This window comes from Nomascus leucogenys, chromosome 15 (assembly GCF_006542625.1).
Source record: "Nomascus leucogenys isolate Asia chromosome 15, Asia_NLE_v1, whole genome shotgun sequence".
In the NCBI taxonomy this organism is placed as follows: Eukaryota; Metazoa; Chordata; class Mammalia; order Primates; family Hylobatidae; genus Nomascus; species Nomascus leucogenys.
In genome coordinates this window covers 13,460,670-13,532,758 of record NC_044395.1, presented here as the reverse complement: position 1 = coordinate 13,532,758, position 72,089 = coordinate 13,460,670, and the positions used below count along the sequence as shown (strand labels likewise).

General features: G+C 40.5%; 1 protein-coding gene across 2 annotated transcripts; it reads left to right on the top strand.

Annotated features, from left to right (window-relative positions):
* Nucleotides 1-20,964: 20,964 nt before the first annotated feature.
* Nucleotides 20,965-41,700, top strand: SC5D (sterol-C5-desaturase). 2 transcript variants are annotated; one of them, XM_003253295.2, is made up of 5 exons: nucleotides 20,965-21,109; nucleotides 31,654-31,873; nucleotides 32,646-32,778; nucleotides 34,648-34,748; nucleotides 35,323-41,700. In XM_003253295.2, the coding sequence occupies exons 2-5, from the start codon at nucleotides 31,664-31,666 to the stop codon at nucleotides 35,776-35,778; spliced, it is 900 nt and encodes a 299-aa protein (XP_003253343.1). In that variant the 5' UTR covers nucleotides 20,965-21,109; nucleotides 31,654-31,663; the 3' UTR covers nucleotides 35,779-41,700. The 2 variants fall into 2 exon arrangements, with proteins under 2 accessions (XP_003253343.1, XP_030684912.1); XM_030829052.1 differs by lacking the exon at nucleotides 20,965-21,109 and adding an exon at nucleotides 27,398-27,460.
* Nucleotides 41,701-72,089: the final 30,389 nt, after the last annotated feature.

Genomic DNA, 72,089 nt, shown 5'->3' with positions numbered 1-72,089 from the left:
AGAAGGAGAAGCAAGCACATCCTTCTTCACACGGCAGCAGGAGAGAGAAGTGCTGAGCAAAAGGGGAAAAGGCCCCTTATGAAACCATCAGATCTCATGAGAACTCACTCACTATCACGAGAACAGCATGGAGGTAACCAACCCCATGATTCAGTTACCTTGCACTAGGTCCCTCCCATGACATGTGGGGATTACAGGAACTACAATTCAAGATGAGCTTTGGGTGGGGACACAGCCAAACCATATCAGCCATATAAAGAATGAGATGGAACTGAAGAAAAAAGAGAAATTCTCAGTGACTAAAAAACTGGAATCCAGACTGTGAAGCAGAGAGAAATCTCTCATGGTTCAGAAAAATTGTCTGTGCTATAAATTAGCAAGGACATTTCTGATGTCTTACTTGTACTTACTTGGTGCTTTTGCAGAGCTAGGGATTCTTAGAATTCTGACAGAAGAAGGGCTGAGTAATTTTCTAGGGAAAATATCATTTACTTCAGTCTCTTTTGTTCTTTTATGTACTACAAAGTACAATAAAATGAGGTATGTCTGTATACCATCTTTCTATGCCCTACTAGCCTGCCTCCAGTCTTTGCAGAATCACTGCTTTTCTGGGAAATGGCTTATAGAGCCTTGAAGGGACTTCTCTTAGCTCTCCTTCTGTGTCTCCAACCTTTGGCAATTGCTGCCTTGCATTCAATGAAAGCTCAGAGTGCCTCAGAGAGATTTTTCTCCTCTTTCTGCCCTGCTTCCAGCTTCACTGGGCCAATGTTAATTTGGGAAAGGTCTGAGCACAATGTACAATCAAAACTGTAAGAAGCCTGAAGTGAATCACTTGAGCCCAGGAGTTTGAGACCTGCCTGGACAACATAATGAGACCCTGCCTATACAAAACAAATTAGTTTGGCATGGTGGTGCAAGCTTGTGTTCCCAGACGCTCAGGTGGCTCACCTGATCCTCAAGTAGGAGGATTACTTAAGCTTGAGAGGTTGCGGCTGCCATGAGTCATGATCATGCCACTTGCACTCCAGCCTGGGTGAAAGGTAAGACCTTGTCTCAAAGCAAAACAAATAAACAACAACAACAATAACAAAGACGAGACACACAAAAATGCAAGAAAATTGAACCCATGATTATGACAGGAAAGAAGCAGACCTTGAGGTAGATCAGATGTAATTATCAGGCAAGGATTAAAAACCATGAAAATGTATTAAGATGGAAAAGCTAGAAAACATTCATGAACATATGAGGAATATCAGCAGATATGGCAACTATAAACATGGATCAAATAGAAGTGCTAAAAATAATATCTATCATAAATAAAAAATTCATTCAATAGTATCAATAGCAGCCTAGACAAAGAGAAGGAAAATATCTGTAAACTTGAAGATGATAAAGGTCATAAAAACTGAAACACAAAAGTAGAAAGCAGAAAATACAACAAAATATCTGGGATCGATAGGACTCATATATGTAATTAGAGTAGCAGAGGAAAGAAGAGAAAATGGGGCAAAGGAAATTGGAGAGATAATTTAGGTTTTCCAAAGTAGTTAAAAAAAAAAAAAACTGTCAGCAAACTTCAGGCAAGTTAACTGTACACTTGCATGTGTGCACACACATGCCCCTAGATAACACATTTAAGAACATCAGACTCAGCCTGCTGAAAACCAAGATAAAGAGAAAATCTTAAAAGCAACCATTAAATATTACATACAGAGAAAAACAATAAGAATTATTGCTGACTTCTCATCAGAAGTAATATAAGCCAGAAAACAATGGAAAGACTACTTTTAAATGCTTTAAGAAAAAATGTCAACCTAGAATTCTATATATAGTAAAATACATCCTTCAAAAGCAAAGACAAAATAAAGACATTTTCAGATGAATGAAAGTGGAGCTATTTTATCTCCAAAAGATCTGCACTATGAGAAATGTTAAAAAGGTTGCTCAGGCTGAAAAGAAATAATACCAAATGGAAGCTCAGAACTGAAGGAAGGACACAAGGAAGGTCTGTGAATAAATACAAAAAAAAAAAAACAGTTTCATTATGTTTAAGAGATAAAAACATACATACTTATATCTAAATTTCTTCAAAAGACTATGAACTACTTATAGCAGAAATAATATGTTTATATAATATAAGTTATATTATTGTGGGGTTTATAACATCTGTAGAAGTAAAATACACAACAAAAACACAAAATATGTGGGGACAGTGGGTAAATAGAACCATACTGTTGTAAGATTCTTATATTGTTCACAAAGTAGTACAAAGCTGTTTTAAGACAGACTATGATAAGTTGAAGATATAGATTATAATCTTTAGAACAACACTAAAAATATAGCTAGAGAAAGCAAAATAAAATTATTTTTAAAAACCCCACACAACTCAATTCATTTAAAAGAAGGTGAAAAGCTTCCTCTGGCTGCAGGGTGATGAGCATATCAGTGAGTGATGAGCAGGGGTTAGGGCAAAGTGGCCACAGTGGTTTGAGGGCTGCAGGTGGACCGACTCCTCCATATGCCCAAGGTTCTCAGCAGGCTGCTTAACTCATTTAACTCATCATCACGTAGCATCTTGTTGGGAGAATGGTGGTATCTGGAGTGGGTTGTACATGCAGAAGTTCAGTAGGATGAGCTGAGCTCAAGTTTGTGATGTATTAAAACTAGCATCTCACTGATCCCCTTCCTTGCTACATTCTAAAGCTGTTTTTGCTATTTAAATGAGCTTGTAGCCTCTTGGTGAAGCTTTATGTATTTGCAGGTGACATTTCTAACTGTCCGAGTAACTCAATGAAAGCTTTTTTTCTGAAAAAGTGAACATTTTAGTTTACACAGTCAATTGCTTTTTCTCAATATATCAAAAATTTTATACCATTTTTAAATATGTGTGAGTGGGGGAAGATAATACAAAGATATGTTGAATGAGAAAAAAAACTGGCCAAATTAGCGTTTCATATCATTCATGGTAAGATAATAAACTTTTTTTTTTTTTAAAGATTTTGGATGTAAACTAGTACATTAGAAAGCAAACCACTCTCCTTCGTTCAAACAATGATTACCTTAAACCCTGCTATATTTATTTAAATATTTTATTAACATTTTTTAAAAGGAGGTAGAAAAGGAGAAACAGAAAAACAAGTCGCTAATAGGGACAAATAAAAACAAATTCTGAGATGGTAGACGTCAATCTGACAATATCAATAGTTACGTCAAATATAAATGGACTAAACCCAAGCTCTAAAATAGCAATCATCAGCTCAGCGGAAAATGCCAGCCCCAGGGTTCCTTTTCTCTTGAGGGAATAGCTTTTAAAAATTATTTCCTCTGGTGCAGACTCTGCAGTTTGTTGGCTCCTGAAAAAAACTAAATATAGAATTACAAAAGGATCCAGCAATTCTACTCCTTAATATATACCTGAAAGGATTGGAAGCAAGAACTCAAACCCATACTTGAATAGTAATGTTCATAGCAGCATTATTCACAATAGTCAAAAGGTAGGAACAATCCAAAGGGCCCATCAACAGGTAAACATAAAGAAAAACGTGGTGTATATATACAATGAAATATTATTCAGCCTTAAAAAGGAACAAAATGCTGATACATTCTACTTAACATGGGTGAATCTTAAAATTACTATGCTAAGTGAAATAATCCAAACACAAAAGGACAGATTATTGAATGATCCCACCTATATAAGGTATCTAAATGGCAAATTCATAGAGACAGAAAGTAAAATAGAGGTTACTAGAGGCTAGGAGCAGGCGAGGAATGGAGGTTATTGTTTAATGAGTACAGAGTTTCTGTTTAGGATGATGAAACAGCTCTGGAAATGCAGAGGTGATGGTTATACAATATTGTAAATATGCTTAATGCCACTGAATTCTATTTTAAAATGGTTAAAATGGTACATTTTTATTTATGTGTATTTTACCACAATAAAAAATTGGGGGAAAAAATCTGACTTCCGATTATTTCCTCTACTTTATGCTCTAGTTGTTATGCTTCAAAGCATTTTTTTCATATTTTATTCGGGCATGGATATACTTTGCCCTATTACTGAAAGTGGCAGACGGAGAGCTCTAAATATCTTTTAAGTATTTTCTTGACCTAATTTTCTTTCTTATATGCACAAGCATACACATACTTATTCTCGATATCACTCCTTCCTTTCCTCTCTCTCTGCCTCTCTCTCTCTCTCCTCTAATGAGTTATCTTCACTAACCCTAATTCTTCTTCCTTGCCATTCGGGCATTCCTCATTACACTCTAATCTCACTTCCGCAGTTCCACTCCCCTTCCTCTGTAGCCATTAATCATGCGTCTATAGCCATAGTCAAAGCTAATGATGACTTTTCAGATTTTATCTTAATTGACTTCTGCCCACACTTGGCATTGTTGATGACAGCACCACTTTTTACAGACTCTTCAGACTTGCTCTCTGTAAAACCATACTCTCCTGGTCTTCCGACCTCCAATTTCACCTTCTAAGTCTTCTTCACTGGATCTTTTTCCTTTTCCTTTTCCTCAGCTCAACCCTCAAATTTCCATACCTCCTAAATTTCTATTTAAAAATATTTTTTAGTTTTTACTCCAGGTGCTCTTCTGGAATATTTCATCTACTTTTTTGTTTTTAACCATCACCTCTAATGGAACTCACCAACTGTTGCCTATGGGCCAAATGCAGTACCCAGAAAAGTGAGGTCTTATTGTTGCTGTTTTTTTAATTTAATGCCTTAAATAGCATTTGTAATGTCTAGTTTGTCATAGTCTCCGTGACTCCATACATGTTTATACTCCCTATATTTTCATATCTAGTTCTGATGTCTTTTTCTCAGCCTTGGGTCTGTAAATTCAATTACCAAGTAAATGTTTTAACCCGCTACTGCCCTGAAGAACATGACCAAAATTGAATTCATGCTCCTACCTGACAAACCTGATCTTCCTGCTATTGTCCCTTAGTTGAGTGGTAAATTTTACTGTTAGTCCAAGCAAACATACCTAAACCTGGAGTCATTCTAGACTTAAGATAGAAGATATAAAGAAACAATAACGAGTTGGCCGGGCACGGTGGCTCACGCTTGTAATCCCAGCACTTTGGGAGGCCGAGGCGGGCGAATCACGAGGTCAGCAGATCGAGACCACGGTGAAACCCCGTCTCTACTAAAAATACAAAAACTTAGCCGGGCGCGGTGGCGGGCGCCTGTAGTCCCAGCTACTCGGAGAGGCTGAGGCAGGAGAATGGCGTGAACCCGGGAAGCGGAGCTTGCAGTGAGCCGAGATTGCGCCACTGCACTCCAGCCTGGGCGACAGAGCGAGACTCCGTCTCAAAAAAAAACAAAAAACAATAACGAGTTATTCAATCTTGTCAAATGTATGCCTGCAATAACTCCAGACCTTAATTGTGCTGCTTCATCCTTGTAAAAACCTCATTTTAGGTACTCATGACCTTTCACCTAGATTATTTAAATCGTGTCTTAATTTCTCTGTCTACTTGCACTTTTGCCATCCTAAAAATTGTCCTCCACATCGCTTCTAAAATTACCTTTCTAATACACAATTTTTTTCTTCTCTCCTTTTCTTAAAAGTCGTTAATAGCTTCTCATTGTTTACAAAATGAAGACCAGTTTCCTTAACTGTACCCATCTGTCTAGCCCACCTCCTGTAATTCTTTGTCATATATATTATATCTCAACAATTCCACATTATTTAAGATTTTTTTGTACGTATAGTTCCATACCTGAAACACTCCCTTCTTGTGCCTGATAATTTATTATTCAAAAACTGGCTCAGGTGTGACCTCCTCTCCTCATTTTATCTGAGATTTTCCTCCCTATAGAGTTATTCACCTCGTGTAGTACCTCTATATTTTGGATATATTTCTGTTATTACACATATCACATGTACTATATGGTTTAAATTTTTCATATGTCTTTCACTGAGGTATAGAGAACTTATCACAAAATTCACCTTTTCAAAGTGTACACTTCAGCAGTTTTCAGTTTATTCAGAGTTGTACAATCATCATCACTATCTAATTTCAGAACATTTCATCACCTCAAAAAGAATCCCCCATATCCATTAGCAAACCATCTCTAAACACCCCCCCACCACCTCCCTGCCTTCAGACCCTGGCAAACACTATCTATATTCTGTTTCTGTGGATTTTCCTATTCTGGACAGTTCACATAATTAGAATCATGTAATATGTTGTCTTTTGGGCCTAGATTCAGAATGTTTTCCGAATTCATCCATACTGTAGTATGGATCAATACTTTATTCTTTTTAATGACCAAATGATATTCTGTTATATGGGTGAATATATCTATGTTTATATGGTCATCGACTGATAGACTTGGGGTTGCTTCTGCTTTTTGGCTATTATAAATAATATTGCTGTGAATATTCATAAACAAATTTATGTGTGGAGACATATTTTCAGTTCTCTTGGATATATTCTAAGAGTAGAATTATTGGGTAACATAGTAATTCTGTGCTTATGATTTTAAGGAACTGCCAAACTATTTTCAAAAGCAAATATATCATTTTACATTCCCATCAGCAATATTTGAGAGTTTCAGTTTATCTATATCGTTGTCAACACTTGCTATTACTTGACTTTTTGATTATAGCCCACTTAGTGGGTATGAAGCAGTATCTCACTGAGCTTTTGTTTAGCATTTCTCTTATGACTTGTTAAGTTAAACAGTTTTGCATGTGCTTATCGTGCATTTATATATCTTCTTCAAAGAAGTCTTGGTTCAAATAATTTGCCTATTTTAAAAATTGGCGTTTTTTTTCCTTTTTTGTTTTGTGATCATTTTTATGTACTCTTGATACAAAACGCTTATAGACATACTGTTTTCTCCCATTTTGTGGGTTGTCTCTTCACTTTGTTTCCTTTCCTTTACTGTACAGAAGCTTCTTAACTTGATAAGATCCCATTTGTCCATTTTTCTTTTAGTTGCCTGTGCTTGTGGGGTATTACTGAAGAAATCTTTGCCCAGACCAATGTCCTGGAGAGTTTCACCAACGTTTTTTTATAGTAGTTTCAGAGTTTGAGGTCTTAGATGTAATTCTTTAATCCATTTTGATTTGATTTTTATATGGCGAGTGATAGGGGTCTAATTTCATTCTTCTGCCTATGGATATCCAGTTTTCCCAGCATCATTTATTGAAGAGACCGTCTTTTCTCCAGTGTGTGTTCTTGGCACCTTTGTCGAAAATGAGTTCAGTAGGTGTGTGGATTTGTTTCTGGGTTCTGTATTCTGTTCCATTGGTCTATGTGTCTGTTTTTATGCCAGTACCATGCTGTGTTGGTTACTGCAGCTGTGTAGTATAATTTGAAGTCAGGTAATGTGATTCCTCCAGTTTTGTTCATTTTGCTTAGGATAGCTTTAACTATTCTGGGTCTTTTGTGGTTCCATATACATTTTAGGGTTCTTTTTTTCTATGAGGAATGTCATTGATATTTTGTTAACAATTGCATTGAATCTGTAGATTGATTTGAGTAGTATGGACTTTTTCTTTTCTTTTTTTTTTTTTTTTTTTTTTTTTTTGAGACGATGTCTCGCTCTGTCGCCCAGGCTGGAGTGCAGTGCGCAATCTCAGCTCACTGCAAGCTCCGCCTCCTGGGTTCATGCCATTCTCCTGCCTCAGCCTTCCGAGTAGCTGGGACTACAGGCGCCTGCCACCATGCCCGGCTAATTTTTTGTATTTTTTTAGTAGAGACAGGGTTTCACTGTGTTAGCCAGCATGGTCTCGATCTCCTGACCTTGTGATCTGCCCGTCTCGGCCTCTCAAAGTGCTGGGATTACAGGCTTGAACCACTGCGCCCGGCCCGGACATTTTAATAATATTGATTCTTCCAATCCATGAACATGAAATATCTTTCCATTTTTTGGTGGCCTCTTCGATTTTTTTCATCAGTATTTTATAGTATTCATTATAGAGATCTTTCATTTCTTTGGTTAATTCCTACGTATTTAATTTTATTTGTGGCTATTGTAAATGGAACTAATTTTTAATTTCTTTTTCAGTTTGTTCACTGTTGGCATATAGAAATGCTACTGATTTTTGTATGTTGATTTTGTATCCTGCAACTCTACTGAATTTGTGCCTCATTCTAACAGTTTTTTGGTGGAGTCTAGGTTTTTCCAAATACAAGATCATGTCGTCTGTAAATAATTTGACTTCTTCCTTTCCAATGTGGATTCCCTTTATTTCTTCTCTTGTCTAATTCCTCTAGCTAGGATTTCCAGTACTGTGTTGAATTACAGTGGTGAAAGTGGTCATCCTTCTCATGTTCCAGATCTGAGAGGAAAGGCTTTTGGTTTTCCCCATTCAGTATGATACTAACTATGTGTCTGTCATATATGACTTTTATTATGCTGAGGTACATTCCTTCTATACTCAGTTTTTTAAGGGTTTTTATCATGAAGTGATGTTGAATTTTATCAGGTGCTTTTTCAGCATCAATTGAAATGATTATATGGTTTTTGTCCATTATTCTGTTGATATGATGTATAATATTGATTGTTTTGTGTATGTTAAACCATCCTTTTATCCCAGGGATAAATCCCACTTGGTCATAATGAATGATCTTTTTAATGTATTGTTGAATTCAGGTTGTTAATCTTTTGTTGAGAATTTTTGCATAAATGTTCATTCAGGATATTGGCCTGTAGTTTTCTTTCGTTTTCTTTTTTCTTTTTTTCTTTCTTTTTTTTTTTTAATGTGTCTTCATCTGGTTTTGGTATCAGGGTAATACTGGCCTTGTAGAATGAGTTTGGAAGTACTCTCTCCTCTTCTATTTTTCAGAATAGTTTCAGTAGGACTGGTGTTAGTTCTTCTTTAAATGTTTGGTAGAATCTAGTAGTGAAGCCATTGGGTCCTGGGCTTCCCTTTACTGGAAGACTTTGTATTATGGCTTCAATCTTGTTACTTGTTATTGGTCTGTTCAGGTTTTGAATTTCTTCATGGTTCAATCTTGGTAGGTTGTTTGTGTCTAGGAACTTGTCTATTTCTTCCAGATTTTCCAATTTATTGCCACACAGTTACTCACACTAGCCACTAATGATGCTTTGAATTTCTGTGGTATCAGTTGTAATGTCTTCTTTTTCATCTCTGACTTTATTTAATTGGATCTTCTTTTTTCTTAGTCTGGCTAAATGTCTATTTTAACTTTTCAAAAAAACAAATTTTTATTTCATTGCATTTTTGGATTGTTTGATTCATTTCAATTTCATTTATTTATGCTCTGATCTTTATTATTTCTTTTCTTCTATCAGTTTTGGGTTTGGTTTGCTCTTGCTTTTCTAATTATTTAAGATGCATCATTAGATTGTTAATTTGATGTTTTTCTTCTTTTTGGATACAGGCACTTAGAAGTTCACACTTCCCTCTTAGTATTGCTTTTGCTGTATTCCATAGGTTTGGGTATGTTGTGTTTCCATTATCATTTGTTTCAAGACATTGTTCGATTTTCTTCTTAGTTTCCTCATTGACTCACTGGTCATTCAGGAGCATACTATTTAATTTCCATGTATTTGTATAGTTTCCGAAATTCCTCTTGTTATTGATTTCTAATTGTATTCCATCATGGTCAGAGAAAAAGCTTGATATTATTTCAATTATTTGAATCTTTTAAGACTTGTTTCTTGACCTAACATATTGTCTATCCGTGAAAATGATCCATTTGCTGAGGATAAGAATGTGAATTCTTTGGCTATGGATGAAGCGCTCTGCAAATATCTATTAGATCTATTTGGCCTATAATACAGGTTAAGTTCATTGTTTTTTTGTTGATTTTCTGTCTGGAAGATCTGTCCAATGGTGAAAGTGAAGTGTTAAAGTCTTCAGCTATTATTGTATTAGAGTGTATCTCTCTCTTGAGCTCTAATAATATTTGCTTTATATATTGGGTGCTCCACTGTTGGGTGCATTTATACTTAATACTTACAACTGTTACATCCTCTTGATGAACTGACCCCTTTATCATTATATAGTGACCTTGTTTCTTATAGTTTTTCTCTTGAAATCTCTTTTGTTTGAAATAAGGATATCGACTCCTGCTCTTTTTTCATTCCCATTGGTATGGAATATCATTTTCCACCCCTTTATTTTCAGCCTGCATGTGTCTTTATAGGTGAAGTGTGTTTCTTGTAGGCAACAGACCAGTGGGTCTTAGCTTTTAGCCATTCAGCCACTCTGTCTTTTGATTGGAGAGTTGAGTCCATTTACATTCAATGTTACTGTTGATAAGTAATAACTGTTGCCATTTTATTATGTTTTCTGGTCTTTCCTTCCAGTTTTTTTTTTTTAGTGAAGGAGATTTTTCTCTGGTGATATGATTTAGTTCTTTGCTTGTTATTTTTTGTGTATCTGTTGTATGTTTTTTGGTTTGAAGTTACATGAGGTTTGCCAATACTATTTTATAACCCATTATTTTAAGCTAATAACAACACCATTTGCATAAACAAACAAGCAAAATAAAACTGAAAAAGACTCTACACCTTAATTTTGTTCCCTCACTTTTTTCTTTTTTTTTTTTTAAGATGGAGTTTTGCTCTTTTGCCCACGCTAGAGTGCAGTGGCCTGATCTCAGCTCACTGCAACCTTTGCTTTCTGGTTTCAAGCGATTCTCCTGTCTCAGCCTCCTGGGTAGCTGGGATTACAGGCATCTGCCACCACGCCAGGCTAATTTTTGTATGTATGTTCAGTAGAGACAGGGTTTCACCATATTGGCCAGGCTGGTCTCAAACTCCTGACTTCATGATCTGCCCACCTCAGCCTCCCAAAGTGCTGGGATTACAGGTGTGAGCCACCACACCTGGCCTGTCCCTCACTTTTTAAATTTTGTCTTTACTTTTTGTTTTTGTGTTGATGAAATACCTGAGACTTTCTTTGTCTGTGAAAGTATTTCTCCTTCATGTTTGAGGGATAATTTTGCTGGATATAGTATTCTAGGTTAAAAGTTTTTTCCTTCATTAAATGTGTCATGCCACTCTCTCCTGGCCTGTAAGGCTTCCACTGAAGTCTCCTGTCGGATGTATTGGAGTTCCATTTTATGTTTTTTTTCTTTTCTCTTGCTGCTTTCAGGATTCTTTCTTTGTCCTCAACCTTTAGGGGTTTGATTATTAAATGTCTTGTGGTAGTTTTCTTTGAGTTAAATATGCCTAGTGTTCTATAGCCTTCCTGTACTGGAATATTATATGTTTCTCTAGGTTTGAGACATTCTCTGTTATTATCCTTTTGAGTAAACTTTCTACCCCTATCTCTTTCTTTACCTCCACTTTAGGGCCAGTAACTCTTAGATTTGCCACTTTGAGGCTAGTTTATAGATCCTGTAGGGATGCTTCATTGTTTTTTATTTTCTCTTTTGTCCCCTCTGTCTATTTTCAAATAGCCTGTCTTCAAGCTTACTAATTCTTTCTTCCATTTGATTAATTCTGCTATTAAAAGATTAATGCATTCTTCAATAGCCAATTGCAACATTCAACTCCAGAATTCCTGCTTGATTCTTTAATTATTTCAATCTCTTTGTTAAATGTATGTGATAGAATTGTGAATTCCTTCTCTGTGTTAGCTTGAATTCCATTGAGTTTCCCCAAAACAGCTATTTTGAATTTTCTGTCTGAAAGGTCATAGGATTGGTCCCTGGTGCCTTATTTACTTCATTTGATGTCATGTTTTTCTGGATTATCCTGATGCTTGTAGATGATTGTCTGTGTCTGGGCATTGAAGAGTTAGGTATTTATTGTAGCTTTTACAGTCTGGGCTTGTTTGTACCCATCCTCCTTGGGAAGGCTTTCCAAATATTTAAAAGGATTTGAGTGTTGTGACTTAAGCTGCATCTGCTTTGGCGGGGACTCCATGCCTAGTAGCACTGTGGTTCTTGCAGACTCATAGAGGTACTGCCTTGATGGTCTTGGACAAGATCTGGAAGAATTATCTGGATTTTTGTTCTTTTCCCTTACCTTCTCTCAAACAAACAAAGTCTCCTTCTCTCTTTGTTTTGAGTCATGTATAGCTGGAAGTAGAGTGACACAAGCACCCCTATGGCCACCACCTCTAGGACTGCTCTGGGTGAGCCTTGAAGCCAGCACAGCACTGGGTCTCATCTGAGGCCTGCTATAACCTCTTTCTGGCTAATGTCTATATTCGCTCACAGCCCTGGGGGTCTACAATCAGTAGATGGCAAAGCCAGCCAGGTCTATATCCTTCCCTTTAGGATGGAAAGTTCTCCCAGGCCCTGGGCAGGTCCAAATATGCCACCCAGAAGCCAGGGACTACAGTAAAAAACCTTAGAATTCTACTTGGCATTCTATTGTACTGCAGCTGAGCTGGTACTCAAACCACAAGACACAGTCTTTCCATATTTCCCTCTCCTTTCCAAAGGCAGAGGAGCCTCACCTTATGGCCACTCTCATCTCAGGCCCACAGGGAGTATTGACAGACTACTGCTTATGTTCCCATAAGACCCAAGGGCTCTTCAGTTAGTAGGTGACGAATCCTGCCAGGACCAGCTTCTTCCCTTCAAGGCAGTGAGTTCCCTTCTGGCCCACAGTATGTCTAGAAATGTTCCTTCTGGCCCAGCGTGTGTCTAGAAATGTTTTGCATCTTGGATACCAGGACTTGGATACCATGACTCTGACTGGTACCCTTTCCTGCTGTGGCTGAGCTGGTATCCAAGCTGCAAGATAAAGTCCTCCCTACTCTTCTGTCTCCTCTCCTCAAGTGGAAGGAAGGGATCTCTTTTGGAGCTGTGAACTATGCAGCATGGGTTTCAGGGAGGGGTAATGCCAGTGAGGTAGGAGGCAAGACTTGACTCCAGAGGTAGGGCTCAAACATAAGAAGAAATTGAGGACTAGCTAAAACAGGGCCAGGGCAGAAGCAGCTTTCCACCAGACATTCCCACCAGTGTGCCATGTCAATTTACCATTGCCATGACAATATCCAGGAGTTACCACCCCTTTCCACGGCTATGACCCGACATCCCAACAGTTACTACTTCTTCCCTAGAAATTTCTGCATAAACTGCCCCTTAATCTGAATGTTATTAAAAGCTGGTATAAATATGACTGCAAAGCTGCCCTGAGCTGCTACTCTCTACCTATGGGGTAGCCCTGCTCTGCAGAAGCAGTCAAGGAGCTATAACACTGCTGCTTCAATAAAGCTGTTTTCTTTTACCTCCGTCTTGCCCTTGAAATCTTTCCTGGGCAAAGCCAAGAACCCTCACAGACTAAGCCCCTCTTGGGGGTTCACCTGCCCTGCATCAGCTTGGTGCTCAACATGGGGTGAAGAAAGAAGACAGCATCGTGATGGTCCACAGTCAGTGAGCAGCAGTCTGCAAGGTGGCAGTCAGTGATCGTTGAGTGGCAGTCAGTAATTGGCAAGTGGCAGTCTGCAAGGTGGCAGTCAGCAAACAGCAGTCAGTGAGGCAGCAGTTGGCGATCAGCTAGTGGCAGCCAGTGATTAGTGGGACAGTGATTGGCGGGACAGTGATCGGCTGGACAGTAATTGGTGGGATGGCAGTCAGCAGGCTGGCAGTTGGTGGACCAGTAGTTGGCAGAATGATGAGCTGAGAGGCAGTCAAGCAGAGCTGTAACACCCATCCTCTAACACTAGCCAAAGGCTCTTTTCAGAGCAATCATTTTTCCTGGCATGCAGTGGAACCGATCAGATGGGCAAGTGGCCATAGTGCCACTGGTTTGTGTGGGGCCCACTGCTCCAGCTGGCAGAAGAGTGAGTTACCAGCCCCATGCAGGCTCCTCCCACTGTGGAAGATGAGCCCACTGGTGGGGTGGCCATAGTGCCACTGCCTCTTGTGATAGCTGCTGCTCCGCTGGCAGAATGGTGAGTTAGCAGCCCCCGTGCAGGCCCTTTGACCTCAGCAGCTGAGCCCACCCATGCTGAGGGATCTTGGAGGGATCTTCATCTGGGTCCCATGTGGAAGATCAGTTGGTGCCATTTCTGCTCTGGTGGATGGGAGTGTTCCTTCTGCCTCCACCCCTGTGGTATTGGGAGAACTAGGGAATAAAATATAAGCGTTTGCCTAGGTGGTAGTTAGAAGTCTGTCATTGTTTGAGTGCCCCAAAGCATGTCCTTGTCGCCTCTTCCCCTAGTCCTCTATCTTCTCACTCCATTTTATTGTTACATCAGTCATTTCATTTTCAGTCCTAAAATATGTGCAGACTTATGTTTGCTTTTCACTTTCTGTTAATTTTGTGTGGGCAATTGTTTACGGTAGGATACTTGCTTGTAAGAGGTCCTCTACTTGGTCTTGGTTTCACTGTTACCTGCACCCTGAGTGTACCAGGCTTTCTAGCATTTGGTGAGAAGATCCTCATTGGCTGAAACTTGAGCACTCTGAGTTTTCAGCATTGGTATTTTTTTTATTCCTCCGACGCCCTGGGATATTTGGAGTTGACATTCCCCCTAGGGTTGTGGGTTATAGCCCTCCCCTTAGGGGAATATTGGTCTTGCCTTTTTCTGCCCTAAAGTTAGAAGTATTATTTTTCTGATAGCTAGTTGCTAGCCCCTTCCTTTGTGTTGTCTTACAACTGCTTTGCTCAAGCCCCTCCTTGGTCAATGGAACTGGGAGTTTCCAGGCCCCTGGACTGATAAACAGTCACCTATGGTGGTAGACAAGTGGCCACCGGAATATTTCAGTGTCTCCACTGCTGGGCAGGTTCTTCAACAAGTCAGGGCCTCTGAGGTTTCCCTTTATTTATGGAGGAGTCATTATTTTTCCTCCAAAATTTAGAAGCATATGCATTACGTTGCAAAGAATCCCTTCCTGGGGTAGGGGAGGGGAGAAGTTTAGTTTAGAATCTGCCAATGAAAGGCACTTGTATGATATTCAAGAAATATCACTTGTATGATATTTGAGGAATAGAAGAGATGTGGAAGTCATTATTCACTATTAGTGGCAGGTAGACTTGTGGACAGAAGGCAGATAGGAAGTTTGCAGCAGCTCCCAGACAAGCTTCTGAAATTGCCTACTTCCATACCACAGATAGCCGATATCTACGGAAGCTTACTGTGATTTCTACATCCTTTATCTTCTAGAAACTCATAGCAGTCCTCCCGATTTTCACTCCCTCCAGGTCTTCCAGTAGTTTTAAAAGCATCTAAATACATATATAAAATCTCTTCTGACCAAATATCTACAGTAGTTTCTGATTTCCTGTCTGAACCCTAACTGATAAAGACTTTGATATCAGCATTGGTTTCAGGAAAGAGATCCTAAAGGAAATTATAATTAGTTGTATTGCCTGGTTACATAGGCAATCAGTGATGACTTCGACACTAGTAGGTAACAGAATACTAGTAATCCATGGCATTCAGTGAAAAACACTTACTTAACAATTCTTACCTGTAGTTGATGCAGAAGCACTTTAAGGTGGAAAAGAGGATGACACTAACTGTAAGCGTGGGCTACGTGCTTCAGACTGTGCTGGAGACCTCATAGAAGAAACATGACAAGCTCTTGGGTTTAAAATCTTGGTTCAAAGTACCTTTAGAGAACCAGAGAACTTCTGGCTCCCTTCAGAGTCCCATGAGTAAGGCTCTTATCTCTTGTACTCTGAGGGGTTGACATGTCCAAACAAAACAGATTTAAAATGAGATGCTGAGGATTACATAATTAGAACATAAACTGTGTTCACATCCTTGTCAAGTCTCTTATGTAAAAATTAGGGCATACATTGAAAAACAGAAGAATCTGAATGTTGAGATGATGGCATTTGTGTGGATTCCAACGAAACTTAGAGACTTGAACTTCCAAAGTCCTCCCTTCTGGTAGAAGTGGTTTATCCTTCCCATCTAAGATTAGCCTCCCGTGTTGCAGACCCTGTAATGTTCTCACTTGAAGCATCTTTGGATGCTCTCAAACACACACTGAACATCTCTCATAGCTTCTTGACCTACAACTAGGGCAGAAGTTGACACATTTTTTTCCTAAAGGAACACACTGTAAATATTTTATGCTTCCAAGCCATATAGTCTCTGTCACAACTACTCAACACTGTTGTATTGCCAAAGCTGCTATAAGCAAAATGTGCACAAATGGGCATGGCTGTATTCTGAGAAAATTTTATTTATAAAAGTGGGTTTGCTCATGGGCCATAGTTCATCAACCTGTAACCGGCAAAAGGTTCCGGCTGCACACCGCTTGTAGAAAGAAGCCAAAATCATAATGAGGTGTGATAAACAGAGAGCGAGACGTTATTATTTGTGTCAGCAAGGGGAAGAGCAGGTGAAAAAAATTCCACTCTTCAATTTGTGGAGGAACACAGGAGGTTTTAAAGAGAGAGTTTGAAATGCAGAAGAGGTTGGGAGGGGCTGTGCCTAGGAGGTGCTAGGCTGTGTGATCTGCTCCAATGGCTCATCTTGAATTATTGTTCCATCTGGTGAAGGGGCTGGCACTGTCGTGGGTCCTACCAGGTTATAAATTTACTGCAGTCACTCTTGTAGTCAGTTTCTAGCTGGGAGTGGGTTCTGGACTTGAAGTAATCTTTTGTTGGAGAGAGAATTCTGGAGGTGTCTGGTCCCTATCAGGATGTGACCTCTGAAGCTTTTAAGGAAACATATGACCAGAGAAGTGAGTATGAGGTGTGCTTAACAAGCATCTGGGTAAATAAATGTGCATAGGGCATGGGAAAATAGAGTGGGAAAGGGAGGGGAGTGAAGGAAAGAAAACATTCTCAGGTTGTCAAGTTTATCTAAAAGCAGCATCTTGAAACCTAAGGAGGAAGGGGGGGCAGGGAGGAAGAAGGGGAAGGAAATAAAAGTTTTAGAACATGATTTAAGGCTAAGCTGCTTGATTACAAACCCCTTCTGTAAGGAGATGTATTAACCTAAGAAGAGATACCTTATATACCAAAGGATTAAAATATTTTGCCAATTTACATAAACAGAAATCTGGGAATGAATTATAAGAGCACTAAACCAGATAGGAATTTATTGATAAGGGTAAGCATTCCAGAGAATCTGCTTCCAATGTTTAGTTTGAGCAGCTGGAAGCGGCAACTACTCCTGATGAACTGTCACCTCTCTTTCATCTCATCCCTATCACTAGTTGATGTGGGAAGAAAATATTTGGGACTAGTTTACACATTGTTCTGTACAAGTATTATTCTGTACAAATATTATACAAATATTACTCTGTACAGATTATTCCGCACAATAAGCTGCCATCAGCCAGATTTGAGTGGCTGTGGCATTATAGCTTTACTCAGGATGATCTTGAATGACAAGGACAAAAGGGGCTAGTATAAACAGTATACTTAGCTGTTCATTTGCCCAGAAAGAGGGATGGGATGGCCAGATATACATAGACTTAACCCTTGCCTGGCACGACCTTAGGTCCTATTTATAATTTGGTATTGTATCACCACAAAGAATCTGTTCTGCCAGTTTTATGATCTCTGTTTTAACATCAATGCTGGTCAGTTGTTGTGTCTAAAAAGGGAGGGGGTATAATGAGGCCTATCTGACCTCATCCCATCATGGCTGGGAACTAAGTTTTTAAGGCTTTTCTGGAATCCCTTTGGCCAAGAGGTGGTCTGTTCAGTCTGTGGGGGGGTTTAAGATTTTATTTGTAGTTTAAAGTATCATACTATAAATTAAAATCCAATCCATGGGGCCAAGTTAAGGAATAAACACTTTCTCTTCCTGTAATCTACTTTTGGACACTTGTGCATCCACCTTTTTCATGAAGATTCTCTTCTCCCTAAAAAATAAATTCATGCAAACAGATGCTTGTGAGCCAGTGGCCCAACCAGTTCATCAGAAACATTCACTCTAAATAGCTTGGTGCCTAGTGTTCTTAGTACAGTCCAGTGTGATGTAATGAAGACAGGTTGATACGTTACTGATGCATTCAGTGACAACATTTCATTAAGAAGGCTGTTCCGTTTTACACATCTGAAAACCAGTTAGAAAGTGACATGATTTGGACGTTTCCTCCCCTCCAAATCACGTGGCAAAATGTGACCTCCAATGTTGGAGGTGGACTGAGAGGTGTTTGGGTGTTGGGGGCAGATCCCTCATGAACGTCTTCGTGCTGTCCTCACAGTACAGTGAGTTCTTACTCTATGAGTTCACGTGAGATCTGGTTGTTTAAAACAGCCTGAGTTTAAAAGAGAGAGCCTCCTCCCTCTCTCTTGCTCGCTGTCTTCATGTGATAGGCCTGCTCCCCCTTTGCCTTCCACCAGGATTGTAAGCTTCCTGAGCTCCTCTCACCAGAACCAGATATCAACATCACACTTTCTGTACAGCCTGCAAAACTGTGAGCCAAAATAAAACTCTTTTCTTTGTAAATTACCCAGTGTCAGGTATTCCTTTATAGCAATGCAAATGGACGAATGAAGAAAGAAAGGTTGTACATTTCCTAACTTCAGAAACTACAGTCTTTGTAGTTTTGTAGTACCTTTGTAAAGACAAAGGTCTTTCAACAGTTTAGTGCTTAGTGTTCTCATTAAAGTATAATGTTATAGAATGAACGTGGGCTGATAAATTATTGATGCATTAAAAGGCAACATTTCATTTAAAAAAATTCAAACTCGAAATCTCAGTTTAGAATCTTCCAAGTGAATGAGGACTTCTAACTCTGTTCAGGTCAAATGTCGCCCTCTCAGAGAAACTGACTGACCATGCTGTCTAAGGATAACAGCTTCCATTAATTTTGATTCTCTTACCCTGTTTTCTTTTTCTTCATAGCACTGATCGCTGTCCGACATTGTATTATATATCTATTTATTTATTATTAGTTTTCTATCTCCTTACTAGTATGTAAGCTTCATTAGAGCAGACTTTCTTTTGATTATCAGTATATCTCCTGTGCATATGACGGTGCCTGACACTTATCACCATTACATAATGATTTATTGAGTAAATGATTAAATGGTTTGTTTCCATGTTCATGTTCCAGCCAGACACATAGGCAGGTATTGTGGCTTATCTCTGAATTCCTTGGCACTGGCTGGCTCGTACCATAGACCCTTGCAAACAGTGAATAAATAAATTACCCTGATCCATCAGTGTGCCTGGATAGAAAAGACATGTAGGAATGCTGCACCACAGGATGTGCTATTAATACACTTATACACCACGGAATACTATGCAGCCATAAAAAAAGAATTGAGTTCATGTCTTTTGCAGGGACATGGATGAAGCTGGAAGCCATCATTCTCAGCAAACTAACACAGAACAGAAAACCAAACGCCACATACTCTCCTAAGTGGGAGTTGAACAATGAGAACACATGGACACAGGGAGGGAAACATCACGCACCGGGGCTGTCAGGGGATGGAGGGCAAGGGGAGGGAGAGCATTAGGACAAATAACTAATGCATGCGGGGCTTAAAACCTAGATGATGGGTTGGAAGGTGCAGCAAACCATCATGGCACATGTATACCTATGTAACAAACCTGCACGTTCTGCACATATATCCCAGAACTTAAAGTAAAATAAAAAATAATTAAAAAATACACTTAAATTTATTTTTAAACAAGATTGTTCTCTTGAGGTTAACTTATTACTACTTTGAGTTGCCAGGAGTGATTGCAAATTTCTTGGGAATCCTTAAGTCACCAAGAATAAAGACCACTTGTAATAGCTAAGGCATATTCAACAATAAAATTCTAGAGATTCAGGATATTTGATGTTTGCTATAACATTTCACTTTTGAGCTTTTATTCATTTAATAAATGTTTTATCACCTATGCTCAAGAACATTTTAAAGTGTCCATTCAAATCATTTCATTGGGCAAAACAATGTTCCTTCCCTAATTTCCCTCATCAGAATAGCCATTTTGTCTCTGTGCTCAGCCTATACCACCAGTTATTATTTCCTGTCCTTGTAATAAGCAACGTAGTTATTTATACATGCCCATTTCTCCCATAGCACATAACCTCTTGAAGGTTGGGAACCATGTCTTTGTCATTATTGTAACATCTCTTTCCATTCCCGGTGTTTAGTACGATGTGTTAAACGAAGTAGACACTCAAAACTTTTTAAAATTTAAAATTATTTTTATTTATGTAATCTGAGTCCTTTTAAAAAAACCACCTACACTATTTTAAATTCATTTGAACTTTGTCCAGTATCCTATGTACATTTGAAGTTTAACTACCAGAAAAGTCTTTTGAAGGCAGATCGAATCACGTTATTTTTTTCCCTTAAAAATCCCTCATTTCTGTCATGTATCCCCCATATTATTTATGTAATAGGTAAATTGGCCCAGTTTGCTACTTTGAAGTTGCTGAGCTGGTATCACAAGTCAGTCTCCTCTGTTTTAATCTCTGTTTAAAGAAAGTCACTCTGAAACGACAGATCTTTTGGTTTCTTATTTCTGCTTTCCTCCGTCCTCTTCGGCCTGTGAAGCCACCCTCCGCTGCTCAGCTGTTTCGGGAAATCGGAGCTGCTCGATTCACGTGTAGCAAATCAAAGCCAATTAGATCTGCGTTAACTTTGGTTTTCAACAATTTGTATTGTGAAAAGGTTTCTGTCCATGTTTGCCCTCATCTTGTCACCATTTAGACCCCTACATACACCGGCTCGCGGAGCCTCCAGCCATTCAGCGCTAGAAAATCGTGGGGACTACGCCTTAAAACCTTGAGCACCTGTTTGGTTCCGGAACGTCTGCACCTCCTTCCCTGAGGGAGAAAACGCCCCAGACATTCGCGTCAAAGGAAGTGTCTTCTATTTCCCTCAACGCAGGGCACCCGTTCTAGGAATGTTTGCATAAACACCGTAAACCTGCCTGGTACCACCATGAATGACACTCACCAGAGCTAGTTTAAAAAGAAAGCAAAGAAACAAACGCAAAACCCGAAACCCCATCCTCCACCGCATAAGTACTCGGAGGGGGAGCCCGCCCTCCCCTTAGTCAGAGGACAAAGGGGGCGTAGCTGAGCGCGCGGCGCCCACGTGACGGCGGAGAGCTGCGCGCAGGCACGTCGCGCCATCTGCCGTCATATCAGCTTATGGCGCCGGTCGCTGATTGGCTGGCCGCTCCAGCCTCCCGGCCCGCTTGCTGGCTGCCCACCTGCTAGGGCAGTTTGCAGAGCAGCGGCGTGCCGAGCGGCGGCGGACCACCTCCAGGTGGGGACGGTGGGTGGGCGGGGAAGGAAGCGGAATACACCTGAGCGGACCGGGCCGGGGGGCGATGGAATAAAAGAGGATGGAGAGATTTCAGCGCCTGGGACTCGGGTGGGCGAGGCGGAGGGTGTGCCCGGAGCTCGGGTTTTCTCCGCGCCGCGGTTGCTTAGCGAGTGCCCTCTGGATGCTAGGCGTTGGGCGGGTGCTAGGAACGCAGTGGTCATACGGATCCGAGTCCTGCGCCGAGTGGGAGGAGAAGCTGGCAGGTAGCCTGGCATCCCGAGGACTGGCGGCGAGGGCTGGGCCGGGGGACCTCGGGGCGTGGAGGGCTGCGCCACCTGGGAGTCGGGGAGGAGGGGCCTTCCGCTCGCGCTGGGAGGGATCGCGGGGCCGATGGGGAGGCCTGGATGTGAAAGAGCCGACGGTGGACGGGCTTGAAGAAAATGCAGTGTTTGATGTTGCAGATCTGTTACTCGAGGGAAGTCTGGTCTGGCTGCTGAACACGAATGCTTTACTTTTCCCTTCGTTCTTGGAGGGTTTTTTCTTTTAAGGGCCAAAAGAATCAGGCTGAAGAACTGGTCGGTATCAGAACTCCTGACCATTGCAAGCCTCTGTTGCTGCGGCGTAATTAGGATGAAGGGACTGAAAGGAAAAGGGAAATAGTCTGTTCCTTTTGCATCATAAAAGGAAAAATAATGTATACTGCCATCCCTGTGTTACAGCAGAGTAGATTTGGAGGTGGTGTAAGTGAAGAAACCAAGACCTCAGTACATAGAGTTTCCAAACAGGAAAGTTTGTGGCAGCTCGGTACTTTTAGAGGAAACCGTCTGGAAGTTATTTGTCTTTATATCACTATCATTTTTTAAAGTTTCTAATGATTGATACCTAATAAATAATAACTGATCCTTGATCATTTACAGAGTGCTCTTCCATTCGTTATGTAATGTAATTAATTTGCATGGGGTGGTACTCAGAATTCCTCATCTGCATATAAAACATCTTGAGAGATAACATAATGTGGTAGCAAAGAGAAAGGTTGTGGAATGTACATCCCAGCTGGTTTTTTTGTTATTGTTGCTTGCTACTGAACAAGTTATTTAAATACTCTGACCTCAGTTTCCCTATCTAGAAAGTGGGGAGCATAGAAGTACCTATCTCATAGAGCTATAGGGAATTATGTGAGGTTATACAAAAATAATACCTGGTTCTTAAAAAGTATTAGATGTTATTTTCTATAGTTTTTAAGTTAGAGCAAAAAGATAATGGTGGACTGAGTTGTTCTAAGCTTAATATTGTTATTATAACTGAGTTCTAAGAAGTTTTCTTAATTCTGCACGGACTAAGTATTTAAGTTTCTGTTTGAAGCAGTGGTACTTAATTTAGGGTTTTTGGGATCCCTAACTTCAGGGCTTATAACCCCTTAAAATTGTATGAGCTTGTAGAGGCACTGAGAATTTTTAAAAATTCGGGAGTTGACGACTTGAAGTAGTGGTGAAGAGGCTATAGAACTTGGCAGAAGTTCACGTACTTTGCAACTAGATTGTGTGTATTTGAATCCTAGCTCCAGCATTTATTTACTCTTACGACCTTATGCAAGTTACTTAAAATTTCTGTGCCCGGCTTCTTCATCTATAAAGTAATACTAGTACCTAACTTTTGAGGCTTCTTGAAAGGGTAAAATTAGTTAATATATGTAAAATATTTATATTACCTAGTATATATTAAATATTACTATCAACTACTGTCAGTTATTTTTCAAACAAAAATCCAGTGGCACCTATTTTATCTTCTAATGAAGTAATTTTGACTCATTTTTGATGGCCTTAACAGTGATAATCATATAGATGCTATTTTGTTGAGTACCTTTCTTGGGTCAAATGTCAAAAGTCTACTTAGTCTCTAAACCTCACAGCAATCAAACATGTTTCTGTTCTTTTTGGTTGCACCATACTATTCTAGGTATTGTATTGAAGTAGGGCTACATGGCACTATGGGGAACATGTAGATTGGTTCATCAACTGTTACCAACCTTTATTGATATAGCAATATCCTTTTCAATTATTAAATGTTTATGTTCTCTGATATTACTTAGTACCCTGTCCCTGCTACACCACCTCCCTTGGCAGTCTTCACCCCTATAACTTCAACTACTACCTGTATACTAACTAGGCTCGCTTTTGAACTTCACATTTATATTTCACATGTGGCCTATTGCTTGTATCTAAGATAGAAGATGAGCCACAGATAATTAGATTTTAAGATCTACATTGAACCTGTTGTGAACCCCAGATATCTGAGACAGGTCTCAGTCAATTTAGGAAGTTTATTTTGCCAAGGTTAAGGATTCACCCGTGACACAGCCTCAGGAAGCCCTGACAACATGTGCCCAAGGTGGTCGGGGACACAGTTTGCTTTTATACATTTTAGGGAGACATGGGACATCAATAAATATGTGTAAGAAGTACATTGGTTTGGTCTGGTAAGGCAGGACAACTCACAGTGGGGGCTTCCAGGTTAGAAGTAGATAAGAGACAAAGGTTGCATTCTTTTGAGTCCTTGATTAGACTTCCACTGAATGCACACATTTAGTCTGGCTCAGTGAGTCTGCATTTTTACATAAACAATAGGGCAGAGGAAGCAATCAGAAATCCATTTGTCTCAGGTGAGTCTCAGAGGGATGACTTTGAGTTCTGTCTGTCCTTTATCCACAAAGGAATTTTCTGAGGGCAAATTGTGAGGGAGGGATGTAGGTTCTCATCCTTGTAGCTGTCTTATTTAGGAATAAAGCGGGAGGCAGGTTTGCCTAACATAGTTGCCAGCCTGACTTTTAGCTTAGTGATTTTGGAGTCCCAAGATTTATTTTCTGTTCACACCATCATTCCTTACCCACCTCCTATTCCTACCCTACCCAAATCTGCTAGCTCTGCCAGTATTCCCTATTTCAATTACAATGACATCACCATCTACTTAGACCAGCTAATGTCTCACAGTCATCCTAGATTTCTCTCTCTTTCACTTCCCAGCAAATGTGGGTTATCCAAATACTATGGGTGTTTTTACTTGCACAAAATCTCTGCTGGCTAAACAGCCACTGCCCGAGGTCAGGCTATCATTTTCTCTGGATTGGTCTACCACAGGAACAACCAAACTAGTCTCCCTGCTTCTCACCGATAACCCATATTTCTTTTCTTTCCTTTTTTATAGTGACAGAGTCTCTCTGTGTTGCCCAGGCTGGTCTCGAACTCCTGGCTTCAAGCAGTCCTCCTACGTCAGCCTCCCAAAGCGCTGGGAATAAGCATTAGCCACTTCACCTGGCCTAGTACTCCAGATTTCGAATGGAATGGTTTTTATGAAATATGGGTCTGATTGTATCTTTTTCCTACCCAGAAATCTTTAGTGTCTCCCCATAGCGTGTGAGAGAAAGTCCAAATTCCTCAGCAGGACAGCAGATCCCTCCATGCGTAGTCTAACAAATCTCCTTTGCAAGTCCATCCCCTAACATGGTTTTCCCTCGGCTCCACCCCATCACCCTAACACCCACCAACCACACACGCAGTGAGCCATGAATGCATCATGCTCTTCCCTTGCTTTGCAGTTGTGACTTCTCTTTGGAATGGCTATCCCTAACCTTTTCTTTCTGGTGATGTCCTTCAAAGTCCAAATCTAATATCATATTTACTAGGAAGCCTTTTACCGTAAGCTGAGGTAGTTGTGTTGTCTTTTCTGATTTCATAGAATTTGCATATATATCTGTATTGCAGCACGTGTCCTATTGCTAGAATTGTTTTTGTAGTTGCCCTACCTTTAAGACTGATTTAGACTGTGTCTTTTTAATGTTTGTATGCTCATTACCTAGTGTAGTGCTTAACAATAAGTTCTTATTTGAATGAATTAACAATGGCATGTATGATGAGGAATACATGTTAATATCTGGCATTTGGTGCTAATTAAATTTTTCTTTTCCTGACAAAGTGAGGATATGTTTATAATTCATATCATAAACAAAGGGCCAAACTCCCTAATATATCAGGAGCTTCTAGAATTTGACTTTTATAAAGATACTAAAAACTCAGTGGGAAAACGGGCAAAGGATAAAAACAGATAAACACAGAAAAAAATATAAATTATTCTAAATATATGGAATGATGCTCAACTTTACTCATAATAAGGTAAATGCAAATTAAGTATACCCGAGATAGCCCTTCTTTCTTGATGAATATGTGAAAGTTTGATGATATCCCCTGCTAGTAAGATTGCAGAGAAATAGATAAGGTACTGTCCTACATTATTTGAGGACTACAAAGTAGTTAAACCCTTATGGAGAGCGATTTAGCAATATCTACCAAAGTTACGAGTGTGTAACTCTTTCGCTCAGCTCTTCTGCTTTTAGAAATCTGCCTAATGAGGGCCTGTCATTGTAGCATTATTTGTAAAGCAAAAAATTGGAACCTATCCAAATATCTAGATACGTGTTAAGTAAACACCTATATAACACTGAATTAGACATAATTCAGTTGAACTCACGGAAAGGGACACAGGTCTATAGTCCCTAGTCACAATTTGGAAGTCTGGAAAGCCCTGAAAAACCAAAAAGTGGTTTTCTTTTTGCTTTAAGTTCAGCTCTCAAACTCATTTGATGACAAATTCTCACTCCATCTGACTGAGGTGCCCATTGTGTCTTGGCACACCTACCAGGTATTCCTGGTGTTTTTTGTCTTGTTACTTTGGGTTTAACGTGGCAGTGTGGGAACTACCACCACATGTGACTTAAAGAATAGAAAAACAGATCGTGGACGTTTTATAGTGGTAGTAAGGACTAAGAATTGATGAAAAATAGGGAGACATTGCACAGGACCGAAAATGAAGATTCTAACCATGTTTTGGTTAAGTGGATTTCACAATAGGAAGTAAACAGATGCCACTCATTGCTTTGTTGATCATGAAAAAAGCTAGCATATATGAAGACCTGCTACTGAAGGATGTATTTAGTATTAACAAGGAAGAATTCAGAAACTTAGGAAGCAGTGTGGTGAAAAATATCTAAAAGTATGGCAAGAGTTAATTGAAAATTTACTTTCTAGACAGCTCTTTTATGCATTCTCCTCAACTGTAGGTTATAGTTTTTAATCATGTACTTTTACTTCACTGTGACCAGAATACAGCCTTTTCCTTTGGGTCTTGCTCTGTTGCCCAGGCTGGAGTGCAGTGGCACGATCATGGCTCACTGCAGCCTTGAACTCCTTAAGCAATCCTCCCACCTTAGCCTCCTGAGAGTAGCTGGGACCACAGGGCTGTACTATCACACCCAGCTAATCTTTGTATATTTTGTAGAGATGGGATTTCACTATATTGCCCAGGCTGTTCTCCAACCCCTGAGCTCAAGGAATAAGTCTGCCTCCCAAAGCGCTGGTATTACAGTCATGAGCCACCATGCCTGACCAGAATACAATCTTTTTCTCCAAGGAGTGCTACACTCTGGGAAAAAGCAAGTATATTGCTTGCACAGTTACGGGAGGCCTAGGAATCAAAACTTCCTTTAAGAGTTCAGTTGTAAAGATCCTATTTTCAAAATTACTTAATGCTTGAAATGATGTTGATAAATCAGCAATAATAAATGTTTAACATTTTAGCTGACAAATGAGGTTTGAAAATGAACCTGTAGATATTTTGGAAGATTTTCTATCACTAATGAGGTGATGATACCTAATCTCTTTAATTATACCATACATTTAATGGCCCAAACCATAAATACGTCAGGAGAAGCTGATGTTGAAGAAATGCTGAACATTAATCCTGATGCTTCTGTTAGGCACTTTTTGGGTGATGGGGACATTACTGAAAGGTTTCTAAATGCACATAAGTGTCACACATGTCCATGTGAAGAGACCACCAAACAGCCTTTGTGTGAGCAATAAAGCTTTTTTAATCACCTGGATGCAGGCAGGCTGAGTCCGAAAAGAGAGTCAGCAAAAGGAGTTAGGGGTGGGGCAGTTTTGAAGGATTTGGGTAGGTAGTGGAAAATTACAGTGAAAGGGGATTGTTCTCTTGCAGGTCACAAGGTGCTCAGTAGGGAAGCTTCTGAGCCAGAAGAAGGAATGTTACAAGGTAATGTCATCAGTTAAGGCAGGAACCGGCCGTTTTCACTTCTTTTGTGATTCTTCAGTCGCTTCAGGCCATCTGGATGTGTACGTGCAGATTTGGGCTCAGAGGCTTGACAATAGTGGGAAGATAGTAATAACTACATGAATGATTAAATGATGACTGTATTGTGAACACAAATGGGAAGATCACTGAAGCCATTATGTAAATAATCATTGCTTAAGCAGAAATATATTAATAAGACAGATGACATTGGTAGGTATCTTTTGAAAAGGTTATCTTGGATATTGTTGCTTTATCACTTGAGAATCTTGATCCTGGCCCATCACCAATGTCTAATTCCAACCTGATAGGCCCTTCTCTTTAAGATTCTCAATCAGATGTAATGAACAATTATTGCATGTATATATACATATACATGCACAAGTATTTAACTTTGATTTTATATGTATTTGAAAGTTTACTGAATTTTTCCTTTAAAAAGAGAATACATTATTATCTGTACCATTCTATTTTCCATTTATCGTTTATTACTACATATATAATTACATAAATTGTTAATATACAAATGAATTATAATACCGTTTACTATGTACTTATGCCACTTAATGTGAATATTCACATTTTCTAAACAAATATTTGATATGAGCTGGTCATGGTGACTCATGCCTGTAATCCTAGCACTTTGGGAGGCTGAGGTGGGCAGATTGCTTGAGTCCAGGAGTTTGAGACCAGCCTGGGCAATATAATGAGCCCTTGTCCATACAAAAAAAAATTTTTTTTAATTGACTGGGAATGGTGGTGCCCACCTGTAGTACCAGCTCCTCAGGAGGCTGAGTCAGAAGGATCACTTGAGCCCGGGAGGCAGAGGTTGCAGTGAGCTGAGATTACACTACTGCACTCCAGCCTGAATGACAGAGCAAGACCTTGTCTCTAAATAAATAAATAAATAATAAAAAAGAACCAAAACCCCCAAATATTTGATTTGTTTAATGACAGGGTGAAGTTTTGACCTTTGCAAAATGTATTTATAGGAATTTTGAATTCCGAAATAACATCTGATGCCAAATGTTTTAAGTAAGAATGGTAGTAGACCTGTACTATAAAAAAGGAGGAGATGGTGACTTCCAAAACAGCAGAGTAAGAATCTCTGAAAATCTCTTCTTTATAAAAAGCAACAAAACACTGACAGAAGTTGTCAGAATCAGCTTTTTTAGAACTCTAGAAATTAAAACTTTATAAGTTAAAGCTTTACAATACTCTTAGCAGCCTTTATTTGAGAAAAATAGTTGAATCTCAGTAAGAACAATGAGCTTTGGACATTTTCCGTCCTTTACCATCTCCCTTTCCCTGACTCCATGGTAGCCTTGAAAACTAAGCCTTACAACACAGTAACTGTGAAAAACAGCAGCCTGGATGGAAGGTATAGAATAGGTTTGCAGCCCCACCAAAGGCCATACAACCCAGAGAATCATCACCACTTGATCTCTCTGGCAATTCTCAAGGCTTGTGTTTATATGACCTGTCTTAGAGCTTGCTCAATATCATCCTGTCCCAAGGTGTTTTGTCAAGAAGAGTCATTATTTAACACATGACAGGTCTTAGAGGCACTGTTATCAGCTGGCACTAATGAAAGCCTGACCAAAAATACTTAAAAGGGAATACTGAGAAATGAGATATCCCTAGGGGGCTTTGAAAAGCTCTGATATTTTCCTGAGAATCTAGAATGATTCCCATGAGCAGGGCTGTTGCAGATACCCAAGAAAGGGGAGAAGGCCCTAATTTCCCCTCTTTGGCTGACCTTGAGGGTTTACGCAAGCAGTAAGTTCAGGCCAGTCAGTTTTAGACTGACAACTAAAGTATTGAAAGCATGGCCCAACATAGCACCTTGGCAAAGGCTGGGGGACTTACTGGTTCAAAGCACTTAAGAAAATCGCTCCAGTCGTTAGAGACTTGTAGCTGCACACAACAAATAAAACAGGTATATAATTAGTTCAGAGAATTACTTCACGCACAGCAACAACAAAAGCAACTTAAAGCCCTGGGGCAGGGTGGGTGGTGGTGCATACAGTCTGATGTTAAGAGTTACTCCATCATATTACTTAAAATATTCCATTTTCCATAAACAATTAAAAAACACAAACAGGAAAGTATGGCCTGTACACACAAAAAGGCAGTCAGTCAGTAGAAACTCTCTCTCAGAAAGCCCAGATGTTGGACTTACAAGGCAAATACTCTAAATCAACTACTACAAATATAAAAGAACTAAGGAATACCACGTTTAAATAACTAAAAGAAAGTATTAGAACAGTTTCTTCCCAAGTAGAGAATATCAATAAAGTGATAAAAGTTTTTTTTTTTTTTTTTAAAGAACCAAATGGAAACGCAGGTGTTGAAAAGTACAGTGAATGAAACAAACTGTCTTTCTTAATAGCAGATTTGAGCCAACAGAACACAGAACTTGAAGATAGGTCAATTGAGATTAAACAGCTGGGAAGCGAAATAAAATGATAGGAACAGAGACTTGGGACACCATCATGCATTTCCACATAAGCATAATGAGAGTCCCAAAAGGAGAAGAGAGAAAGGCATAGAAAGTTTAAGAAAGAGTGGCCTCAGACTCACCAAATTTGATGAAAAACTTTACACATCCAAGAAGCTCAACAGTATAGGGTTGGGGTTTCTTTTTGGGGTGCTGAAAATGTTCTGAAACTTGATAGTGGTAATGATTGCATAGCTCTGAGAATATGCTAAAAAACTAGTCAATCATATACTTTAAAATGGTGAATTTTATGGTATGTGAATTGTATCTCAATAAACCTGTTTCATGAAAAACAAAAAAAGGAGGAGCATGATCTTTACCTAGGGATGGAAAGATCCCCACGATACATATTCAGTTAAGAAAAAGGAACCTCACAGTGTATATAGTATGCCACGTTTTGTAAGGAAGGAGAGAAAAATTTGTCGTCGTTCCATCTTACATTAACAAACACTGTAAGGATTCTCAGGAAACTAATAGATATGGTCACCCAGAGAGGTGGAAATGAAATGACGGTGTGGTTTACAGTGACATGGACGGAAGCAAGGCTTTGCATTGTATATCTTTTCCTATCAATTTCTCATTTTGAAGTATATGTGTATTTTTTTTTAAGAAACTTTCTTAAATCCCTGTGGGAATTTAGTGGAGAAATCTCATAGGGAATCTAGTGAAGGAAATAGCCTACAAAGAAGTAAATAAGTATTTTGAGAATTTTCCTTACCTATGGGCTATTTTATTTCATAAATTGATGTTTGTTAACGTGGCCCAATATGTAGGAGATAAAGGCCATTTGAACACCTGAAATCTATTGTGGGTAGGCAATTTGCAGATTGGCTTCTTGTTCAAAAATTTCAGTTCAAGTGAGAGACATTTTAGATGCTGAACACATTTTCTTGTGCGAACAATGCAGTGAGGAATGAGTGAGTCGATCATAAATGATGGATTCCATAGTCAGATCACAAAAGCTGACCATGATATCACCGAACTGTATTGTAACAGGACTATGAGTATAGAATGGACTTAAATATGTACTGAACTGATGTATTTTAGAGTTTAAGCATCTGAAACAGGAGTTGGCAAACTATCTGTAAATGGCCAGGTAGTAAATGCCTTCGGTTCAACGGGCCATACTGTCTCTGTTGCAGTGATACAAGCCCACCTTTGTAGCAGAAAAGCAGCCACAGACAGTATGTAAACATCTGGGTGTAGCTGTGTTCCATAAAGATTTTTACAAAGCAGGCTCTGAGTTTGGCCCGTGGGCTGCAATTTACCAACTCCTGATCTGGAGTATTGATTACAGGTAGAGAAATAAATGTATTCCAGTTCTTAACACCAAGAATACATCTTCCTTTGTTCTGTCAATGGGAGTGTCAGAAGAACAGATAGTCCCAATTCTATGGTTGTGGTGGCAGCATGGATATCTTTTAGAGAATTTATCTTAGGTGTCAGCGCTGAAGCAAAAATCTCTGAAGTATGAGTCCTTGAAGGAGAGAGATGAGCTGAAACTTGTAGCTGAAAGAGGAAACTATTTGTCTGAATACCTAGTCCCCTGCATTCCCATCTTTACCACTTGCCATGCTGCCATAGGACGCAGTCGGGAAGGACACTGAAATGGAATTCGATCTGGGCTTGTGCCACTTAGCAGCTTGATGACCTTTCCTGGGCCTCAGTTTCTCTGACTGAACTTTAGTATCCCCGTACATAGTATGAAGAGATTGGACTAGAGATGATATCTAAGATCCCTTCTGGCTCTAAAGATGGCATGTAGGGGATTCTCATAGCAGCAGATGTACTACATATGACTGTTCTTAAATCAGGAACTTGAGATACAGTGTTTCTGAAAAATTTTTGCCTGGAAAAATATAGACATGGTAACTAATTGTCACACATGCTTATGCTTATCTTTTAGGGGCTAAGTGATGGATCTTGTACTCAGAGTTGCAGATTACTATTTTTTTACACCATACATATATCCAGCCACATGGCCAGAAGATGACATCTTCCGACAAGCTATTAGTCTTCTGATTGTAACAAATGTTGGTGCTTACATCCTTTATTTCGTCTGTGCAGCACTGAGCTATTATTTTGTCTTTGATCATGCATTAATGAAACATCCACAATTTTTAAAGGTAAGAAATTTTTTTACCTATTTTCTAATGATTAAAGTAAAAATAACAATATGATATATTTCTGAGATTTTTAGATTAAGCTGATTATATGTAACCATTAAATAAAATTTTGGAGACCAACCACAAATGGGTTAGATATTTTCATGAAGGTTAATCCCTGCTCTCCTTCCCTTAATTTAAGCAAATCTAACTTTTTAATAAAACTATAAGTGTAGTATCTTATCTTGCTAGATGCATATTAGAGCATTTTTATGCTGATATTGATGAGTAAATAAATGCATACATTTATGTAATTAATATATGACTTTCACAAACTGAAATGTGTATTTTTTTACCATGTTTTGTGTTTTGGCTAGATAGGTGATTCAAACTCAGTAGTTTTAAAGTTGTTTACAATCATTTTTAAATTTCAGTTGTTTGTACTTGTCAGTGACTCCGAGGACTGAACAGCAAAAAGAAAAAATAGAGAGGATTGGGGATGGAAGTTAATTAGGAAAGAAATGATGATTCTATAAATAGAAGTTTAGAATGCAGATTTGGGAGGAAGGAAAAAAGGTTTCAGAATTTAAAATACTTACTGCATTTTCTCAGTACAAAAGGAATGATTTTCTTACATACCTATTTTCATGTATTTAAAATTTTAATAGAAACAGTTTGGAGGTAAGCCACTTCATGTAAAAGAGATTTTAAAAATCCAGTCCAGAACAGTTTTATGCTAGTTTTGTTTAACATGGATTTTGTGATTTTTAAGTATTGGAAATTTCACTTTCAGAATCAAGTCCGTCGAGAGATTAAGTTTACTGTCCAGGCATTGCCATGGATAAGTATTCCTACTGTTTCACTGTTCCTGCTGGAGTTAAGAGGTTACAGCAAATTACATGATGACCTAGGAGAGTTTCCATATGGTAAGTAAATAACACGAGTGTCAGGAAGAGAGTAGTCTAAGCCAGGTTAGTTTCCTTAAAAAAACAAATCTGCCTCTTTTTTTTCATCTTTTAACATAATTACAAATTATTCCGTTGTTTTTTAATGTTCTATTTTCATGTGTTCATGTCTTGCCACATGTGCATTTCTTTAGTTTTTCTGTCAATCTAAAAGTCTGTTGTAGATGAGATTGTATCTGGCGGAAGATTGGAGTGATCAGAGATGGGTCCTTGCATTTGTTTTCTATTAATTATTGAATTCAACCTTCTAAAAAAAACTTGAGTAGCTTATGTAATTGCTGAAAGTTAAAAACAGATTTTAAAAATCCATTATCCTGCTTCTTAGAAACTGTAACTCTTCTGGCATACAACCACCCACTTTTCTGCGCCTATATACTTCATCGTTTACGTTACACAAATGAAGTCCTGAGGTGCATAGTGGTTTGGGCTCTGAATTTTGTTTCTCTTAGCAACTTACATGGTTGTATTTTCATGTCAAAAAATCTTGAGATTATGTAATATATTAGTCATAGTGCTGTGTGGATATTCATAAGCTATGTAAATGATACCTAATTGTTAGACCTTCAGATTGTTACTCTTTTTTGTATTATAAACAGTCCTGTAGTGACTACACTTTTGTGAAATTCTGAAACTTTTTCAAGATACATTTCTAGGATCTAGTATGTAAAAAGCAAGAATCATAGTATTTATTGAAGGCTGATATGTGTCAGTGACGGTTCTCAGCTCTTCACAAGAATCAGTTCATTGTTTTCCTACAATTCTATGAGATAGATACTATCACTGTGCTCCTTTTATAGGTGAGTCAATGAGGTGTACAGAGAGTTTCAGTAACGAGTTGGTGGTAGATCTGAGACTTGGACTCAGGCTTGCAGGCACCAGCACCCCCACACTTTAAGTAAGAAGTTAGTTATTGCTGGGCGCGGTGGCTCAAGCCTGTAATCCCAGCACTTTGGGAGGCCGAGGTGGGAGGATCACGAGGTCAGGAGTTTGAGACCATCCTGGCCAACATGGTGAAACCCCATCTTTACTAAAATACAAAAAATTAGCGGGGTGTGGTGGTGTACACCTATAGTCCCAGCTACTTGGGAGGGTGAGGCAGGAGAATCCCTTGAACCTGGGAGGCAGAGATTGTGCCACTACACTCCAGCCTGGGCGACAGAGCAAGACTCTGTCTCAAAAAAAAAAAGAAAAAATAAAGTCAGTTATTCAGAAGATGGAACAAAAAATTGTATACTAGAGTAATGAATTGGCTGGGCTTTGAAAAATGGATGATTATGAGTTAAAATATAGGTTCTTGAACCCCTATAAGGAAAGGTACAGAGGTAAAACTTCCAAGACAGTGGGAAGACATTGAGTAAACCTGCCCGGTTAGAATAGAAATACAGGAGTGATGAGGTTGGAAAGATCCGAAAGGGTTGGCGTATGGAATAAAGGCTAAATTGAAAGTATTTAGTGGAAAGTATATTTTAAGCAGAGAGATAATGTGTAAAGATGGGTTTTAGGAAGATTAATATGAAGGAAGTGATGATTCCCAGAGATTTAAATAATAAAGATGTCTTAGGAGTATCCTGTCTCATAAATATCTTTATAGTTTAATTAAGAAGTACTTTAGGTAGAACATTTCAAGTACTTATGAGAGGGAAATGAGGAAATGACCAGATTCCAAGAAGCCAGGAGAGATTAGTTTATAATATATTGAATTAGCCAAAACAGATCATTTATAGTGTTTGAGTCTAGGATCCCATTTTGCACTTAGATGAACATGTGAAAAGTGAACTCTAATCCTAGGAACTGAGTTTTGATTCTTCTGTTTCCCGTTTTCTTTTTTAGGATTATTTGAACTTGTCGTTAGTATAATATCTTTCCTCTTTTTCACTGACATGTTCATCTACTGGATTCATAGAGGCCTTCATCATAGACTGGTATATAAGGTAAAGTCATTTGTGGTGAAAAGAGAAAAAAGGTTACACATGTCAGCAATGTATGATTATAAATTCTGTTCTCTATTTCCAAGAATTTCCTCTAACCATGTTAAATGTCTAAGTAGCCATAGTCATAACAGGTACAGGGTACATTTTGTTCGTATTCTTCTTTATGGGTCTAAGGGGCTGTCTTAAAATTCTTCTGTTCCGGTAACAGGTACACATGGACTTACAGAGGGAACAATAGACATTAGAGACTCCGGAAGGTGGGAGGATGGGAGAGGAGTGAGGGATGAGACACTCCCTATTGGGTACAATGTGCACTCTTCAGGTGCTGGGTACACTAAAAGCCAGACTTCACCACTATGCAGTATATCCATGGAACACCACTGCACTTGTACTCATAAATCCATATAAAATTATACTGTTTTAGGGCAAAGAAGGACATTTTATAGAATAAATAATTTTGCTGATCTCTACAGGGTTTGTTAGTTAGGTCGTTTCCAACATGAGTATGAGAAACTAAGTTGAATGTTGCACGGGGTAAAGTTTGCAGTGCTAATTGTGTCCTTTTCTTCTGTAGCACCTGCATAAACCTCACCATATTTGGAAGATTCCTACTCCATTTGCAAGTCATGCTTTTCACCCTATTGATGGCTTTCTTCAGAGTCTGCCTTACCATATATACCCTTTTATCTTTCCATTACACAAGGTGGTTTATTTAAGTCTGTACGTCTTGGTTAATATCTGGACAATTTCCATTCATGATGGTGATTTTCGTGTCCCCCAAATCTTACAGCCATTTATTAATGGCTCAGCTCATCATACAGACCACCATATGTTCTTTGACTATAATTATGGACAATATTTCACGTTGTGGGATAGGATTGGCGGCTCATTCAAAAATCCTTCCTCTTTTGAGGGGAAGGGACCACTCAGTTATGTGAAGGAGATGACAGAGGGAAAGTGCAGCAGCCATGCAGGAAATGGCTGTAAGAATGAAAAATTATTCAACGGAGAGTTTACAAAGACTGAATAGATTATTGCCCAGTTATTCTTAAGTAAGGACAAAGAAGGAAATACCATATTTCTTTTTTTAATAAGGAAAAAATAATCTCCATACAGCCAAGATACATAGTTAAGTAAATGGTATCATTTGGAAATCAGCATCGTGGGCACTGCTGAGGAATGATCCTAGTGGTAGGTCAGAAGAAGATGCTGTGAACGCCAGGATTTTAATCTTATGCTTAAAATGCCAGATGTTGTTCAGGGGACAACTTGTATCTTTCTAGCAGCAGATCTTTAGTTTGTATAGCCTCAACAACAATTTTAAATAAGATGGAGAATAAGTTATTGAGGGGACTAGGCTATATGCATTTGCCTTCATCCACCCATTTTTATTAAGAATCATTGTGCTTAATAATACCAAGACTAAGCACTATAACCAAGAAATACTAATATAAAGATTGTTTCTTGCTTCAGGAATGGTTAATTCTTCAATGTTGGTATGATAATGATAACTTGTAGTACTTTATTCAAGTAAAAACATCAGTGTGGAAAAGAATTCTGATACATTAGCAGCTATGTAAATGACCTGATTGATAGCAGGTGTAATAAGACTAGCGTCTTCCTACACATAGGAGGCTCATTCTCTGGGCACACTGTCACCTATTACATTTTACTGATTAATAAATAAATTGGAATCTAAAAATATCGATATCACCATGATTTAATCCAGATCTGGGATTATGTAACTAAACATTGTGATGATTATTATTTAAAACCATTATTTAATAAGAGTAAAAATATGTGAATCTGGATATATTTTAAAAAAGAAGTTTGATGCCCAGATAATATATTAGGCACTACTGATTTTTTAGTTAAATTGAGGCACTACAGTTTTGATGTTTGAAAGTTACAAACCTGTAATTTTTTTGTAAAGCAGATAATTGCCAAATACCTAGGCCCATTGCTGATGATTAGTTTTAAAATCTTATTCCTCCTCTTCTCCCCTCACTTTTCCCTACTTCCTCTGCAAAAAGATTTAGCAAATACTTTCATAAGGAAATGTGTGTTGTAACAAATATACTGCAAAAACATAGTTTGTAAAGGCATTCCATAAGCTATTTATGTAAAATCAGTAAAAGTTGATCATTATAATTAAACTGTATCAGTTAAATATTATAGCAGCACAGAGTATTCTTTGTACAGATTTTGTACCAATTTGAAGCCACAGAAATGATGTGGATTGTTAAATGTGTTTCAGAACATCCCCAGACACTCAGTGTCACAGGGGGAAAGAAGTGGGTACCACATTCTGTTTATATTTCACATTTTAACTAGATTTGAGTGTTTTAGCAAGAAATCAGTCTTAAAATCTAATGTCTGGGATCCAGAAGGAAATGTCTTTAATCTGTGAGTTATTGTCACAATGTCATCTTATTTAAATGTACCAATTAGTATTTTGTAATAGGCAAATGTCATTTAGTGCTTTTCACCAATCCTACTCGTCCCCGGTGCTCCGCCTTGCCTAAGAAAAGGAAATTACAGAGAAGTAAACTTTATTTCCTAATATAATGTCAGCTGATGTTTATTGAGCTTTTCCTCTTTGCCCGGAGACTAGGACCCAAAGAAGTTAAGTAACTATTCCCAGGTTTATTTCTCTCTCATATAATGTCCCATGTGGATGTTTGTGGTCAGTGGACAGCTTTCCACCTAGTCATTCTGTGACCCAGGCTCCTTCCTCTTGGGGCTCTGCCTTTCTCACAGTCCATAGAGCCCTCTTTGTTGAAAGAGCACATAGGAAAAGAAGGAAAAGTCTGCGCGGAAAATGTTTCTGGGTTAGGCCTGGAAGTGGTGCATATCTCTTCTGCCCACGTTCCTTTGGACAGAACTCCATCACGTGGCCCACCTAGAGAGATTTTGGGAAATGTGTCCAGCTGTGTGCCTGGGAGGAAGGGGGCACCATTTTCTTGAGCAGCTAGCCAGTTTGCCATATTTGTGTTGTTTATTTTCCTCTTCTTGATGTTGAAATGGTGAATGAGCCATGAAGTATTTTAGGTTATCCACACACTAATCGTCTCAGTGTCTTTAATTCTGTAGCTCCAGTATGAATGTTAAACCTTCCCCTAGATTCTTATTCCTATATAACTAATAGAGAAGAAAGGACAGCTTCCTATGGGGAAGACAGAGGCTTCCTCATAGATGTTAGGAATAATCAAACTTGCCCTTGCCCTTTCACTCATCTCAAATTCTGGTCTTTTAAAGCAGCGTTATATTAAGTTGTCCTAACATTTTAATATACACTACTGCTACATTCTCCTATTTTCTATTAGAGGAAGTCAGAGAATATTTATGGAAATGAGGACCCAAATTACCTTCTACAGATGACTTTGAAATCTTTTATAGTTACAGGACAGAAAGTGAAAATCAAGGTTACGTTTTCTACTTTTGTGGTAGAAATTGAGAAGTGGGTGGCTATGGTTCGAGAAGACCTTTCAGAAACACAGAGACTGAGTCTTTGTCTTCTATCCTGTCTCTGCAATACTGAGTGAATTTCCTCATACCCTTGTATCATGTTTTCCTCCCATCTTCTAGAAGCTGGGGACAGATTTCGAAGAGAATTATACAAGTTTAGTTTTTTGATACATGGAGTTTACAGTGTATGCAGGTTATTTATGTAGAGAGGAGGTCTGGGAGAAAGATGGAAACTAGGGAGATGACTGAGAGCAAAGATATTTGGGATTAACACAGAAGAGAAGTTTGAAACCATGAGATTGCCACAGAGAGCACGAAAAAAGATAATTCAGACACTAACCAACTTGAGAGGGTGCAGTGGTCTGAATGTGTCCTCCAAAATTCATATGTGGAAATGTGTTTGCCAGTGAGATAGTATGTAGAAGTGGGGCCTTGAGGAAGTGATTAAGTCATGAGGGCTCTGGGATTAATGACTTAAAAAGAGGTGTGAGGCAGCTGTTCAGCCCTTCTGTTTCCTGTCCCTTTTTTTTTTTTTTTTTTTTGAGACGGAGTCTTGCTCTGTCGCCCCAGGCTGGACTGCAGTGGCGTGATCTTGGCTCACTGCAAGCTCCGCCTCCTGGGTTCACGCCATTCTCCTGCCTCAGCCTCCCGAGTAGCTAGGACCACAGGCACCCGCCACCACCATGCCCGGCTAATTTTTTGTATTTTTAGTAGAGATGGGGTTTCACCGTGTTAGTAAGGATGGTCTTGATCTTCTGACCTCGTGATCCACCTGCCTCGGCCTCCCAAAGTGCTGGGATTATAGGTGTGAGCCACCGCGCCCGGCCCTTTCTGTCCCTTCTAACATGAGGACCCAGCAACAAGGTACCATCTTGAAAGCAGAAACTGGGGACTCAGCAGACACCAAACCCACTGGTGCTTAACTGTGACTTCCCAGCCTCCAGAGTTGTAAGAAAATAAATTTCTATTATTTATAGATTACCCAGTTGAACATACTTTGTTAAGGCAGTACAAATGGACTAAGACAAGGGGGAATAAACTTGCATTCCTGATCTTCCCAACTTCTTCAAATTCACAACACTTGAATGACAGTCTTATTTCAGTACTTATTGCTATCACCTATTACTTTTATGTGTGTCTTATCTATTTGAGATGCCAGATTCCTTGGAAGTAGAGACCGTGTCTGAATCATCATTGTATTAAACCACTCATCCTTAACAAATGCCCAAGATATGGTTAAAGTTCAATAAATACTTTGTTGAATTTATTAATAAAATGGCAGAAATGTCATTCTCTTCAATATATGTTTAATAAATCCCTGATAGGTGCCAAGCACTGCACTAGGTAAAAATTCTCTTCTGATGCTTTTTGGCCAACAATTTTTTTCTCATTTATTCATTCGCTGACATTTGCTGAGTGCCTTGGAGGGGTCAAAAGGGGAAGTAATGAGAAATCAAAGATGGTCCCTACATCAAGGATAAACTATCTTTTTTTAGTCACTCAAAGTCATAACCCTTTGGAAACAAAACCCACCAGTACCCCAGATTTTGACCACAGGTAAATCAGTACTACAAGGACTGGTTAGCGGGTTGAATGAATCTGTATACTCAGCACTTAACACAGCACTCTGGGTAAAAGAAAAAAGATCCTCAAAGATATTAGTTGGTTACATCAAGAAAGGGCAAACCTAGGAGGTTAATCTATAACTTCATCTCAGAGGAATAGGAACTTTGGAGATAAACAGGGTCTGCCACTTGCAAGTTGCACCATCCTGGTTTCTCCATCTGTAAATTGATTAAAACACTGCCTATCTAATAAGATTAAATAAGTTAGAAGCATTCAGTTAAATGGCAGCTGAAGCTATTGTTCACGTAAATTGTGCTTGATGCTTTTTCTTTCTAGATTCAATGATTATTGTCATTTTACCTCGATAGGCCCTCAATAGAAATCAGTCGCACAGGGCAGAAGCCTAGGTATTTTCACCTTAAAATTGGAGGGTGAAAGACATTGAGGTGAAGTAGAGATAGAGGGTACACAGAAAAATCGTGTAAGTAAAACTAACATTGTTAACATTATTTACTGTAAGTTATCTTTGTAAGAGTGGTAAAATACATACATTATGTGTTGTTACATAATTTCATTTAAAAAAAGCATCACTTTGTGTTTTTTTATATTGCTATAAACCATAAGGCCAGTCTACAAGGTTTGTAGATAAAATAGAAACATACCTTCCTTGAAAAGCAGAATAAATTTCTTAAGAAAAGCAGGAAGGAAGTGTTTGAACCATGTGTCAACAAGCTTTACTGTCAAAGCAGGCTTTTGGTATGGAAAGAAAAATACTTATAAATACTTGTTTTAATATTTGCTTTATTAAAATACATTTAAAATACAGCATTTTTAAATCTCTAAGCTCAACTTGAAGATATAAGAACAGTAAATTTGATAAAAATGAGAAATTACATTCCCATTTCTTTAACAATTTGTAAATTCCAATTATCCTGAACATTTAATACCACTTACATATTTTATTAATCACATTTTCTTAAACATTTGATAAGAGATTTAATATTTTGATCCAGCTACCAAAAAGGCAGACTTGTGTACTTGACAGATTTTTCTAAACACTTGACAACTCACGATTCAAACATAAACACAAAATAGCATATCAAAAGTTAATCACTCAGTTGGAAAGCATTCATACCATAGGCTTTTATTCATTTCTTGAATAATTTTGTTATATCTTCCTCTTTTAGGCTGCAATGAGCTATAATTGCACTACTGCACTCCACGCTGGGTGACAGAGCAAGACCCTATCTCTAAAAATAAAAAAGTATATATATATAAAAGTATCTTCTTATTATAATTTAACTCATTAAGCCATTTATTTAGATGGAAACTTGCCCCCCTGACATGTGCTATGAAACAAATAGAAACCTAGAAATTTAGTGCATATTCAAATATTCAGACAGACACTGGTGTGGTGACTTTTGTCTATTGCTTCATTGGGACATTTTTTCTTTCTGATCAACTTAATGAAAGTATAATTTACTATAATTAAGTGTAGCCATTTTTACTGTAGAGTTCAATGATCTTTGATGAATGTGTACACCCATGTAACTACCACCCCCAATCAAAGTAAAGAACATTTTCTTACCAGAATAAATTTCCTCTCCCTTTGCAGTCATTCTCCCCAGCCCTAGGTCACCACTGATCACCTTCTGTTACTGGAAGGTTAGTTTTCTTCCCTGATTTAGAATTTCATATAAATTAAATCAGATAGTATATATTCTTGTGTTTAGTTTCTTTAGCTTAACATGTTTAGAGATGCTTGCTGTTGCATATGTCTGTAGCTTCTTGTTTTTATTGCTGATTAGTATTTCATTGTAATATACCACAGTTGGTTTATGTATTTGCTGATGAATATTTGTGTTATTTCCAGTGTGGGATTATTATGAATAAAGTTGCTACAAGCATTTGTGTACAAGTCTTTGTGTGGATATATGTTGTTATTTCTCATTGGTAAATATCTGTTAGATTTGCTGGGTCATAGGGAAGAGATATATATGTATACATTTAATTTTATAAAACACTGTGAAACTATTTTCCAAAGTGGTTGCACCATTTTACCCTCCTGCTCCCAATGATGAGAATTCCATTTTTCCCACATGTTCACTAACAGTATCGTCAGTCCTTATTTGTAACCATTCTAGTGGGTGTGAGGTAGTGTCCCACTGTGGCTTAATTTGCGTTTTCCTGTGACTAATGATGTTAAGCACGTTTTTCCTGCTTTTTTTTTTCTTTTTCAAACTTTTTATATATTCTGTAAAGTATCTGTTCAAATCTTTGGCCATTTTAAAAATTAGGTTGTTTTTGTGTTATTGACTTATAAGAATTTGTATATATTGACAAAAATTCTTTGTTAGATATATGTATTACCAATATTTACTCCAATTTAGCTTGTCTTTTCATTTCCTTACTATCTTTTGATAAGGAAAAAATGTTTAATTTTTATTCAGACCACTTTATCAATTTTTATCTTTCATAGCTATTGCATTTTCTGTCCCACCTAAGAAATCTTTGCCAATCCCAAAGCAAGCCTGGAATTTCCTTTGTGACAAGGTTTTTGATAATGAGTTCATGTTTTCCTCTCTTCCTTTGTCAATTTTGATATTTTTCAAGAAATTGTTTACTACATTTAAGTAATAAAATTTTTTGCCATAAAGTTGTAACATTCCCTATTTCCCTTTTAATGCCTATAGGATCAGTAGTTATATTTCCTATCTAATTCCTAATATTGATGATTTGTGTTTGCTCTTTTTCTTGATTAGTCTAAGATAAAATTAATTTCATTGATTTTTTTTTTTTTAAGACAGGGTCTCACTCTGTCATCCAGGCTGGAGTACAGTGGTTTGACCACAGCTCATTACAGCCTCAACCTCCTGGGCTCAAACAATCCTCCCTCCTCAGCCTCCCAAATAGCTGGGACTACAGGCACATGGCAGCACACCCAGCTATTTTTTTTTTTTTTTTTTTTTTTTGTAGAGATGAGTTCTCACCATGTTGCCAGGGTTGGTCTTGAACTCCAGGGCTCAAGCAATTCTCCCACCTCAACCTCCCAAAGTGCTGGGATTACAGGCATGAGCCACTGTGCCCAGCCCAATATTACTGATCTTTTAAAGAACCAATTGCTATGGGCCGAATGTGTCCCACAAAATTAGTATGTTAAAACTTAATTGCCAATGTGGTAGTATTAAGAGATGTGACATTTAGGAAGTTATTAGATCATGAGAGCTCCGCCCTTGTGAATGGGATTAATGTCCTTATAAAAGAAGCTACAGAGAGCTGACACTCCAGTTTTCCTGTTCCTTCTGCCACATGAAGGCACAGCATTCATCCCCCAACCCCATCCCCAGGGGATACAGCATTCAAGGTGCCATCTTGGAAGTAGGTACTGGGCCCTTGCCAGACACCCAACCAGCTGGTGCCTTGATCTTGGACTACCCAGCCTTCAGAACTGTGAGGAATAAATTTCTGTTGTTTATAAATAACCCAGTGTCAGCTGTTTTGTTTTAGCAGTACAAGCAGACTAAGACACCAACTTGTGGCCCTGTTGATTTTTCTCTATTGCTTGTCTTCAATTTCATATTTTTTTTTCTTTTTTTTGAGATGGAGTCTCACTCTGTCGCCCAGGCTGGAGTGCAGGGGCGTGATCTTGGCTCACTGAAACCTCCGCCTCCCAGGTTCAAGTGATTCTCCCACTTCAGCTTCCTGAATAGCTGGGATTACAGGCGCACACCACCACGCCCAGCTAATTTTTGTATTTTTAATAGAAACAGGGTTTCACCATATTGGCCAGGCAAGTCTCGAACTCCTGACTTCAGGTGATGTGTTTGCCTCGGCCTTGAAAGTGCTGGGATTACAGGCGTGAGCCACTGCGCCCAGCCTCAATTTCATTAATTTCTGCTCCTGTATCTTTCTAATTATTGTGTATTTAAGTTGCCTTTTTTTCCCCTAGCTTCTTAAGATGGAAGCTCAGATCATTTATTTTTTTCTTTATAAATGTAAACATTTAAAGCCACAGCATTTCCTATAAGGACTGCTGTAGCTGTATCCCACAAATTTTGTTATGTTTTCATTATTAGTTCAAAGCATTTTATATTTCTGATGGGATTTCTTCTTTGACTAGTGGTGTGGTGGGCTTGTATTGTGTTACCTTACCTGAGCCAGAGCTCTGTTTCTCAGAATTACTTTCATGCATAGTTACAGGTTAGCATGACTACAATGGGATAGGGGTATACAGGCTACACGAGACTAAGATTTAGAAGGTGGAAGTGGAGCAGTAGCCATCTTTCTATGCTTGGGAAGATGGAGCAGTCCACAAAAACACTTGCAATCCGCCCAGGTGTTGTCACTTCATTGGCCTGAGGCAGCAGCTGCAGCTCCTTTCTGATCCTCCTTTAGCTTCTCCAAATTCCAGGCCTGATGTGTGTTTAACTTCACGATGAAGGGCTGCAACCTCTGATGCGGGACAATGCCACCTCAAAGTTGAGGCTTGGAGATGGTGAAAGAATGACAAAGGGGCCGGTCTACCATCCTGAGTTGTCCTGCTCAACCTTCCAAGTTCTAGTTTGTTCTTGCCTCCCCCACCTCACAATCATTATCTTTCCTTCCTGACATCCTACTCTTCAGACTCCAGATTCCAACGCCAGACACAGGAAGAGTCATCTCATATAGACCATGTAAGTAGCCTTCACAGTTGTCTGTGGTCAAATCTCTTTCGCTGATGGAACACCGATAAAGAATTTGGCACTGAAAGTGGTTCCAGCGATTAGAAACTTACGAATGTGTTCTCTGTTGGTCCTGTGTTATCTGCAATTGGTTTTCTTATGTGATTACATTTTAAGTCAGTGATCTTGTTTGCAATGGTAAAGGGGGTATTGGAAGTCCATCATGTGCACAAAAACAGCAAAAGTTACCTAAATGATCACCTATAGATAACTTGTAATCGTGCCAATGGAAGGTAAGGCTTGAGAAGAACAAGTGTTTGCTGCATAGACTGTTTTAGTGGAAATAAGGTGTATGGTAAGTTTGGTTGATTGCTTTTAAGTGTCCTGAGGAACTTGGACAAAGAAAATGATGAGCTTATGACTAAATTCCCAGATTAGGGTCCCATTAAGGAACTCCAAAGCTTCTATTACTGCCCTATAATAAACCCTTAACTCCTATAGTTGTAATGCCAAGATTTCTGAAAGCCACCTCAAAGTTTAATTCCACCGGCAGGAAATTGAGCCTCCCAAATTTACTGAGTTTTGTATGTTAAAGTTATGTCAATGATTGGGAAGGAGTGAGACTCTGAAAATGAGCTAGGGATATGAAGGTAAATTTCTATGATACTGGGGAGCTTGAACCTATAAATTCTGTTGAGCTTTCCTTGTCAAGAGAAAATTATGTAGTAGGCAAGGTGTATCGGGGGAGCACTGTTTAGCAGAAGGAAATATGGCATAAAATTAACATGGGTTCAGATACTGGTTCTTAACTTACGTTTAGGGATTAAGCATTTCCAATATGGTAAATAGCTGCCATTATTGAATACCTGTTTCATATAATGCATTTTGCAGAGACATTTACACGCATTGTTTCATTTAATCTTCCCCCAAAAAACATGGGCAAATTCTTTACAGATGAATACACTTGAGACTGGAAAGGTTAAGGTAATTTGCCCCAAATTACAGAGCAAATTAGAGTTTGGCAAAATCAGAATTTGAACTCGGGTCTCAAACTCAGGTCTGTTTCATTTCACAGCCTGTGATTATGCACTGGGGTACACTGCTGTAATGTAAAGATGAACTTAAATAACATTTGCAAAGCGGTGGTTGCCACTGTTTTTATTCATTCTAACCCTGGTAACTAAAGCCCTTTTCGTATTTTTACATCCCTCAGGTGATGAGGATCTTCAAAATCTGTTCAACTCTCAGTACTCTAAACCTCTTTCTCTAGGTTAAAGCCTGTATGATTCATTCATAGGTAGGGGTGAAGAACTAACATATTAACTCTTCAAGAACATTTTACAGAATCACAAAAGGTTAGACCTATCTAGGATATCAAGGATCATGAGTTTGACCTTTTACTTGCAGAGGAAGAAACAAGTTCAAAGAGATAAGTTGAATTACTCATATGAATAGGCTGGAATAATAACTCTGTTGAGAAGGTTAAGAGAAGGACAAAACACTAAAGCAGGTGTTCACATTCCCCCTAAAGGAACTGTGCTAATGATATCATCCAGGGAAACTTCAATTGTAAACTCTGTTGCAGTGCTGGAGTTGTAAAACGTAACCCCTTGATGAGTGTGAAATCATCAAGGATTTCACTGGATAGTTATGGATAATCCTTACGAAATTCCATTGTTCTAAGTCCCATCTTACAGGAAATTAAGGAATCTGTTTATCAGACTTCTGAATGAGGAGCTAGCATGGGAAGTTCCCACGCCCTTAGGGGTGCCAAGCTTCCAGCTACTTGAGTAGCAATTAGAAATTGGGGCCAGACACAGTGGCTTATGCCTGTAATCCCAGCACTTTGGGAGGCCGAGGCGAGTGGATTACCTGAGGTCGGGAGTTCAAGACCAGCCTGACCAACATGGAGAAACCCCATCTCTACTAAAAATACAAAATTAGCTGGGCTTGATGGCACATGCCTGTAATCCCAGCTACTCGGGCGGCTGAGGCAGAAGAATCGCTTGAACCCGGGAGGCAGAGGTTGCAGTGGGCTGAGATTGCATCATTGCACTCCAGCCTGGGCAACAAGAGCAAAACTCCGTCTCCAAAAAAAGAAAAAAAAGAAACTGGGCGTTTTTAGATACAGAAAGGCCTCTGTAAGGGCCCAACTTTAGAACTTAGTTAGGACTAAGAACGGGGACTTAAAGCAGCATGGAAGTGTTTTCTTTCTTCATCTTCCTGTTTTCCTTTCTCAGTCATTCAGTCCTAAAGCCATCAGGTTGGGTCAGGCAAGTAAGACGTCCACATTGGAGGAGCCCCAGCAGGTTGAGGAGGACTTTTGTGCTTTGCACACTGTTTAGTACATACATATTACATTTCAAGATAAGCACAGGTCGAAAATACAGATCTAACTGATCTTTAGAAATAATAAAGGAAGAACTCATGGGGTGCCGTTTCAGATAAGGTGGTCTAGGAAGCCCTCTCAGAAGCTAACATCTGAGCAGAGACTTGAATGAAGAGGAAGAACAGGCCACATGGCATCTGAGAGAAAAGCATTCAGGGCAGATCTTTGTTATGTCTGAGAAGGAACAAAGGGGCTGCCTCATAGAAACTGGCGGGTTACAGGAATGGGAGGAAGATGATAATGAGGACAAAGGTGAGAAAGGTAAGGAGGCCAGAAGGGACAAGCTGTGTTCAGGTGTCTTGGGACACAGAAGAGTGAGCAGAGGGGCTGTGAGTGAGGGAGAAAGAATGTGAGGTGTAAAATTTGAAGACGACAGAGCACTGCAAGGTTGGGTAATTCCTGGAAGGAGAGAAATCTTCTGATCTATATCTTACTGGTAGTCAGAGAGCCTGATCTTGGTGGTCACTGTGTTAACTGTGGACAGCTAACATCTTCTTCCAGTCTTTGTTCCCCACGTGTCAAAGGAAAGACCAAATTTTCTGTCTCCTCCTTTTCTCATGGAGTGGCATTTCCTATTAGACATTAAATATTTGAATGAATAATTATTGATAACTCTATAAGACACTGTTATTAAACTTATAGTCACTTTGAAAGTCTAGATGAAAAGTAAGTCTAGATTCTTGGGGAATATTCACTGTTATGGACTCTGAAATTGCATCTTTCCGGTGGGCTTTTTCCTCCCCCTGTTGTGTTTGTTTTGTTTTGTTGTTTTTCCTGGCTGAGGCTGAGCAGTTTCTAGGATCAGACTGTAGGTGGAGCAGTTATGCTTTTCACCCGTGTTGCAGCAATAAAAGCAGAAGCATCCACATTTCATGTCTAGACAGAGGACGTGCATGGAATCATAAAATCTTCAGACTGGAGGGATCCAGAAAGGTCATCTACTCCCTCCCTTGTCTTTAGAAAATTGTGCTCCTAAACCAACCTGGTGGTGATGCATCCTCCCTGCCATGTTCCTTTCAACTGCATTTAAAGCTCCATCATTCCATTCCTGGCCATTTATTTTAGGCTCAACAACAACAACAAAACACAAAATAACAGATTTCAAATATAATCAAATATGTGTGTGTACCCACATCCTTTCCTCGTGGGACAAAATATCACCCTGGGTACTGCAGGGTCTGGATAGTTCTTTACATTCTGATGCTTTAGTAAATGTTATCTTTGGATTCTCGTCAAACATTTTGTTTATCTTAGGTTAAGATTTCCTTGTGTTTTAGGTCCTGATACAGAGGGGGAAGAACCCCAGGTAAATATCTTTACAAAAAGGCAGGATTAAAAGTCAATAGGGCAAGATTTAGATGCAACACCTCCATAGGCCCCAGGAAGACCCATGCCCCATGACTTATGTCTCACCCAGAAGGATGTTTATGGAAAGATTTTTCTCAAGTATATGAAGCTGGTTGCCCTGGAAGTTTTCCTATGAAGTTATTCTCTGCATATCTAATCCTTTTTTTCCCCATTCAAAATCACAGTTTGTTTGTTTTCCTTTGGGAAAAACCTAGATATACGAGCTAATGAGGCCACATTTAGAGTTTAATAAATATTTTTTAGAGGTTTAAAGGACAATGTTGGCCAGGCATGGTGGCTCACGCCTATAATCCCAGCACTTTGGGAGGCCCAGGTGGGTGGATCACTTGAGGTCAGGAGTTTGAGACCAGCCTGGCCAACATGGTGAAACCCCGTCGCTACTAAAAATACAAAAATTAGCTGGGTGTGGTGGTGCATGCCTGTAATCCCAGCTACTTGGGAGGTGGAGGTTGCAGTGAGTTGAGATCATGCCATTGCACTCCAGCCTGGGGGACAGAGTAAAACTCCATCTCAAAAAAAAAAAAGGAAAAAGAAAAAGACAATGTTTGTGATCATCTATTAATCATAATATTCAAAGCAGGTTTCAGAGTATATGTACAAACTACTCAGCCGGTCTGGAGATAAAACAGCCAGGAGTTGTTTGAATCAGATGTTAGACACCTTTCAATGAAACTCACACTGCATCCTACACCTGGAGATCAACACAGCTGCCTGGATGTTGCAGCCTTTTCCTCCGCAATTTTATGGAAGAGCCCAGTTGTTATGAATGAGCAGGCTGGTTTGGAAGCAGCAGTTGATTAGCAAATGGGAGACTACCCAAGGGCGACCCTCCTGAAGGGATGTGAAAATTCTCAAAACACGAATCCTCAGATAATGTTATTATCATTTAGGTAAATTCTTTCAACAAATAATTTTGATTACCTGGTGTGTATCAGGTGTTGTGCTAGAAGGTAGGATAAAGCAGTAAATAGTTAAGAAGGAATATCAATAAAGTATAGTGGAAATTTTGATAGGAAATCTATGGAAGTGCTACGAGATAGTAAGATAGCAGGAGGTAACATACCCTGGGGAAAATTCTCCCAAAAGGATGCAACGCTTAACCAGAGGTCTGAAGGTGACAGGCAGGAAGGTCAGTAGAAGAGGGTTCTGGGTAGAAATAATTGGTTGAAGGAAAGTTGAGAGTGGGAAGAGCATGGACCATTCAAGACACTGAAGGAGGTCCAGCATGGCTGGAATGTAGAATTCTAGAAGACTGGAAAGAGATAGAGGCTGGAGAGCAAGGTGAGCCAGATCCTGGAAGGCTTTGTTGTTCCTGCAAAGAGAGTTGGTTTTATCATAAACGCAATGGGAAGACACTGAAAAGGATATTCTGTGAGGTGATGGAATCAGGTTTGTACATGAAAAGTATCACACTGACTGCTGTGTGAATGGATGGGTGCCAGGGGGATATAGATTTGGGAATTAGCAGGTATAGATTTGAATAAAATCCAGAAGACATGGCCCAGAGAGTGTGTGCCGAGAGAGAAAAGGGACAAAGATGGAATCCTAAGGAATATGGAAAAGTCAAGAAGAAGAGGAAGTAATAAACGGAGAAGGAGCCAGAGAAATGAGACTAACCAGGAGAAGGTTGCTTTGCAGGAACCAAGGGAGAGACTGTTTCCAAAAGAAGGAAACTGTCAGTGGTGACAAATGTCACCAAGAAGTCAAGGAAACTAAGGACTGAGGAGCATCTCATGCATTTAACACAGGGAGGCAATGGGTAAGCTTGATAAAACCAGCTTCAGTAGAGTGGTGGCAGCAGAACCCAGACTACAGCGAAGAAATAAAATGACTGGTTGGGGAGGGATGGAGATGGCTCTTCTGGAAGTACAGTTCCAAATGTGGGGACAGATAGAGCCAATAGTCGATAAAAGGGGATTGGGTCAAGGTGGGAGGTGTTATATAAATATGAGAAATTTGGAGGATATTTAAGTACTGAAGGAAGTGGCAAGTTGAGTGGGAGAATGGAGGAAGTCTCAGAAGAAGGTTATCCTGAAGGCTGGAGAGGCTGTGATTCAGAGCACACAGAGCAGTGGCTTTGGCTGGGAGAAGGGATGGGCTTCTGCATTTCTGTGCATTTCTGGGTTCAGTGGCAATGGTTTGAGAGTGTTCCTGTCTGGTAACTCTCATTCTCTCTGTGAGGATACAAGGTACTAGGGACTACATTTTTCTACATATCCATTGCAAAATTTAAAATCCTTCTCAAAGAGGAAGGTGTTTTTGTTTGTTTGTTTTGTTGTTGTTGTTTGTTTTGGGGTTTTTTTTTTTTTGGCTGTTGTTTATTTGTTTGTTTTTTTGAAGTGGAGTTTCGCTCTTGTTGCCCAGGCTGGAGTGCAGTGGCACGATCTCGGCTCACTGCAACCTTTGCCTCCCAGGTTCAAGTGATTCAACTGCCTCAGCCTCCCAAGTAGCTGGGATTATAGGTGCCTGCCACCATGCCTGGCTAATATTTTGTATTTTTAGTAGAGATGGGATTTTGCCATATTGGCCAGACTGGTCTCGAACTCCTGACCTCAGGTGATCCGCCCACCTCGGCCTCCCAAAGTGCTGGGATTACAGGCATGAGCCACCGCACCTGGCCCCAAGAGGAAGTTTTTAAAAAGTATTCATGAAATTGGGAGAAGGATAGAGAATTCCTGAAATGTGTTTCAAAAAAACAAATTTAGGCAAAAGTAATTGATGGCCAAGACACTTATGAAAGTAGACACCGTGCAAATTCTGCCTACAGCAATCAATGGTGGTTGCACTAAAGATATGAATTCAAACAAAAACTGTATATCTTACTCTAATAAACATTTATGATCAAGTCTAATGGTTAGGTGAATGAAAACAATTCACCTTCCATATCCAGATTTAATGTTTTTCATCTGAGCAGTTGAATGAATACATAACCACTAATTGCAGTAGAATTATATGAAAATCAGGTAGTTTAATAAACTCTATGGATCTGAACAATAATTAACACAATAACCTGCATTTAATTAGATGCTCATATTAAATGCTGGCAATAAGCAAGTGCTGTCTTTGATGTTCACTTTAAGTGCATACTAAATATCACAGCATGGTCCAGTAAGAATAGACACAAATAGAGTCAATGATGTTTGAAGAAATGAGACAGAATAAATAAATCATACTCATATTCATGCCACCCTGGCGGTGGGGCGGGCACAGGAAAGCTTATCATTTCCTTGTCTCAACGTCATTATGCGGAATCCAATGTTTCGAACTACAAAGAGTTAATCCTCCTCACTGAAGCCATCTTTTTTGTAGTGTTTTTGGACAGGAGGGAGCCCTTGTCCTCTAGAAAAGGACCCACAGAGCATTAGGAGGGCTCCTCGGCAGCAGGAACCAATGTTCTCTTTGTTATAAGTCAACCTACAATTTTCTCTTTTTCCAGCAGAGAGAGAAAAATGGGGATGTGCTGCTTAGGATTCTACAGAAAAATCCCCCGAGTAATCATTCCAACACTCCTTCCTATATGGGCTCCTTGCGTATCTTCTTTGCAGCATTTCCTTCTCATTAATTTTCCTCTATAGCAAAGTTAGGCATTAACTTGAAACCCACAGGTGTGTAAGGAGCCCACAAGCTCCCCTGCTCCATTGTTTTTTAAAATACTATTCAAATTCATATATTTGTTTATTTCCATATTTGTTATTTTAAACTGACCTGTTGAGGTGTAATTGATTTACAAAAAATGGAACATGTACTATTTGATGAGTTCGGACAAATGCATACACCATGAAACCATCACAACCGTCAAGGTAATAGACATATTCATCACCTCCAAAAGTTTCTTTGTGTTTCTTTGTATTTCTGTTTTGTTTTTTCTTTTGGTGTAGTTCTAAATGAATTACAGCAACTTCAGATTTGGTGCGGCAGTCTCGGAAGCCATACTCACATGAGTTCTGTTCCAGGGACTGGCAGAAACCAACACCAGCCCCATGTCTCTTCATCATAATGGAGTAAGTTGTTCACAACATCAGGGAGGAAACGAAGATCTACTCTTTTCCTGAAGATCACCACCCTGGTTCCTCAGGAACTGTGGGGACCTTGAATCTCATAGGCCTATATTGGCTATCCTGGGACCTGCAATATCTTGACCAGTCCCATCATCCTTCCTGGCTCTATTTTAGGCCAAGGCCCAAAGGCTATACAGCCAATATTGGATATTGATGGAAGGGCCAGGAGCAACCACCAAGGAAGCCACACTCTTGCACTTCCTTCCTCCCTCATTATCTCATGAAAATCCCACTAACTACATTCTTCTTTCTGAGAGGCTTTTTTTAAATCATCCCTGCCTGCTCCTGTTACTTCATTCTCCTTTTTGTTTTGTTTTTTTTTTTTTTTTGAGATAGGATCTTGCTCTGTCACCCAGGCTGGAGTGCAGTGGTGCAATCACAGCTCATTGCAGCCTTGACCTCCTGGGCTCAAGTGTGATCCTCCCTCCTCAGCCTCCTGAGTAACTGGGACCACAGGTGCAGGCCATCATGTGTGGCTAGCCTCATTCTTCTTGACCTTCATGTATTTAATTACTCAGAAATGTCAGGCTTGTTCTTGTTGGTGCATAGGGATGTTGTGTATGTGTTTTGATGATGTATTCCAAGCAAAGATCACTGCCTGCGTAGCTCTCTACTTCTTTGCTAGGTGCCCATTCCTGTCTCTGTGTAGTGCAACCTCAGACCATGCTGCTCACGATTGGACTGTTTCTTGTAATAAGAGTTAAGCATGTGAGTTTTGGCATTGGATGGATCTGGCCTTGGATCTTGCCTCTTGCCACTAGCTAGGTTTGAAAACTTGGTCCTCATTTTCATCATTAGTAAAATGAGAATGTAATGCCAAGTATTAATGTAATGCTTTCAGTCCAGCAGTTAGTGAGAGTCTGAGATTTGATCTTTACCTATAACAGTTTTATAAGGAAGTAGACCATGATTGCTTTTGCCCTGTGCTGTACAAGATATTGCCTTCATAGATACTATGAGCCCAAGGTGAAAGGCGTTTTCATTTCTCTTTTAAATGGCAAAATGAACCCTGTTCCCAACTACCCAAATGGAGATGAGCCTTAAATCAAACTGTATTTACTTGAGTTAGTATATTTTGACAATCTTATTCCTAGTCTTGAATAACCTAAGGTCAGGTGCCACCCATCTTCAGTTAAATCAGTTGCATGAATCTTCTCCGTAGATAGATCTAAACACAGCTAAGAAAGGACTAGTGCTCTAGGCATTTGTATTTTCCATAAGAGTGTCATGAATCAAAAGGAAATACTGAACTTTCATTCTTCTAATTTAACCAATATTCATTAAGCTTCAACTAGGACTAGGTGACAGCCTCTGTGCTAGGTGCTGGGACTGTTGTGAGAGATGAGACGGGCCTGGGATCTGCCCTCGTGGGGCTTAGAGTCAAGCAGGGAGAACCCATTCACAAGAAAATGAACAAATCACATAAATTGATGTGGGCCATGAAACGAACTGCACACTGCAAGCCAGAAGAGTGATGAGGGAACTGGCTGCAGATAGTGTGGTCAGGAAAGGCCTCCCTTAAGGGGGGATTTGAACCCGGAACCTAGAGGATTAGAAGCTGACAACCAAGGGAAGAAGGAGGGAGACTTTGTTTCCTGGAGAGGAAACTACGGCTGAGAGGGTTGGAGGTTGGAAAGGCCTGAGAGCTGAAGGAATACTAGAGGAACAGAGCTACCGGAGCTGGTGGGGAATGGGAGAGGCACTTCCTAAGAAACGAGATCTTGTTTCTCCTATTGCCCCCTCGAGTATTTCAGGAACCCATTCAAAACTGCTCTTAGAAAGCACCTACCTACATGTTTAACAATTTAGAAATTGATAGGTTATTAAAGCAAATTGGGAGTTTCAACAGAGCGTAGCAGTTTAGGAAGGACATTTCAGATTTGGTAGCCTAAATTGGTAACTGGAACTGCACTAATTCTTTTTAAAATGCCCATCACCACCCTTTAGTACAGAAGACTCTGCTACACCTCAGATCCCTTTGTGTTAGGAATCATCTGGACACTCAGCAGCTAGGGGCACCTTTGACATAGAACAGGTTTTCTCTTTCATGATGAATTGTTATACAGCCGTAGTCTCTGACATTTTCCCTTGCCTCATTTTCTTTAGTGGTTTTGAAAACAGTAATTGTAAGTTCTTGATAATTTAAAAAATTGTTTGCAGGCTAAATGAAGATGTTTTTGGAGCACTGACAATACTGTCAACTTCATTGTTTGGCTCAAATCAAGCTTCTTATTTAGCTAAGTCAGTTTGACCTGCAATGGCTTTTTTTTTTTGCAGATTGCAATCACACACCCTCTCTCCCTCCCACCTCTACCTCTGAAGAAGCGTACGCTCGCAAACCACAGAAACTGAACAACACTGCCCGAAAGTTCTACGCCCTTTCCCTGTCACCCCTACCCTGTCCCAGGCAGCGCTCCTGCCATGGTGATGAGCAGCCTGCTCTGTTTCTGCCCTCAAAAAGGAACTGTGGTGCCCAGCATTTATACAGTAAGGAATACTCAGGGCTGGTGGGTGGGCTTCTCTTACAGATAGCCCCTTCCATCCATTCCTCTCTGAGACCCTCTTCACCTCTTCTGTTTAATGCAGTTAACAGCAACCACTCACACTGACTTAGATGCATCTCATTGACTTTAACAACAAAATAATAGATGCTTTGAGAGGAAAGAACTCTTTGCCACCATCCTTCATGGGTCTTTAAAACATGATATTAGTAATGATAATGAAAGGAATAACCTCCTCCATCATTGACTGTAAGGTACTTCTTAATGCCTGACACATACTAAATGGGCAATACGTATTAAATATTAGCTGGCATTATCATCATCACTATCAGATATTAAGCACACACTAAGTCCCAGGGCACTATGCCAAGTCCTCTCCATACATAATCTCACCGAATCATTGCAAGAACCCCACAGATAAGCAGATAGCTTACAACCATTTACAGATGAGGAAATGAAGATTCCATGAGCACAAGTGACCACATTGACACATCTGATACATTTTGGAGCTGGGATTCAAATCCAACCTTCATAGCCTGTGTATCTAACCTCTAAGTTGACTTTACTTTTCTTCAAGTAGGAATGATTTAGAAATAGTCCTCGTAAAAGTCTGGGATATCATCAAGCTGAATGAATGTCTTAGACTTGAAAATTCTATAATAGACTTAGATCGCTTATTAAATATGAAACACATGTCAGTGGGGTAGGGGGAGGAATAGAAGAACGGAAGAAGAGAAGAGACATTTCTCGAGTATATATTTGTATGTCTGTATTTATTATGTATTTATCATTTACATATATATGTGTATATATGTGCATGCAACGTCTTCAGGACCGTCTTCTTTTTTTATTATTTCATTTTTTAAGAGGTTAACTTGCACAAGGTCACCCAGTTAGTTGGTGTTCAATTCAAAATTCAAACCCAGCTTATTCTGGCCTCAGAGTCCAGCCTCTTACCTCCATTTGTGCTCCAATTTCATAACCCCACTGCACTGCAGGTGCTTTAGTAATAATTTCATACTTTCTACTAAGATACTAAAATGGCTTATCAAAGAAGGTCAGGAAGGTAGCTTCCTTGGAGAATAGTGAGGGAAACCACTAGACAGCTGCATTTAGGGGATGGATTTTCAGTGCAGAACTGCCCAGAGATGTGAAGATGGATGAGCTGACCTCTTAGGTCCTTCCCAGTCTCAGAGCTCCAGGATTTATTTGCCAATGAAAATGTCAGGCTTTTTCTTCCATAAAATGATGTATGATGGTCTGAATACATTCTCCACTTCTACCCCCACCTCCTTATATCTGATTAAAAAGCAAAGATTAAATCAGCAAGAATAATTTTCACAGGAGTGATGGGGTTTCCCTGAGACGAGGTAACAGGGGGAGTTGAGGGCGTGAAAAGGGATACATGGTAGTCGGAACAGGATGAGTTGATCAGGTATAAAGTGGTGGATGGGACAAAGGACAGATGCAATTGAGCGATGAGGGCCATTATATTATATTAATCAACAGGCATGACGTGTAAACCAGGTCTCTACTTTTAAAAACAATCTGCTCTAATTAAACAAAACTAATGCCTATGAAACGATTTGAGAACCATGCATTTTTAACCAGGGTATAGGAGGTCAGCCTTGAATCAGAACTCATTCAAGTAATATCATTGAGCTCCCACCCAGTACCAGACACTGCTGTGGTACGGGGGATACAGAAATGAGCAGAACAGATCTAAATCGCCACTCTACTGGGGCAGACAGAAAATATACAAGGTAAGTAAAGCATGCAGTATTCAAGTCAGTATCAAGTGCTGCGTAGAAAACAAGGCAGAGAAATGCAGAGGAAATGTCAGGGGCACGAGTAGGAAGTGGTAAGATTTGATAGGTGGTCAGGGATGCCTCATGGGGACGGAGATACCTGCGCAAAAGAGCTAAGGGTTGAAGAGAGTGAGGGATCATGTTATCTGGTAGAGAAGAATTCCGGGCAAGGGAACACAGTGCAAGCTCCTGAGGTGGGCGTGAGCGCAGTACCCTAAGAAAGGGTGAGGACGCTGATATAGTCGAATAGAGGATGGAGTCAGAGTTCACAGAGGCCAGATCACACAGAGCACTGACAGGATTTGAAAGGATTTTGGCTTCACATGGAATGAGATAGGAGCAGACTACTGAGCAGAGGAGGGACATGATGGAGGTACACTGCAACAGCATTGCTCCGGGGCAGGCTCAGGGGATGGGGCATGGGAAAGAGGCTGGATACTGGGAAAGTGAAGGCAGGCAGACCATTGCCACTGTTAGGATTTGACAGAATACCAAGTTCCTCGCTCCCTCCATTTTCACCCAGCCTGCAGGATCCTCCCGCCTTTCCTCTCCCCTCTAACCAGGCCAACTCAAGAGTAGATGACCGTTTCCTTGGCTGGCGTCTCCTCTCCCATTCTGCCTGGTGCTCACACCAGGCTTCGCTCTTCTTAAGTCACTCTGTCAGCACATGGCCTAGCCTATTTCATCATGAAAACTGAGGCCACCAGCATGAGCTTCTTCTGCTTCCTCCCTCACCTCCTGCCTCCATAAAAAAAACGGCATCAACAACCAAGCAACCTCTATCACACCTGTAAACACCCTTCCCTCTTCTCCAGTCTCAGGGAAAAGGATACCACCTCCCACATACCCCATTCTCTGTCTCACACACACACCACACACCACCCACCCCACACACACCACACACACACACCACCACACACCACCCCACACACCCACCCACACACCACCCACACCACACACACACCACACCACCACCCACACACCACCCACACACACACACCACCACACACACACCCCACACACCACCCACACACACCACCACACCACCACACACACACCACACACACACACACCACCCACACACACACACAACCACCCACCCACCCACACACACCACCCACACACACACACCACACACACCACACACACACCAACACACACCCACACACACACACACAACCACCCACCCACCCACACACACACCACCCACACACACACCATACACACCACACACACCCACCACACCACACACCACACCACACACACACCCACACACCACACCCACACACCACCCACACCCACACACCCACCCCACACCACACCACACCACACACACACACCCACACACACACACACCACCACACACACCACACACACACACACCACACACACACACACACACACCACACACACCACACACACACACCACACACACACACACCACACACACACACCACACACACCACACACACCACACACACACCACACACACCACACACAACCACACACACACCCAACACATACCACACACACCACACACACCACACACACACCACACACACACCGCATACACATACCACACACACCACACACACCACACACACACCACACACACACCCAACACAACCACACACACCACACACACCACACACACACCACACACACCACACACACACACCACACACACCACACACACACCACACACACCACACACACCACACACACCACACACACACCACACACACACCCACACATACACACACACCACACACACCACACATACCACACACACCACACACACACCACACACACCACACACACACCACACACACCACACACACACCCACACACACCACACACACCACACACACCACACACACACACCCACACACACCACACACACCACACACACCACCCACACCACCCACTCCACACACACACCACATACACCACACACACCACACAAACACCACACACACCACACACTCCACACACACACCACACACACACACATACACACACCACACACACCACACACACCACATACACCACACACACCACACACACACCACACACACCACACACACACCACACACACCACACACACCCACACACACCACACACACCACACACTCCACACACACACCACACACACCACACACACCCACACACACCACACACACCACACACACACCACACACACCCACACACACCAGACACACACACACCACACACACCAGACACACACACCACACACACACACTACACACACCACACACACCACACACACCACATACACCACACACTCCACACACACACCACACACACCACACACACCCACACACACCACACACACCACACACTCCACACACACACCACACACACCACACACACCCACACACACCACACACACCACACACTCCACACACACACCACACACACCACACACACCCACACACACCCCATATACACACCACACACACACCACACACACCAGACACACACACCACACACACCACACACACCACACGCACACATCCCCTACACACACACACCACATCCCCCCCACACACACCACACACACACCCACACACACACCACACACCACACATGCTGCACATGCCACACCCACGCCACACCCACACCCACACACACCACCCACACTACACACACCACACACACTACACACACACCCACACACCACACACACCACACATACCACACACACCACATACACACACCACACACACACCACATACACATACCACACACACACCACACACACCACACACACCCACCACACACGCCACCCACACACCACACACACCACACACACCACACACACCCCATATACACACCACACACACCACACACACCCACACACACCACCCACACACCACACACACCACACACACCCCATATACACACCACACACACCACACACACCCCATATACACACCACACACACCACACACACCACACACACCACCCACACACACCCCATATACACACCACACACACCACACACACCACACACACACCAGACACACACACCACACACACACCAGACAGACACACCACACACACTACACACACCACACACACACCACACACATACACACACACCACACGCACACATCCCCTACACACATACCACATCCCCCCCACACACACCACACACATACACCACACACACCCACACACCACACACACACCACACACACACACACACACACACTCTTCTCCCTACCCTCATATCAGCTTTCATTCATTATCTCCTTTCCCCTTTGGGACCTCGCTCCATGCAGTTTCCTTTCTTCTATAAATTAACTCTCTTTCCTTTTAGTAGCTCACTGCCCTCAGCCTATAAATACATCAAAACTCACCTATCGAGGAGCAAGGCTCTCTTGACCTCTCCTTTACTTCTCAGCCAAGCGTCTTGAAAATAACACCTATTTTGTAATGATAAATACTTGGAGTCTTTACTTCCTCACTTCTGCACTCACTGCTGCCTGGCTTCTGACCTTACCACTCAACGCAAACTGCTTTCAAAAGCATCACCTCCAAATTGTCAAAGACACTGGACACTCCCAGTGTTATTCTAACTGGGCTTTTCATTTGACACTGTTTCTTATCCAGACCTTTCCAAATTCTCTGCTTCTGTGACATCTCTCATGATTCTCCTCCTACATCTCTGAGCATTGCTTTTTGTTCTGTTTTACAGGGACTTTCTCCTCTGCCAACTTTTAAATGTTTGCATTCCCCTAAGGGTTTCCTTCTGGTCTATTGATTTATTTTTTTTGTTATCTCACACAGTCACTATTTTAATGCTCACCTCCCTATGCAGTTGGTTCCCAAACGTAAATCTCCAAGACTGGCATTGCTGCTGGACTTTGCTAGACATCTCCCTGCAGATCCACACATGGAAATCAACATGGCAAAACTAGATGCGTCATTGCCTCACATCTCCCTATTTGGATCTTTTTTGTTTGTTTGTTTTCTGTCTATGAAACTGGCATTTTAATCCACTTAATTACCAAAGTCAGAAAACCGAGGCTTATCCTAGATTAGTCTTCCTTATTCGCACCAGCACAATGGGTGGATCGTTCATCTTCTCTACGTAGGATCCTAACCATATACTTGATCAGCCCTCTTCTTTGTGTTTTTTGCCTGCCATGGCTCAGGCCTCAACCTCCCTGGCGCACATGATGCAGTCACTTCTAGATTGGTCTCCTTGCCTTTGGTCTTATTGCTACCCCACAGACTACCCTCATGTCCATGCGCTGCAGTGTTGCCAAGGAAAGTAAGCTAGAACACAATTCTGAGTGGGTTACCTGCCAGCTTAAAACCCAGTTCAGGGCTGGGTGCGGCGGCTCACGCCTGTAATCCCAGCATTTTGGGAGGCCGAGGCGGGCAGATCACGAGGTCAGGAGATCGAGACCATCCTGGCTAACACGATGAAACCCCGTCTCTACTAAAAATACAAAAAATTAGCCAGGTGTGGTGGCAGGCGCCTGTAGTCCCACCTACTCGGGAGGCTGAGGCAGGAGAATCGCTTGAACCCAGGAGGCAGAGGTTGCAGTGAGTCGAGATCGTGCCACTGCACTCCAGCCTGGGTGACAGAGCGACACTCCGTCTCAAAAAAAATAAAAATAAATAAAACCCAGTTCAGAGCGATCCCATACATGGCCTTCAAGATAAAGGCCTCCTTTGAGCAGCTTCTTCCAGACCTGGCAAGCCACATCGCTTGCCCTCCCCACTCCACACCTTCTCTTCTCATTGTGTTGGGGTTCTAGGAGGTTCATGACATCGCACTTCTCTTCCCTGCTGGAGATCTGAATCAATTAAGTAACACGACAAGGCGACCTCACATGAAAGATCAACATATGCACTTTATTACTGATGAAGTCAGTACTGCAGAAAACATCTTTCTGCAGACAAGGGCACTTCCTCACTGTGAACTCCAGGACAAGATAAGCACATGTTCCCTGTCAGCAGCCCATTCCCATCAACAAGAGAGCGGAATCAGGCACACTCAGATTATTCTTGGATTTACTAAGCAGAATTCGCTCTCTTCTCGCCACTGTGAAGTAAAGAGAGAGAGGGAAGGAGTTGATGGGGAGCTCCCTCCATGTGAAAATGTACCACGGCAGTGGGGAAGGAGTGTCCGGGGGACACCCTTCATGCTGCCTCACATCTGCAAGACTTTCTCATGTTTTCACACCCTGGAATAGCCTTCCTCCATTTCTTCACCTGCCTAACTCATCTTCCGCGCCTCAGTCTGATTTCACCTCCTTCAGAAACTCTCCTTAACTTCCCAGGAAGGGACCCTTCTCTGTGCTCACAAGTCCCTACCAGAGCATTTACCTTAGTGTAGCTAACATCTACTAATTTCTGTATTTTCCTTAACGGGAAGCATCGTGTCATTCACTCTAGTATTCCCAGTACCCAACATAATGACTGGCATAGACCAAGTTCTTTTTTTTTTTTTTTATTATACTTTAGGTTTTAGGGTACATGTGCACAATGTGCAGGTTTGTTACATATGTATCCATGTGCCATGTTGTTTTGCTGCACCCATTAACTCGTCATTTAGCATTAGGTATATCTCCTAATGCTGTCCCTCCCCCCTCCCACCAACCCACAACAGTCCCTGGAGTGTGATGTTCCCCTTCCTGTGTCCATGAGTTCTCATTGTTCAATTCCCACCTATGAGTGAGAACATGCGATGTTTGGTTTTTTGTCCTTGCGATAGTTTACTGAGAATGATGTTTTCCAGTTTCATCCATGTCCCTACAAAGGTCATGAGCTCATCATTTTTTATGGCTGCATAGTATTCCATGGTGTATATGTGCCACATTTTCTTAATCCAGTCTATCGTTGTTGGACATTTGGGTTGGTTCCAAGTCTTTGCTATTGTGAATAGTGCCGCAGTAAACATAACGTGTGCATGTGTCTTTATAGCAGCATGATTTATAGTCCTTTGGGTATATACCCAGTAATGGGATGGCTGGGTCAAATGGTATTTCTAGTTCTAGATCCCTGAGGAATGGCCACACTGACTTCCACAATGGTTGAACTAGTTTACAGTCCCACCAACAGTGTAAAAGTGTTCCTATTTCTCCACATCCTCTCCAGCACCTGTTGTTTCCTGACTTTTTAACGATGGCCATTCTAACTGCTGTGAGATGGTATCTCATTGTGGTTTTGATTTGCATTTCTCTGATGGCCAGTGATGATGAGCATTTTTTCATGTGTTTTTTGGCTGCATAAATGTCTTATTTGAGAAGTGTCTGTTCATGTCCTTCGCCCACCTTTCGATGGGGTTGTTTGTTTTTTTCTTGTAAATTTGTTTGAGTTCATTGTAGATTCTGAATATTAGCCCTTTGTCAGATGAGTAGGTTGCGAAAATTTTCTCCCATTCTGTGGGTTGCCTGTTCACTCTGATGGTAGTTTCTTTTGCTGTGCAGAAGCTCTTTAGTTTAATTAGATCCCATTTGTCAATTTTGGCTTTTGTTGCCATTGCTTTTGGTGTTTTAGACATGAAGTCCTTGCCCATGCCTATGTCCTGAATGGTATTGCCTAGGTTTTCTTCTAGGGTTTTTATGGTTTTAGGTCTAACATGTAAGTCTTTAGTCCATCTTGAATTAATTTTTGTATAAGGTGTAAGGAAGGGATCCAGTTTCAGCTTTCTACATATGGCTAGCCCGTTTTCCCAGCACCATTTATTAAATAGGGAATCCTTTCCCCATTGCTTGTTTTTGTCAGGTTTGTCAAAGATCAGATAGTTGTAGATATGTGGCATTATTTCTGAGGGCTCTGTTCTGTTCCATTGATCTATGTCTCTATTGTGGTGCCAGTACCATGCTGTTTTGGTTACTGTAGCCTTGTAGTATAGTTTGAAGTCAGGTAGCGTGATGCCTCCAGCTTTGTTCTTCTGGCTTAGGATTGACTTGGCGATGTGGGCTCTTTTTTGGTTCCATATGAACTTTCAAGTAGTTTTTTCCAATTCTGTGAAGAAAGTCATTGGTAGCTTGATGGGGATGGCATTGAATCTATAAATTACCTTGGGCAGTATGGCCATTTTCACGATATTGATTCTTCCAACCCATGAGCATGGAATGTTCTTCCATTTGTTTGTATCCTCTTTTATTTCACTGAGCAGTGGTTTGTACTTCTCCTTGAAGAGGTCCTTCACATCCCTTGTAAGTTGGATTCCTAGGTATTTTATTCTCTTTGAAGCAATTGTGAATGGAATTTCACTCATGATTTGGCTCTCTGTTTGTCTGTGATTGGTGTACAAGAATGCTTGTGATTTTTGTACATTGATTTTGTATCCTGAGACTTTGCTGAAGTTGCTAATCAGCTTAAGGAGATTTTGGGCTGAGACAATGGGGTTTTCTAGATATACAATCATGTCATCCGCAAACAGGGACAATTTGACTTCCTCTTTTCCTAATTGAATACCCTTTATTTCCTTCTCCTGCCTGACTGCCCTGGCCAGAACTTCCAGCACTATGTTGAATAGGAGTGGTGAGAGAGGGCATCCCTGTCTTGTGCCAGTTTTCAAAGGGAATGCTTCCAGTTTTTGCCCATTCAGTATATTGGCTGTGGGTTTGTCATAGATAGCTCTTATTATTTTGAGATACGTCCCATCAATACCTAATTTATTGAGAGTTTTTAGCATGAAGGGTTGTTGAATTTTGTCAAAGGCCTTTTCTGCATCTATTGAGATAATCATGTGGTTTTTGTCTTTGGTTCTATTTATATGCTGGATTACATTTATTGATTTGTGTATGTTGAACCAGCCTTGCATCCCAGGGATGAAGCCCACTTGATCATGGTGTATAAGCTTTTTGATGTGCTGCTGGATTCGGTTTGCCAGTATTTTATTGAGGATTTTTGCATCAATGTTCATCAAGGATATTGGTCTGAAATTCTCTTTTTTGGTTATGTCTCTGCCAGGCTTTGGTATCAGGACGATGCTGGCCTCATAAAATGTGTTAGGGAGGATTCCTTCTTTTTCTATCGATTGGAATAGTTTCAGAAGGAAAGGTACCAGTTCCTCCTTGTACTTCTGGTAGAATTCGGCTGTGAATCCATCATGTCCTGGACTCTTTTTGTTGGTAGGCTATTGATTATTGCCACAATTTCAGAGCCTGTTATTGGTCTATTCAGAGATTCAACTTCTTCCTGGTTTAGTCTTGGGAGGGTGTATTTGCTGAGGAATTTATCCTTTTCTTCTAGATTTTCTAGTTTATTTGCATAGAAGTGTTTGTAGTATTCTCTGATGGTAGATTGTATTTCTGTGGGATCGGTGGTGATATCCGCTTTTTCATTTTTTATTGCATCTATTTGATTCTTCTCTCTTTTCTTCTTTATTAGTCTTGCTAGCGGTCTATCAATTTTGTTGATCTTTTCAAAAAACCAGCTCCTGGATTCATTAATTTTTTGAAGGGTTTTTTGTATCTCTATTTCCTTCAGTTCTGCTCTGATTGTAGTTATTTCTAGCCTTCTGCTAGCTTTTGAATGTGTTTGCTCTTGCTTTTCTAGTTCTTTTAATTGTGATGTTAGGGTGTCAATTTTGGATCTTTCCTGCTTTCTCTTGTGGGCATTTAGTGCTATAAATTTCCCCCTACACACTGCTTTGAATGTGTCCCAGAGATTCTGGTATGTTGTGTCTTTGTTCTCATTGGTTCCAAAGAACATCTTTATTTCTGCCTTCATTTCATTATGTACCGAATAGTCATTCAGAAGCAGGTTGTTCAGTTTCCATGTAGTTGAGCGGTTTTGAGTGAGTTTCTTAATCCTGAGTTCTAGTTTGATTGCACTGTGGTCTGAGAGACAGTTTGTTATAATTTCTTTTCTTTTACATTTGCTGAGGAGAGCTTTACTTTCAACTATGTGGTCAATCTTGGAATAGGTGTGGTGTGGTGCTGAAAAAAATGTACATTCTGTTGATTTGGGGTGGAGAGTTCTGTAGATGTCTATTAGGTCCACTTTGTGCAGGGCTGAGTTCAATTCCTGGATATCCTTGTTAACTTTCTGTCTCGTCGATCTGTCTAATGTTGACAGTGGGGTGTTAAAATCTCCCATTATTATTGTGTGGGAGTGTAAGTCCCTTTGTAGGTTACTCAGGACTTGCTTTATGAATCTGGGTGCTCCTATGTTGGGTGCATATATATTTAGGATAGTTAGCTCTTCTTGTTGAATTGATCCCTTTACCATTATGTAATGGCCTTCTTTGTCTCTTTTGATCTTTGTTGGTTTAAAGTCTATTTTATCAGAGACTAGGATTGCAACCCCAGCCTTTTTTTGTTTTCCATTTGCTTGATAGATCTTTCTCCATCCCTTTATTTTGAGTCTGTGTGTGTCTCTGCACATGAGATGGGTTTCCTGAATACAGCACACTGATGAGTCTTGACTCCTTATCCAGTTTGCCAGTCTGTGTCTTTTAATTGGAGCATTTAGCCCATTTACATTTAAAGTTAATACTGTTATGTGTGAATCTGATCCTGTCATTATGATGTTAGTTGGTTATTTTGCTTGTTAGTTGATGCAGTTTCTTCCTAGCCTCGATGGTCTTTACAATTTGGCATGTTTTTGCAGTGGCTGATACCGGTTGTTCCTTTCCATGTTTAGTGCTTCCTTCAGGAGCTCTTTTAGGGCAGGCCTGGTGGTGACAAAATCACTCAGCATTTGCTTGTCTGTAAAGTATTTTATTTCTCCTTCACTTATGAAGCTTAGTTTGGCTGGATATAAAATTCTGGGTTGAAAATTCTTTTCTTTAAGAATGTTGAATATCAGCCCCCACTCTCTTCTGGCTTGTAGAGTTTCTGCTGAGAGATCAGCTGTTAGTCTGATGGGCTTCCCTTTGTGGGTAACCCGACCTTTCTCTCTGGCCGCCCTTAACATTTTTTCCTTCATTTCAACTTTGGTGAATCTGACAATTATGTGTCTTGGAGTTGCTCTTCTCGAGGAGTATCTTTGTAGCATTCTCTGTATTTCCTGAATCTGAATGTTGGCCTGCCTTGCTAGACTGGGGAAGTTCTCCTGGGTAATATCTTGCAGAGTGTTTTCCAACTTAGTTCCATTCTCCCCGTCATTTTCAGGTACACCCATCAAAAGTAGGTTTGGTCTTTTCACATAGTGCCATATTTCTTGGAGGCTTTGTTCGTTTCTTTTTATTCTTTTTTCTCTAAACTTCCCTTGTCGCTTCATTTCATTCATTTCATCTTCCGTCACTGATACCCTTTCTTCCAGTTGATCGCATCAGCTGCCGAGGCTTCTGCAATCTTCACATAGTTCTCGAAACTTGGCTTTCATCTCCATCAGCTCCTTTAAGCCCTTCTCTCCATTGGTTATTCTAGTTATCCATTTGTCTAATTTTTTTTCAAAGTTTTTAACTTCTTTGCCATTGTTTTGAATTTCCTCCTGTAGCTTGGAGTAGTTTGATCATCTGAAGTCTTCTTCTCTCAACTCGTCAAAGTCATTCTCCATCCAGCTTTATTCCATTGCTGGTGAGGAACTGCATTCCTTTGGAGGAGGAGAGGTGCTCTGCTTTTTAGAGTTTCCAGTTTTTCTGCTCTGTTTTTTCCCCATCTTTGTGGTTTTATCTACTTTTGGTCTTTGATGATGGTAATGTACAGATGGGTTTTTGGTGTGGATGTCCTTTCTGTTTGTTAGTTTTCCTGCTACCAGACAGGACCCTCAGCTGCAGGTCTGTTGGAGTTTGCTAGAGGTCCACTCCAGACCCTGTTTGGCTGGGTGTCAGCAGCGGTGGCTGCAGAACAGCAGATTTTTGTGAGACCGCAAATTCAGCTGTCTGATAGTTCCTCTGGAAGTTTTGTCTCAGAGGGGTACCTGGCCAAGTGAGGTGTCAGTCTGTCCCTACTGGGGGGTGCCTCCCAGTTAGGCTGCTCGGGGGTCAGGGACCCACTGTAGGAGGCAGTCTGCCTGTTCTCAGATCTCCAGCTGCATGTTGGGAGAACCACTACTCTCTTCAAAGCTGTCAGACAGGGACATTTAAGTCTGCAGAGGTTCCTGCTGACTTTTTGTTTGTCTGTGCCCTGCCCCCAGAGGTGGAGCCTACAGAGGCAGGCAGGCCTCCTTGAGCTGTGGTGGGCTCCACCCAGTTCGAGCTTCCTGGCTGCTTTGTTTACCTAAGCATGCCTGGGCAATGGCGGGCGCCCCTCCCCCAGCCTCGCTGCCACCTTGCAGTTTGATCTCAGACTGCTGTGCTAGCAATCAGTGAGACTCCGTGGGCATAGGACCCTCCGAGCCAGGTGCGGGACACAATCTCCTGGTGTGCCGTTTTCCAAGCCCATTGGAAAAGCACAGTATTAGGGTGGGACTGACCCAATTTTCCAGGTGCTGTCTGTTACCCCTTTCTTTGACTAGGAAAGGGAACTCCCCGTCTCCTTGTGCTTCCCGAGTGAGGCAATGCCTCGCCCTGCTTCGGCTCACACACAGTGTGCTGCACTGACTGTCCTGCACCCATTGTTTGGCACTCCCTAGTGAGATGAACCCGGTACCTCAAACGGAAATGCAGAAATCACCCGTCTTCTGTGTCGCTCAGGCTGGGAGCTGTAGACCGGAGCTGTTCCTATTTGGCCATCTTGGCTCCACCCCCTAGACCAAGTTCTTAAAAAATTCTCAATGGGCTGGGAGCTGGGAGCATTACAGCTCACTCCTGTAATCTCAGCATGTTGGGAGGCCAAGATGGGAGGATTGCTTGAGCCCAGAACTTTTTAAGGTAACAAAGCCTGGGTAACAAAGTGAGACCCTGTCTCTACCAAAAAAAAAAAAAAAAAATAGCTAGGGATGGTGGTGCTTGCCTGTTGTCATAGCTACTCAGAAGGCTGAGGCAGGAGGATCATTTGAGCCCAGGAGTTGGAGGCTGCAGCAAGCTATGATTGTGCCACGGCACTGCAGCTTGGATGACAAAGTAAGGCCTCGTCTTTCAAAGGATGGAGCAGAGGTCTTCCAGGCTCATCTCTCCATTTGATAGATGCTCTTTAAAGGCTGCCTTTAATTGGAGTCAAGCAGATTTGGTTTCTAATTCTAGATCTACTACTTATGAACTGTGGGACCTTGCTTAAGTTACTTTGTGCTTTCTGAATCCCAGTTTTGTAATCTATAAAATGAGGATAATACAGCCTTCCTTAGGTGATTGTTATGATAATGAAATGAGATATGGTAAATGAATTACCTGGCTCACTTCTGATTTATTTATACACTGAATAAATCATAGCGATTATGATTTTATTGTTATTCTTATTAGTAAATTATATTTCATTTAAGAAAAAAGTTAGTTGAAAGAATACAGCAATAAATAATGATACAATTCCTATCCTCAAGGAACTTAGAGTCAAGAGAAAGAACATGCAAAATAATTTATGCTTATGTATAAGTGAAATGAATGACAACAATGATACAAGAGATGGGAAGGAGGAATTAGAAATGTTTTTATCATAAGATACTTGTACTACCCATGAAGTAGTATAATGTCATTTTCAAGTGGACCTAGGTGACCTTGGGTATGGCAATGACTTTTTAGATATGGCACCAAAGGCATGATCCATGAAATAAACACTTGATAATCTGACTCCATTAAAATTCAAAAACTTCTGCTCTGTGAAAGACAATATCAAGAGAATGAGAAGGCAAGCCACAGACTGGGAGAAAAATGTTTGCAAATGACACATTTGATAAAGGACTCATCCAAATATACAAAGAACTCTTAAAATTCAACGACTAGAAGATGATCAATTCAATTAAAAAATAAGCAAAAGACCTGAACAGACACATCGCTAAAGGACATATAGAGATAACAAGTAAGCATATGAAAAGACGTTCAATATCAGCTGGGCTCAGTGGCTCATGCCTGTAATCTCAGCGCTTTGGGATTCTGAGGTGGGAGGATAGCTTGAGGCCAGGGGTTTGAGACCTGCCTAGGCAACAGAGCGAGACTTCATCTCTACAAAAAAAAAAAAAAATCTGGATGTGTTGGCACATGCCTGTAGTCCTAGCTACTTGGGAGGCTAAGGTGGGTGGATTGCTTGAGCCCAGGAGGTCGAGGCTGCAGTGAGCTGTGACCTTGCTAAAGTGAGCCCTGTCTTAAAAAAAAGAAAAAGAAAAAGAAAAGATGCTGAACTTCATATATTATTAGAGAATTGCAAATTAAAACAATGAGTTACCACTACACGCCTATCAGAATGGTCAAAATCCAAAACACTGATAATATCTGATGCTAATGAGGTTGTGGAGCACCTGGAACTCTCATTCATTGGTGGTGGGAATGCAAAATGGTATAGCCACTTTACAAGATAGTTTGGCAGTTTCTTACAAAATGGAACATAGTCTTACCATGTAATCCAGCAAACACATTCCTCGGTTATTTACCTAAATGAATTGAAAACTTAACGTCCACATGAAAACCTGCACGCAGATGTTTATAGCAGCTTTATTCAGAATTGCCAAAACTTAGAAGCAACCAAAATGTCCTTTGGTTGGTGAGTGGATAAATACACTGTGCTACATCTAGACAATAGGCTGTTGTTTTTCAGTGCTAAAAAGAAATGAGCCATGAAAAGACATGGAGGAAACATAAACACATATTACTAAGTGAAAGAAGCCAGCCTGAAAAGTTACATACTGTATAGTTCCAACTAGATGACATTCTGGAAAAAACAAAACTGTGGAGACAGTGAAATATCAGGGGTTGGGGGAGGGAAAGGTGAATAAGCAGAGCACAGAGGATTTTGGGGCCGGTGAAACTATTCTGTACAATACTATAATGGTGGCTACATGTCATTATACATTTGTCAAAACCCGTGGAATATACAATACCAAGAGTGAGCCCTAATATAAGCCATGAACTCTGGGTGATAATGATGTGACAATGTAGGTTCAGTGATTGTAACAAATGCACCACTGTGGTGTGGGATGTTGATAGTGGGGGAGGTTGAACATATGTGGGGGCAGCAGGCACATGGATACTCTCTGTACTTTCTGCTCAGTTTTGCTGTGAACCTAAAAATAAGGTTTATGAATTTTTTGTTTTTAAAAAAAGATAAGCAGCCTAGCTTGGATTTCCTCTCTTTCACCTTCCCACAAGCTGAAACAGACATGCTGTCAGGTCACATTGGACCATGCTCAGCTGCCAGCCTGGACAACTCACGTTGGGATGTGTGTAAGAAAGACAGGGGCTATGCTTTTTGTTATAGCAGCTTAGCCTTTACCTTAAGCTAGAATAAATGAATGAATGGATGCATTTATACTACACTCTAGCTCAAAAGGGCATTTAAGGTAGATTACAATTGTTTTTGAGGCAGATCACAATATAAAACTGCATAAAGTAGAAACAAATGAATAAAACATTATATACCAGGAACCAGGTAGTACGCAAAAGCATCTGAGACTAGATAGTTACTGAATTTAAACAATGAGTTTAATTCTGAAATGCCTGGAAATTAAGACAAAAAGAGAACAACCACTGCCCCCACTCCCGCCGCCCACCCACCCTTACTTCCCCTTAGTACCTAGTGTCTCAGGTACATTGCAACTCTGCCAGCCCCTCTGAAACTCCAATTTCTGACTGCTGCTTCCTGGAGAGGAGAGGAGGCAATGAGGTCAGCACTTCAGAGAATAAGAATTGAAGCCTATAAAGCTGTGAGGAAATTCTGTTAATTATTGAATTGTAACTTTTCAGTAGAAGAAGTCACTTGATCTTTTCAGACGACTCTGGGAAAAGCAACACATCTATTTAATGCTGACCTTAGATCACCTCTTCATTCAGTACAATCGTTCCTCACCTCCCCAAAGAGATTTGCTTGCTTGGGAAAAATCAGCCTCTAGATTGCTGGGAGCTTTGTGAGTTTTTCTTCCCTCTCTGCAACCTGGTTCTTCAAGTTAAAATAAAAATCACAGCCCTGTGAGGAAAGGAGGGCACATAGATAAGGTGGCTGAAGCTGATGAAAGGGACTCTGTAAATAAGGGGACATTTTATTTGCCTAGTTGCCATAATAAAACATAGGTTTCTGAGTGTTTATCTGTTAATAATTTTAATAAACAATGTTTCTAATACATGTGCATTATAACATTTTTAGAAAATACATAGAAAAACAAGAAAGAAAAACTGATTACCATCTCATGAAAACCACTATTAATATTTCAGAGTTTAGCCTTTCTCTGGGTCTCCCCACCTCTGACAGTCTCTCCATCCCTCAATATCTCTCCCTACCTCTTTCTCTGTCTTGCTCCCTCTCTCATGCAGAACTGGAATCACAAAGTACATAATGTTCTGAACTTGATTTTTTTCTTCGTTATTTATAAGAAATATTTTTTCATTTTTAAACACACACAGCCATGAGAGGATGATGCAGCTCAAAGCTCTTAATTCAGGGGTGTGTTTATGTGTAGCCCAAATACTTATTGAGTGCCTACTGGGTACTAAGCTCTATACTGGGCCTTCATGTGGTGAGAAAGACCTGGTCTCACGGAGCTTACAGTCCAAGGGGA

Coding starts and splice junctions, on each gene's coding strand:
- SC5D (XM_003253295.2), top strand. CDS start 31,664: ATGGATCTTGTACTCAGAGTTGCAGATTACTATTTTTTTACACCATAC. Junction 31,874..32,645: donor AACATCCACAATTTTTAAAG/GTAAGAAATTTT, acceptor TTTCACTTTCAG/AATCAAGTCCGTCGAGAGAT. Junction 34,749..35,322: donor ATCATAGACTGGTATATAAG/GTAAAGTCATTT, acceptor TTTCTTCTGTAG/CACCTGCATAAACCTCACCA.